At 48.9% G+C, this 72,089-nt stretch overlaps 1 protein-coding gene, 1 long non-coding RNA gene and 1 pseudogene across 3 annotated transcripts; all 3 read left to right on the forward strand.

Annotated features, from left to right (window-relative positions):
- Window positions 1-6,994: 6,994 nt before the first annotated feature.
- LOC125506667 (receptor-like protein EIX2) lies at window positions 6,995-41,930 on the forward strand (annotated as a pseudogene).
- LOC147967681 (uncharacterized) lies at window positions 11,301-14,829 on the forward strand. Of its 2 annotated transcripts, XR_015603829.1 has the most exons (4): window positions 11,301-11,750; window positions 12,486-13,833; window positions 13,913-14,009; window positions 14,444-14,829. It is a non-coding gene; the product is annotated as an uncharacterized LOC147967681 (long non-coding RNA). The 2 variants fall into 2 exon arrangements; XR_015603828.1 differs by having other exon boundaries at window positions 11,301-13,833.
- A 1,088-nt stretch (window positions 41,931-43,018) lies between the features above and the next one.
- LOC147967682 (uncharacterized) lies at window positions 43,019-54,122 on the forward strand. The gene is made up of 6 exons (XM_087523216.1): window positions 43,019-43,371; window positions 45,802-45,950; window positions 53,147-53,379; window positions 53,416-53,544; window positions 53,629-53,838; window positions 53,928-54,122. Exons 1-6 carry the CDS (start codon window positions 43,019-43,021, stop codon window positions 54,120-54,122), a joined length of 1,269 nt encoding a protein of 422 aa, XP_087379342.1.
- The last annotated feature ends 17,967 nt before the right edge of the window (window positions 54,123-72,089 follow it).

The raw sequence follows: 72,089 nt of genomic DNA on the forward strand, positions 1-72,089 counted from the left end.
ACCCGCCGCTATCTTCCTCATCGCCTCAATTTCCTGGAGGGCCTTTTGGGCTTCAGCCTTGTCATGCTTTGTGCTCTTGAGGGCCTCGGCAAGCTCGGACTCCCGCGTCTTCGAGTCAAGCTCCAAAGTCTCGTGCTTCTTCATGAGAGCCTGGAGCTCTTGCTGCACCTCGCCCACCCGTGCCTCTTGTTTTTCCCGCTCGGTGCGCTCCTTGGCCGCTTTGTTTTCGGCCTCGGACAGCGCTTGCTTCAGGGTCGCCACTTCGGTCGTGGCCCCTGGCACATCCATGATGATCCTATCATTACTTACCTTTGTTCTCCTCGAGCTGCCTCTTGGCAAGGCCGAGCTCTTTCTTGGACCGCTCGAGGTTCTGCTTCAGTGCGGCGACCTTCGCAGTTAGTGCGGCAGAGGTCAGCAGCGAAGCCTGCATACGCATATAGACATACTTGTATTAGACTCCTGCAGATATTATTTGATCATCTATTCGGCTTTTCTTTGTGAATACCAAACAGAGCATCAAGGGCTACTATCTATGCGGTAATATTTTCATATATTTTAAACACTTACCTCAAAGCCTGTTAGAAGGCTGGCACAGGCTTCAGTCAGTCCGCTGTTGGCAGACTGAACCTTCTTGATCACTGCACTCATAATAGTGCGGTGCTCTTCGTCAATGGAAGCACCGCGAAGCGCTCCCAGCAGGTTGTCCGGTGCCACTGGATGGACAGAGGTCACCGGCACGGGCGGCTTGACCCTCTTGGAAGGGGGCCACCTGCCGGAGTCCGGAACCACTGGAGGTTCCGGCACGGTGTTCGGCTGAGGGCCGAACTTGGAGCCCTTGGGAGCCTTGCTCCCTTTGCACCTGGAGTCCGAAAGGTCGCCTTGAGGCACCTCCAGGACTATCTCCCCCCGGCTCAGTGCCCCTTGAGACAATACCTCGACATTGTCCGTAGGGCGAGGAGAGGAGGTAGTCGGAAGTGACTCGCTATTCATATCTGATGAGTCCAAGGAACCGTCCGACAAGGATACGTCGATGCGGGCTCGGGGCGGACTGCATGATCATATTCGACGTTAGGAGAAGCAGTGCAACAAAAGTATGATATGAGTTACTCTGGTATCCGAGTACTTACGACTTCGCCAGGGGCTTGGCCCTGAGTAACCACTCGTCTTCGCCGTCGGCGGCGGTGGTGGAACGGTCCGGAAGGAGACTCCTTCCCTTCTTGGCCCCTCCGGCCTCCCCGGTTGGGGCGGCCTTCCTTTTCTTGTCTCCCCCGGCTGGAGGGGTAGAATCTTCATCTTCCTCCTCCTCATTTTCACGGGAGGAGTGCGTCTCGGAGTTATCGGATGATGAGTCCGATACCACCTGGCGCCGGGAACTCCTTCGGGTTCCCGTGGCCTTCTTCTTGATCTTCTTCTCTGGCACCTCAAAAGGAGCCGGGGTCCACATCTCCGTCAGGAGAGCGTCTGCAGGGTCTTCGGGCAGAGGGGCTGGGCAGTCAATCTGCTCCGATGTCGCCACCCAGTCATGTCAAAGGCATGGGAGCTCAGATCCTGCACATGGTTAAACCATGGAAACTAAATACCCTACGAGATTTACAGAACTTACCGGATTCGCAAGGCGCGTCGCGCTTAGCCCGCGGTCCTCGGTAAGGGGAGGGGGGACCTCGGCGCCCTTGAACAGCACCTTCCAGACGTCCTTATGTGTCATGTCAAAGAGCTCGCATAGAGTATGGTGCTGGGCCGGGTCGAACTCCCATAAGTTGAAAGCCCGTTGTTGACACGGGAGGTTCCGGCGGAAGAGCATGACCTGGACTATGTTGACAAGCTTGAGTTTCCTGCCTATCATGTTCCAGATACACTTCTGGAGTCCGTCCAGCTCCACCGATGAGCCCCAGGACGGGCCCTTCTCCTTCCAGGAAGTGAGCCATGTGGGGATTCCGGATCGAAACTCGGGGGCCGCCACCCAGTTGGTGTCGCGCGGCTCGGTGATGTAGAACCACCCCGATTGCCACCCCTTTATGGTCTCCACGTAGGAGCCCTCGAGCCATGTAATGGTGGGCATTTTGCCCACCATGGCTCCGCCGCATTCTGCTTGTTGGCCGCCCACTACCTTCGGTTTGACATTGAAGGTCTTCAGCCACAGGGCGAAGTGAGGCCGGATGCGGAGGAAAGCCTCGCACACGACGATGAACGCCGATATGTTGAGGATGAAATTCGGGGCCAGATCATGGAAGTCCAGCCCATAATAGAACATAAGGCCGCGGACGAATGGATGGAGGGGAAACCCCAGTCCGCGAACGAAGTTGGTGAGGAAAACCACCCATTCGTGAGGTTCCGGGGTAGGGACGATCTGCCCCACGGCTGGCAGCCGGTGTGCGATATCCGCGGCTAAGTATCCGGCCCCGCGCAACTTTTTGATGTCTCCCTCCGTAACGCAGGAGACCATCCATTTGCCTCCCGCTCTGGACATGTTTGGAGAGGGTTGAGGAGAAGGATGTGGACTTGGGCGCTGGAGCTCGAGTGTGCGAAAATGGATGAGCAAGGATGAAGAAGGCGTGGGCAGAAAAAGGTGAACCCTTATCCCTTTATAAGGGCGGACTAAACTATGTGCCCCCACCAGCCTGGTAAAACTCGCTTATCCCCCAAGCGCCATAATTGATGGCACGGTTGGGTTACCCACGTCCGTATTGATGAGAATCCCGTAATAAGAGGACACGATCTCTGCTTCGACGAGACGTGCCAAGGAAACCGCCTCACGAAACACACTGAGGTTGGTTGTGAAAAACGATTCGAATGGTGACCTGGCTGTGGTGTGATGTCACACTGCGGAATGCGTCGGCATATTAGATTTGTGAAAGTATTATTCTCTCTACGGTTGTATGTGGAACTTGTTTTGCAGAGCCGGACACGATCCTCGTGTTCAAAATCTTCTATGAAGTATTCGGAGGAGGAACCCGCCTTGCAATGCCAAAGATAATCTGCGCGTCGCACTCATCGTCATTGAAGCCTGGTTCAGGGGCTACTGAGGGAGTCCTGAATTAGGGGGTATCCGGACAGCCGGATTATATCCTTTAGCCGGACTGTTGGAATATGAAGATACAAGATTGAAGACTTCGTCCCGTGTCCGGATGGGACTCTCCTTGGCGTGGAAGGCAAGCTTGGCAATACGGATATATAGATCTTCTTCCTTGTAACCGACTCTGTATAACCCTAGCCCCCTCCGGTGTCTACCAAAGGGTTTAGTCCGTAGGGACAACAACAATCATACCATAGGCTAGCTTCTAGGGTTTAGCCTCTCTGATCTCGTGGTAGATCAACTCTTGTACTACTCATACTATCAAGAACAATCAAGCAGGACGTAGGGTATTACCTCCATCAAGAGGGCCTGAACCTGGGTAAACATCGTGTCCCCTGCCTCCTGTTACCATCCGCCTAGACGCATAGTTCGGGACCCCCTACCCGAGATCCGCCGGTTTGGACACCGACAGACGCTCTCTCAGACTCTGACCTGTCACCTGCCTCAGCAGAAACACCAGTAGCAGGAGCCTCCACGTTGGCCAAAGCCGTCACTTCCTCCATCGCCTGGCTAGGCAGTTCGGTCGACTGAACGTGATCGGCCGCCACATCAGTAGTCTGTTGGTCAACAACGACCGGTGGCGGAGGCTGTCTGCGGTACCGACCACGACCACCACGATGACCACGGTAGCCACCTCTCTGCCGGTAGTCCGAGCCAGAAGCTCCCTCGACAAAACCACCCGGAGGTCCGAGAAATGGTCTCTCAGCAGAACCATCACTCTGTCAGGCATAACCACGTCCACCTCCCGTAGACGATGATCCACGGTTCTGGCCATCCCGATAAGCATCATATTCATCGTCCCCCCACTGTCCACAGGGCGGTTCATTGGACTCTCCAGCAACTGCGTTCTGCCTCGTCTGCGTTGGGCCCGATCATTTTTGCATCGGCCTCGCGACGTAGTGCGGCGGTGGCGCGACACGAGGCTACGGCGGAGCAGCACCACGCCCCCAGCCGCAGGTATCGATGGCCTCGGCGGAGCAATGCCGCTCCCCACAGTAGCATTAGCCGGCGCGGGAGGCCGAGGTCCACCATGCCCGACCGCCGGCGACACCCCCGCTGTCAGCATAGGTCGCGGCCGAGCGGAGCTCCCCGTCCAGCAATCCCCGGGCCCTGAAACGGCGGCCGAGAACCAAGGCCTGACCCGCCCCGACCCGAGGCGGCAGCAGCAACCGGAGTCGGCGGTCTCAAGCCGTTCGCTCCACCACCCTGACCCACGGCAGTGGGGTTTGCACCGGCCCCCACGTCCAGCCCCAGCAGCTGGCAGCATTGGAGTGGCGCGGCCGGTTCCCGGCAGCGTAGCCGCCCCACCACGGCCAGCCCCACCCGCGATAGCGTTTTTGCCTGGCGGCACGGCTGACCCGCGGCCAGCCATAGCCGGGAAGGCGGGGATGCGCCGAGCTCTACCAGGCCCACACGCTCGGAACCCTGGCTTGCCGCGCCTCGGAACCCTAGACCGAGCAGACGACGACGAACACAGAGGAAAAGTGATTGAACGAGTGCATGGGGCGGCGCAGCGTGGAGGAATAGCGGTCGGGTTAGCCTGGGCCACATACCCAGCTAACCCCGGCCCGTCTATGCTCTGGCCCAACTCACCCAGAGCCGGCCCAACTGCACACGCTCCCAGCTCGCGGCCCAAAAGGCAATTCAAACGCAGCGCCCGCTTAGCGGAGATCCCGATCGCCTGAGCCGCCGGCGATGACGCCACAGCCGCCGCCGCCGCCCCAGACGCGATATGCCGGCGCGCATTCTTCCTTCTCTTAACTGTGATCCACGATTCCGGCCTAATCAAATCGAAAAGAGTAAGATTTGGAAGACTTACCTTCGGGAGGGGACCCTTCCATGGTCTGATTGCCGTCGCCGCCATTCTCCGGTGAACTACGCGACGAATCATTTCTTTCTTCTCTCCCGCGTGCAATCCAATTCTTGCCGGATCATCAGGTGGCAGAACACTATCGATCGTTGTTGCCACTTCATCTTCGTCGTACCCTGAATTAAAAAACTCACATATGAGATCTGACGGAGTCGGAGACGGTGGAGAACTCGCCGGGATCCCATCCCCGTCGTCTTCCGCATCCTCCTCATCCGGATCCGCAAGAGCCCAGAACCGGCCTCGGACTCGCCGGCCATCACCGGCGGCTAGGGACGGCGCAGCCGCGGCCGTGGCCCCGGTCGCCCGCCCAGTCGCCCGTTCGCCCATCGCCCCTCCCTTGTCCTATTTCGATCACGACCGCATCCGGCAGGCTTACTCTGACCTAAACCATTTTCATTATAAATAAGATTGAGATACAACACAACTGGTACAAAAGATTGTACCCAACACAACACACGCAAGAAACTACAGAGAACAACAGAGACAACACAAGAACTAGGAGTGAGTCGCGATCCACAAGATCCGTCAGTCCGGCTCTGCTCCGCCTTCCACCAATCACGCCGCTGTCCCGGCTTGCTCGTCATCCCCTTCACGAATGCGGCAATGCGGCAGTTCCTACCCACGGCCACGGTGTATGTGGCGGCGATGCTGGCCGCCTTCCCCTACTGAGCACCGATCGCGTCTCTCTCCCTCGCCAACCCGACGCCCAATTACCTCCAGCTCCCGGTTCCAAAAATTAGATGATGCGGTGGGCTTCGTCTCGCCTAGCGGAAAGGTGCGATGGCACCCGGGGGTCCCGACACCCCCTTATCTGGTCCATTCAGCGATGGTAAGATTCATGTTGTGCTTTGTCCAGAAGCAGACCACTGGCTGTGTCAGTTGATTAAGCAGGCTATTTACCCGGATGCATGCGAGCCGGCAGAGTCGGCCTGCCAGGAGGTCACGCGGTGCATGCGCTAGTTCACAATCACATCAGCGTCAGTTTTCAAGCAGCTTTTCTTTTTTGAGCCCGTGTGTGTGAGAGAGAGAGAGGCTGTCAGAGAGAAGAGAAAAAAAAGCTGTTTTCCATGACAAAGGGATAGCGACGGAAGTCCTAGGAGGAGAGAGAAGCTGTGATGAAGGGAGAGAGAAGAAAGATGAGGATATCCTATCTTTTGTTAATTAGCCCGTGAGAGAAAGAAACTCAGAAAAAAGAGGCTCTATAAGGGAGAGAGAGAGAAGTAAGAGATTTTCTTTTGAGACATTAGAAGTCAGATCGCGGACAGAGGCGAGGTCGAGGCCGTGGAGCAGATTTGTTCGGGAGATTACAAGGATTGACGATGTCAGCAGGACCATATACTGGAGCTAGTTTTGCGCCCTCCATTTCCAAAACCAATTTTGGAGCATCATATCTTCCTTCATCTGCTGGAGAATTTTGCGCTCTAAGGTACTACTGGATGTTATTTTGTGCTACTTTTCAATCTCTTTTTGCTGTCATATAGTTTGTTGTTCGAAGTTGAAACCTCTAGTACAGAGCAAGGTTTTCACTTTCAGTTCCAGAAAAAAAATCCGGCACCAGCCAAAATCACCGAAATTCAGTGATTTCGGTTTACGTTATATATTTGATTTTTTTTGAAAAATATTTGAATTTCATGTGTACCACTGAAATTGCTGGAATATTTTTGCCCAAAGGTAAATATTTCAGTGACCGCTGAAATTAATGAAATTTAGTGAATTTCATAGAAACCTCGCTCAAAGTGAAAACCATGACTGCAGAGTTCCAAAGACATTGTAAGAAAATTTGGTGGAGTACTAACCAACAGAGTTTCAATCTCTTTTGGACAAAAAGAGAATGTTTAGGACAGCTCCACTACTCTAGAGCGCACTAACACCCATCACAGTCAGGCCACAAAATTCTATGAACCAGAATTGAGTGAATGACTGGGACTTTGACCGTCGTCTCCGTGGGGCTAGTGGTATATGGCCAAACATCTCTTGTAATGTGGTTCTGGTGGATTGCTTAATACTAGACGCTGAGCCTGTGGCATACTCCCATCTCTTGTTCTTCCACCATGCACCGCACAACAAATCTCTTATTCACCACCTTCATCATCGTAAGCATCGCTTCATCTTCACAAGTGGTGCATGCACTAGCACCAGAACCGCAGCATGTCCATGCCAGCGGCTGCATCCCAGCTGAGAGGGCCGCCTTGCTCTCCTTCCACAAGGGCATCACACGCGACAATGATGGTGTCCTCGCCTCGTGGCACGGGCGCACTACCGGACTCGCGGTCTATGCCTACGGCGACGGGCCGTCGGCATAGGGCCCTAGGCCGTCGGCATAGATCTATGCCTATGGTTGCCGTCGGCGTAGATGTCGTCAGCGTAGTCTTGTTAGACCGTCGGCATAGTATAGCCGTCGGCATAGGGGCCTATGCCGACGGCCTGACGTCAGCCGCACTACAAGAGATAGGTCAACTTGTGACCTTCTATTAGTGACCCTGGAAGAATTGGTCATAGATCTATGACCATTTCAGACCAATTGGTCAAAAGTTGTTCGGGGGGCTCCAAAACCTAAACTATAACGACCATTTTGGTCAGAAAGGTCGTAATTTCCTTACGCGAAATGGTCATAAAGCAGATAGCACTGGTCCGCTGCCTTATTTCTAGCTGATCATGACCAATATAGATGGTCATAACCTTGTAAATTGTGGTGGGTTGCTATGACTAGGCGCCACCTCATCAGTTTTGCCTATGTGTCATGTCCATGTGGCAGTTTTTGCCCTAGGTTGTGAAGCAACCTATATTTCTGTCATTCCCAAAATTCCCAAAAAATCTCATAAATTCTTTGGGTCATATCTTCATCAAATATGTAAAAATCCTTCCTTGCCTAGTTCAAAACTAATTCAACAATATTCATTTTCCTATTCTGTTCACGATAGCAATTTATGAAGGAAGTGCTATTTATATATTCTTGATTGCCCTTGAAATTTTTGGGCACTCTTTCCTATCCAAATCATTACTGCATGACAAAATTCAACTCCACTTGCCTAGCAAATCTTCCTCGAATTTCCAAAGTTTTTGTCCACCTAGAAGCATTGTGAAGGAAGTACCTTTTTTATATATCCAAATGACATGAAATTTATACAGTTTCTTCATATGCCCAAATTATCACCCTCCTCCAAATTGCAGCTCAGGCAAAGTATCTATGTGAGCCCAGGTTCAATTTATATTTTATGGCCAAATTGGCATGTTGCAAAGCAAGTGTTATCTAGACCCCTCCTATTAACCTCAAACTCTTTGGGCACTCTTCCATACCCAAATCATTGCCACATGATAATATTCAGCTCCATTTTCCTAGTCAATCTTTCTCAGGAAATTTTCAAAGTTTCTACCTCGAGAGAAGCTTTGTGAAGTAAGTACTAGCTAGGCTTACCCAAATGATCTTAAAATCTACCAAGGCATAACCATACCTATGTAACTTACCTACACCAAATTTGAGCTCATTTCATTCATCCAATTTCTCTCACTAGTTTTCCCAAGTTTTTGTCCGTAGAAGAGCATTGTAAAGGAAGTACCACTTTGGCATGTCCAAATAGTATCAATTTTCTACGGTGCTTTCCAATGTCCAAATAACCATCCTCCACCAAATTTCAGCTCAATCGATTCATTATTTTGAGCCCAGCTTCAACATTCACATTTCTGTCCAGTGTGGTACTTTGCAAAGCAAGTACCACCTAGGATCCTCCTTTTGATCTGAAAATTTGCGAAGACATTCTTCTTAGTAGATGATCATCCCCAGCACAAACTCACGCCCATTGGCCATGTGCATTTCCCGTACCGCTAATCAAACACTTGGCTGCTAATTCATGTTTGAGCATCGATCGGTCTCCTCGTGAGAATATTATGTTGTAATTTTCTTCCTAGAACCTACCTGGGGAGTGCCAACCCACTAGACATGCCTAGGCTGCCCAGAACACATGGCAACGCCACGGTCACGCGGTGACCACGCGTCGGGCATGCGAGTTTACGCGCTCTAGAGATGGGGGCCTTCGCCACCGCCCAAACCTCGACGTATCGCCATCAAACCATGTATTTATGATTAAATAGGTACTTATGTAACTATAAATGATTTTTGGAAAAAATAAATAGTAAACTATGAGGCAGCTGCAGTTCAAATTTGACCCGCTTCCTACTTAATCGGCAGGAATTTTTCTTTTTCACCAGAGGTGGATCAAAACTTTTGACGCCCAACAATTTTGTCAATTCTGCATTAAATATGGCCTAGTATTTTATAAAAATGATTTGGTCCAGTTTTGCAACAATTATTTGGGAGGTCCTTCACAAAAAAACCTCCTTTTGGGCACTCGAAAAATGGAAAATGGTTTTTTCGTCCAAAGAAAATGAAAACTTCCTTAGGCAACATTGTTTGCCATTCCAATATACACCCTTGTGCACAATATGGGATCATTTGAACAAATTATGCCATGAATGTGGCCATAAGATTGATCATTTGGCTTGAAAGCCATTGATATCCACACGTGATAGCTCGATTTTGAGAACACTTTTTTAAAATAATTACCGTATTACAAGTTTGTTATTTTTCTTGGGAACTTGGCCACATATAATGACACAATGTGAAGGTTTCCCATTTTTTGATTTTTTTTGAATTTTTTATGCCCGTTTCAAAATGCGGTCAAAACGGTGGGAATGACCGTTCCTAGCTAGTGGTTGAATCTTGAATTTTTTTTGGTGTTTCTCTAATTAAATAGGTACTTATGTACCTAGAAATGATTTTTGGAAAAAAATAAATAGCAAACTATGAGACAGCTGCAGTTCAAATTTGACCTGCTTCCAGCTGAATCGGCGGTAATTTGTCTTTTTCACGAGAGGTGGATCAAAACTTTTTACACCCAACCATTTTGTAAATTGTGCATTAAATATGGCCTAGTATTTTAGAAAAATGATTTAGTCCAATTTTGCAACAATTATTTGGGAGGTCCTTCACAAAAAACCTCCTTTTGGGCACTCGAAAAATGGAAAATGGTTTTTTCGTCCAAAGAAAATGAAAACTTCCTTAAGCAACGTTGTTTGCCATTCCAATGGGCATCCTTGTGCACAATATGATATCATTTGAACAAACTATGCCATGAATGTGGCCATAAGATTGATCATTTGGCTTGAAAGCCATTGATCTCCACACGTGATAGCTTGTTTCTGAGAACACTTTTTTAAAATAATTGTCGTATTACAAGTTTGTTATTTTTCCTGGGAACTTGGCCACATATAATGACACAATGCGAAGGTTTCCCAATTTTTTGATTTTTGTTGAATTTTTTATACCCATTTCAAAATGCGGTCAAAACGGCGGGAATGACCGTTCCTAGCTAGTGGTTGAATCTTGGAATTGTTTTGGTGTTTCTCTGATTAAATATAAATTTATGTACCTAAAAATGATTTTGGGAAAAAATAAAGAGAAAACTATGAGGCAGCTGTTGTTCAAATTTGACCCGCTTCCTGCTGAATCGGCGGAAATTTGTCTTTTTCATGAGAGGTGGATAAAAACTTGTGACACCCAACCATTTGATCAATTGTGCATTAAATATGGCCTAATAATTTATAAAAATAATTTGGTACAATTTTACAACAGATATATGGTAGGTCCTTCACAAAAAACTCGTTTTGGGCACTCGAAAAATGGAAAATGATATTTCCGTGCAAAGAAAATGAATACTTTGTTAAGAAACATTGTTTTCCATTCCAAGATGCTCCCATGTGCAAAATATGAGATCATTTGAACAAACTATGCCATGAATGTTGTCATAACATTAGCCATTTCAGGCTCTTCTCCACATTGAACGTCTTCCCCCTTTGGGAGGGGGGGGGTCGTGAGCATCAAATCCTTTCGTCGTCGTCAGCGGTGGCGAGTATAATAAATGATTATGATTTTCTAATCCATCAATAAACAGTTAGAAGCTTCTTATTCTTCTGAGATTTTCTAGCTTAATTGTAAACGGTTGTGATCTTGACATTTTAGTTAATTGTAAATAAGTTGTGGACTAATATTTTCCAAAAATGATGTGGTCCATTTTATAAGACATATTTGTTGTTTTTTTCTCTTAAAAAGTAGAATATTTGGGTCCAAATTTTGAAGATTCCAGCGCAGACAACCGGCCAATGAGAATCAAGGAACCACTATCATGCGGATCACCCAGTCAAAAGCGATCTGAGCCATCCATCAAACACCCATCAACGATGGAGCTTCTCCTGAGAAACCCAAACCCTAACCCACCCACCCATCCTCTCCCATTCCCCAGATCCAATCAAGGCACCCCGCCGCCCTCACCTTCCTCTCCCTCCCGTGATTCCCACCGCCGCCACCCCCACCCACCATCGCCGACCTCGTCTCCGCCATGCATCCTCTCCCCTCGCCTTCCTCCGTGGCTCCAAGGCTCGGTGCTCAGCGAGGGGGAAGCGGTGAGGCCGAGGTGGAGGACGGGGATGGGGTGCATGTTTGACTGCTTCTGTGCGGCCGGCGACTCGCCGCGCACCGGGTGCGCCCGCGCCTAGCTCCCCTCGGATCTAGGCTCGGCGGAGCGGAGATGAAGATCACGACCCTCGTCGTGCTGAAGCCGTCGGCCGGAGGCGCTGAGGCCTCCTCCTCCAGCGGCGGGCAGGGCTCCGAGGCGCTCGTGCTGGCCAACGCCACGGACGTCAGGCACTTCGGCTTCTTTCGGCACGGCGCCGCACGTGAGTTCATCGTCTTCGTCGCCCGCACCGTCGCCCAGTGCACCCAGCCTGGCCAGCGCCAGTCCGTCCAGCACGAAGGTAACCACCCATCTCAGATCTGCTTGCCGCTACCTGGTATAGTTTACTTTGTGATACTAGAGCGAGGGCGACATGGGTGATTATGGCGATCTCTGCAAAGTAGCTTGTAGCCCTATTTGGTAGTTCATGTGATGCGCTGTAGGATTCGCAGTTGCAAAATGATCTTGTTGCTGAAGTAGCGCTGTAGACTTGTGCTTCTGTCCATAATGATTCCCTCTGTTCAAGGGTGTCCCGGCTGCAGAAGTGGTAAGTGGGGTGCCTCCCTCTGTTGACAGTTCACATAGTACTATCAGATGGTTTATTTGTTCGATTAACTTCAGTATTTCAGGTTTTAAGTGTCCTATGTGTCTGTCTCCAAATGATTTTGTTGCATATACCATGTTCACATAGTTCTATTATCTGAACTTTTTGGAAGAATCATAGAATAATTTTGAAATCCCTATTATAACAAATACTGAAATATTAGTACTGCTCCAAGATGTTTCTCGAAAATTAATGATATTCATTTGACTTTTACTGGGCTATACAGCCAAGTATATGCACACTATGGCAATATGCAGCCTTGAGATAAATATAAATATTTTCCAAGGGTGTATTAACATGTGCCGCTAACTTCAAATTAAAAGGACGTCGGTGGATCATTTAAAATGCATACACTTTTCAACTTCAGTGATTAATCTGCACTTATGGTGCCGTTACCTCTTTTGTTATTTCTGATACTTTTCTTGTCTGTAGGACAATGGAAGTCCTTTGTTCGGAGAGGGAAACCAAGTTGAAGTGAGTGGAAAATACTTCGGTGCATCCTGGAGTCCAGCTACTGTTCTTAAAGTGATTTGTGCTTCACATTTTCTAGTACAGTACATGCATACTGAAAATGATGGGTACACGAAGTTTTTTGAAACAGAAACTTTTTCATGGCCCTACTTGTGTCGGAAAGTGCCAAACTTGAAACAAAAACTTGTAGCAGTGGGCATGGAGCTTAGTTCTTCAAGCATAACATTTTAAAGCAGAAATCAATGCACCTCATTGTTATAATTTTTTGCCCTACTACTTTAAGCACTGTTGGTACAACATGAACTGGACTTCTTGGGGGTGACTGGATTTTGGGCAAACTTTCTTGCTGATATTGGCCAAATTATGTGTGCATACTCCATCCAATCTAATATATAAATCTGAGATCTTGAAGCTTCATTCCTTTGGTCACCCAAGATATGTTAATGAAATGATTTTTTCACTCCATTTGTTTGTGAATTTGCCTACCTGTTCTCATGTGACTCAGTGAGCATGCATTCAAGTTTTTTCTGTAGGTCTATTTAGCATGACCCAGTGCTATGTGTTTTTAGCTACTTTAGCATTCAAATGAACATAACGATGAACTTGGATCCAGGGCATGTACTCTACCCAGAGCATGTACAGTCTGCCATATTTAGAAATTCCAGGATACCAGACACAACTATGCCCTTAATTAGTAAATTTCCTTCAACAACCCATGCTTATGATCTGAGAACACTCTATTTATGTACTGATGTACATTGGATGCCCGGCTTTTAATTTTGAGTGTGTGTAATGTGATGTCTGGCATTCACATGAAGTGGCACTCCTATATTTGCTTATAATATAAATACTTGTTTGTGCATAAGCAAATATTTTGTTTATGCATACCTGAACTCCTAGCTAGCACTTGACAACTTATTCTCTGGTTTCCTATTAATTAAATGGTACACCCTCCATTCCAAATTACTCGTCGTGGTTTTAGTTCTGGTTTCCTGCCTCTTTGATTTGTTCAAGTATTATCGGCACATTAGTTCTTTCATTGAGTAGTGTGTATTTTCTGCTCATCTAGGTTTGACAACTAGTTCCTTGCTCTGCTCTGCTCCTGCTAGGTGCTCGCAGAGGAGGCCAAGGCGCAGTAAGACAAGGCCGTCTTCAAGGTGCTCGATCTGGTACGATCTTTTAACCTCGGAAGGTTGAACCTATCACCGACGACGACCGTCATCGGTGAGCTGCTAGTTGCCTCGGCCTCCCGTGGCATCTCCAACCGCCCCTACTCTTCTGACGAGCACATGCTGCAGCTCCTAGAGAGGTATGCACCTCCGTCCTTCCCCTTCCGCTATTGATGCTGCTCAGATTCCCCAGTCTTACTCATCTTGTCTCTTGTGTAGGGTGCACGAATGCCACTTCTTCCACCAGCGACCCTCCCCTCTGCGCCCAGCCTGTGGAACACTTCGAATCTTTGAAGTCGCCAATGTCTTCCTGCAGGTAGCACCCCCCTGTCCCTCTCCATCCTCCATTCCCCTGCAGTTCCATTTTTTCTTGAAGTCATCCTACATACCTGCATAATTAGGCACATATGCTAAAGTGAAACTAGTGCTATATTGCATCAAATGGTTATTCTTGGATTTGGTACCAGTTTTGGCCTGGCATGTGCTTCATACCTTGCTTTCGTTTTCAGTAGCAAGTAGTGCCTTAGTACCTTTTCTATCATCTAGTGTCGATGGATCGAAATTTTGGCTGTTATGTATTTATTGTAGCATCGAGAATGGCTCAAACCTGAAGTTCTTAGGCTATACATATGGCTATGCTCCATTCTTTTGTGCATTTTAATTCAGTGTTGGTGTTGATTTGATTCCCATGTTTAGAAACAAAATACTGTAGGATAAATAGGTTAATCTTCTTGGTTTGTTCGTGTGTAGATGACTGATGAGCTGATCTTCTTCCACCAGTGGTAGCGGGAGGTGATGCTGGAGCAGCACATCGATCAGCAGATCATCCTGCCATTTGGGCAGGGAGAAGCTGGGATAGCCCTAATGCAGTGACATCACCATGTGGCAAATCCAGTAGATTGACACAATATTGGTGCTTGGGTGACGGGACAAAGTATGTGTACTAGTGATGGTACACGATATTCGTGCTTCTCATTGATGTTATCTATGATCAGCTAAAATTTGTGCTTCTCGTCCAATCTATGTTGATGTGCGCTTGTGCACTTGTTGGGCCTTGAACCTTGCTGTGTAGAGGAGTCGATTGATGATGTATTGTATTTCATGTGATGTGTTACTGAAATGAAATATATGAAATATTATATTATGTTGTATCTGTTTTCTAATGGGCCCATCCTTAAATGTGCATGCTTTTGCTAAAATAATGCATCAGCCCAAATAAATCAAACCAATTCAATTAAGAAAATAGGTATCGGGCTGGGCCCATGTCAGCTAGATTGGTGGATTAGGCTGTGAAATTTACGATGATTGGGCCAGGCCCATGTAGGATAGATTGATGGACTGGGCTATGAAATTTATGATGATTCCATTTGGTCACTAACAATGCCACGTCAGCTCAGCCATGTCAGATCCTACGTGGCTCAGGCAAATGGGTAGTGACCTTTCTGAAATTTTGGTCTTTAGTCTAGCTATGACCAAAATTCCAAAAAGGTCAAGTTTGTTCGTTCTTGACGGCCAACTGTTGACCTTCTGAATTTGGTCAAAAAAGGTCAATAAACGATAAATATGACGAATCAACGACCAAAATGGGGAGTCATAATTGACCGTATTTCTTGTAGTGTAGTCGGCATAGTATAGCCGTCGGCAGTGTTTTTCGTCTGACGGCAACGGACGGCGCCGTCAAAAGCGCTGACGAATCACGCAATGCCACGTCGCAGAGCTATGCCGATGGCAAAGCCATCGGCATATCTCTGCCACGTGGCAACCCGTGGTACTCCTGGTGGCAGGGCTATGCCTACAGCAAAGCCGTAGGCATAGATGAATCTATGTCGACGGCTTTGCCGTAGGGATATCTCTGCCACGTGTCATCTCCTGGTTCCTCCTGACAGCAGGGCTATGCCTACGGCAAAGCCGTCGGCATAGATTTTCAGCTGTGCCTACGGCTTTGCTGTAGGCATAGATGTGCCACGTGGCAAGCCTGGTAACTCCTGGGCGTATATATGCCGACGGCTTTGCCGTAGGCATAGTTTTTTTCCATGTTTTCTCTTTTCCAATTCATTTGACAGCATTTCAAAACAGAACAATATGAAATTATGCAGAAATATGACAATTCATCATGTAAACATACTCAAGTTCATCTACACATACTCAAGTTCACCATCATCATCTAAACATACTCAAGTTCATCACATCATCTAAAGATCATCACCGACAGAAGTTCATGAACATAAAAGTAGTGCAAGACATGAAACATCATAAAAGTAGGAATATGAAAGGCATGGCACGATGGCCACATGCACGGAATCATCAAGCAAGACCACCTCCGCCAAAACCACCACCTCCTCCGCCAAAACCACCACCACCTCCGCCAAAACCGCCATCGCGACCACCACCACTCTGCCAGATCGGAGTGACTGGGGTCGACGGAGCAGGAGTTGAGCCACCGGTCCCCTACATGTTTCAGAAAAGATTCTAACGGTGAATATGATATGATAGTGTTTCATGAACGAGAACTAGTTTGCCAGTAGTTAGGCAAATGTACTAACCGGACCATCACTGCCTAGTGCCACCCATTCATCGAACGTGGGCACGTGTGGGGGTTCTCCCGCAGGTGGTGGTGGGGGTCCCATTTGTGGTGGATCCGTGCGGTTACTCCAAGACGCCAACATAGCCTGAATGTTAGTTAAACAAGCAAACTAGAAGATCAGAAGGGATGAAAGTGCAAAATTTTAGCTTGGTTTTAAGAGGGCAAAACTAACCGTCATCATCTGACGGTTGTAATCATCGTTTGCCTTCACTCGTTTCAAGTACTCCCGCACCTCGAGATTCCTATGCTCGACAAACTCCTTATATGCCTACATAATTTAGGTTGTTTCTAAGTGAGCAATGCTGAAAATAAACTTAGAATGCTAGATAGAAAAAGATAAAGAGGAAGTACTTACAGCATGCTGGCGGGCTAAGGGAGTCTGTGAACGCCCCGTACTCTCCAATTGGCTCGGGTTGGTAGCCCGAAGTTGTGTGTACGAGATCGAAGGAGTGATCAAGCCGTCGAAACACGGATACCGGCCATTCTTCTTCCCATGGATGGCCACCACCGCCGTGTCGTCGATCTGAGACTGGGCGACCTCAGCAACAGGAACATCTAGATGCAACTCCTGATAGTGATGAATGTAAGACCCCAGGTGCTCCTCGGTCTTGCCGTAGTACTGGCTCTCGCCCTCCTTGCGATGACTCTGCTCGCGGGCCAGCTTCCACGACTCCATGTCTGAGAGCGGCCTCTTCAACTTGTCCTCCTACAACGTCAAATAGAAGTTATCCATACATAAGAACATGATGGTAAAGAAGAACAAAAATGCATCATGCACATAGATATACCTTCATGGCCTTGAAGCGCCAGTGGTTCCTGTTTCCTTGGCCGTGTGTCCCGTCGGCTCCACGGTTATCCCGGGCCTTGATGCTCTTGGCAGAAAACTCTGCATCGGCGCCGAGCCACCTATCCACCAAACTCGCCCATCCATCATGCCTTCCATAGCACCAACGAGGAACAACCTATGCAAATTTTGGAAGCATGACATGTGAGCACGAAACATATAGTTGACTGCTTGAAACAATGAAAAGTTAGTAATAGTTTCCATCATGAACTGCTCCCTGCTCAAGGTAAGTCGTAGCATCTGCGCTTGAGTTTTGGTCATCTTTTGGTGCAGGTAGTAGTGGTAGTACTGCGAGACAGCAACCCAGCGCACCTCGTACTGCAACTGACGAGCTTTCTTCTTCGCAGCCGCAAGCAAGACCACATCGGCTCTGGCCTTGTGCTCGTCAAGAACTCTATAGAGTTGCTGCAATCATGCATAAACCAGAAGCAAACAAGGCATGAGTTGAGTGATTCAATGATAAACTATGAACAAAACTGAAGACAAGTGATTCAGAAGAGAACTTACCCAAAATTTGGTGATCACGGCCTTAGCGGCCGTCCCGTACTCCGCGTTGCTGTAAGCCTTGTAGTGGGCCCAGCTCGTGGCCAAAACCCGCAGCTGTGGGTCCCTGTCTGGCCGCGGGCAGAATAGGCCAGGCCAAAACTCCTTCAACAGGACAGTGATAAGGCCTTCGGTTTACGGCCCTTTCCGCGAAGGATCCAGTTTCTGCAAAAGAATCAAATGATTGCCATGTGTACAATAAGAAAATGTTGTCATGTGTTGAAAATATGATTGAGAGGCACTTACTCCGTCCCCACAGGTTCAATGAGCCACTTGTGCTCCTCGATAGAAGGTGGTGTAGGTAGTCCGGCATTACCACGCAGCCACCCCTGCGGAGCACCCGGTGGCAAGTCACCCCACAACTCGGGATCAACCTCCCCTCCACCCTCCTCGGCCTCCTCCTCACCCTCCTCCTCGGCCTCCTCCTCCTCAACCTCCTCCTCGGCCTCCTCCTCCTCGCCATCAGGAACATACTCCTCCTCCTCAGACTCAGAAGGTTCCTGTGTATAGGAGGGCATCGAAGAAGACCCTCCTATTTCGGACACGGCCCGGAGTTTTTTGCCCCGGTTGCCTCTCCCCCCACCTCCTCCTCCTCTAGGGGCTCTCCCCCCACCGCCTCCTCCTCTAGGGTCTCCTCCGCCGACCCCTCCACCTCCATGTGAGGTGTCATCCTCGCGTAGTCAGGAGGGAACCTTGTGGGCTCGTCCACTCCGAGTAAGTCCTTTAAATTTACTGAGGAAACTAGCGCCGCTGGACTTGCCCATGATTAGCAAACCTGCATTGAGAAGAGAATAAACAATTAGTAAGGATATCAATTAAACAAGCATACAGGAAAAACATTAATACCAGAAGAGCACATTAAGCATACTATTGTAATGATCATTAAAAGAACTTACATTTTCTAGAAACCATATGAATCATCACTATTGTAATCTATTTGTGGACCGGTCTCATCATCACTATCATGCATATCTTCTTCGTTGTCTGACGGAGGTGGAGGCTCTTCCTCATCGTCAGCATCTTCATTTAACTTTTCAAGCATAATTATGTCTCTTTGATTCACAACTGCCTCACCATCAATCCGTGCGTCGTTGTCGTTTGGGTCCAGGTCAACATAACCCAAGTCATCATCCTCGTTGTTTCGGACCACGTCATCATGTTCCTCTTGATAGAACACTCCCTCGTATGTCATGGGGTTTATGTTGTAGTAATCATCATCGTCTGGGTCCGGTAGCTTACCATGCGGCGACACCTTGAACACAACTTCCCAACCCTTTAGGTACTCTTTCTGGCATGGGTAAGGCAGATAATATACTTGTGTGGCTTGGGTAGCGGCGATAAAGAGATCAGCTCCGGCATAGACGGTTGATGGTTTAACTTCAACTAAACCAACAGAAGGCGTATGTCTCAGACCCTTTTTGGGGTCGAACCATCGGCATTTGAACACAGTGAGACTTAGGTGTTCGCGGCCATGTTTGAATGTAAGCTCGTATATTTTTCCTACCCTTCCGTAGTAATCTACTTTATTATCTCCCTCAGTGAAGACTCCGGTATTTATGGTTTTGGGATCAGGCCGACTGTTCTGGTGCTCCTCTGTATGGAAGCGATACCCATTCACATCATACTTTTCGCATGTCATGACGACAGGATCAAAACCCATAGAAACCCATCTCAATTCTTCATCCATTGATTCGGTCGGATCATTTCCCTACAAGTTTAATTGAAATTATAGGGTGCATGAATTTAATTGAAATTATAGGGTGCATGAGTTTAATTGAAAGTGTAAAAAATTACTTTCTGCATGAACCACACAACGAAATTTTTCCTTCCATCAGCACCCTTTCGGAGAAGAGCAAGTGCCTCCGCTTCAGTAGGAGGCAGCATTAATTCCCGTCCATTCTTCTTCAACGAATCGACTACAATAAGAAAAGCGGTATAAGAACTAGGCAAAGTGAACATAACGAATTGACTCAAAGAATGGTGCTAATGTATTACCTCATCCACTCATCCTCAACTTCCTTGATGTTGTGCAAGATATAGAACATGACATCCTCCCACTCATCTCGTGGCATGAGATAAGGTTTTGAGCATCCAGCCCTACCACCTTGCCCGATGAATAGAGGCAACTTGGGTTCTTCTGTATTGTATCGAGACACCTTATTGTGCAACGTGGGAACATGGTCCGGATAGTAGGCTGTCCTGAGGTCTGCCACCTCCTCTAGGATAACTGCCTCAGCTATGGAAGCTTCAATCTTAGCTTTGTTTCCACATTTCTTTCTCAGATGCTTGTTCTGTCTCTCAGGGCCGTACTGCCAACGATTCTGCACAGGGCCCCCCAACAATACCTCGTTCGGGAAGTGCAAAAGGAGATGTGTCAGCGGAGTAAAGAAGCCTGGCGGGAAGGTCTTCTCTAGCTTGCATATCAACTCCGGCGCCTTCTTATGCATTTCTTTTATCGTCTCAGGACATACTTCTTTAGCACAAAGCATGCGGAAGAAATGGCTTAACTCCGCAAGCACACGCCAGACACGCTCGGGAACATAGCCCCGAACCATCACCGGCATAATCTGCTCAATCCATACATGATAGTCATGACTCTTGAGCCCGGTCACTCTGCCCGTTGAAAGATTGACCCCCTTACTTATATTCGACGCATAACCATCAGTGAACTTCACGACGTGTTTCAGCCACTTGAATGTCTCCATCTTATGATCCTTTTTAAGTACGAAGTCAGCATCGGGCTTGAACCAAGATTTTCGACTGCCTGTGGAAGGCTGCATGTGTAGACGTGGTCTATCACAAATATTCTGTTGATCAACTCTAGCATTAACATTATCCTTTGTCTTATCAGGAATGTTGAGGATCGTGCGAAAAAGGGACTCTGCGACATTCTTTTCAGTGTGCATCACGTCTATGTTGTATGGAAGTTTGAGGTCCTTAAAATAGGGAAGCTGCGTGAAGGGGGTAATGTGAGTCCAGTTGTGCGTCTCACCATATCCTTTAAAAAAAATTCCATTTACCTTTTCCTTTGCCCTCGCCCTCGTCTTCGCCTGTGGCTTTGCCTTTGCCTTTGCCTTTCCCCTCACCGGCAGGCTTAAGAGCTTTCAGCTGAGCAAGCACATCCGCACCAGAAAACATTGGAATCTCGTTTACTTCATGGACAACTTTGCCTTTTGTGAAGTTCTTCTTGTCTTCCCTATTAGGATGGTCTGGAGGGAGGAACTGTCGATGCAGGTCAAATGCAACATAATTGCCACCCTTCTTTAGCCAAATGAAAATCAAGGCCTGCATGCACACTGGGCAAGGCATCTTTCCACTTGTACACCATCCGCAAAACAGGGCATAACCGGGAAAGTCATGCATGCAATATTGTAGCCAAACTTTCATCAAGAAATTTTTCTGCAGATGTCGGTCGTATGTCAACCTCGGGAAGTACCAAGAATGGTGCAAATCATCCACCAACGGCTGCATAAAAACACTCAAATTCTTCCCCGGATATTCAGGCCCCGGAATTATAAGCGACAGGAACATGGTCTTGCATTGCATTATGGCTCCGGGAGGGAGATTCAGCGGAATAACAAATACGGGCCAACAGCTATATGGATTAGACGACATACCATATGGATTGAACCCATCACCTGTTATAGCAATTCTGACATTCCCAGCCTCGGCTGCTTCCTCTGGGTACTCTATATCGAATGACTTCCATGCTTCACCTCCTGATGGATGTACAATTTTTTTTGGATTGTACCTTTTCCCTTCCTTGTGCCACTTCATCATTTTGGCAGACTCCTCGGTGATGAAAAGGCGCTGCAGTCTTTTTATAAAATCAAGATACCGAAGAACCTTCACAGGGATTTTTAGCTGCTGCTTCTGACCATGCTTATCGACCACCTCAATATACCGAGAGGAACCGCACTTCCTACAGTACTTGTCATCCGCATACTCATGCCTAAACAAAAGGCAATTCTTTGGACAAACATGTATTTTCTCATAGTCCATCGAGAGCGCCTTCATGATTTTCTTCGTAGCGTACATGGTTTTCGGCAGTTCATGGCCCTCAGGCAGGCTGTTAGCCCATACTCCCAGAAATGCTTCAAAGCAACCTCGGCTACAGCCGTACTCAGCCTTGGCTGCCATCAGTTGCGAGATGGCATCCAGCACAGACAGCTTGGCACCCTCATAGAGAGGTTTCTTTGACGAGGCCAAGATTTCCAGGAAGGCCTTTGCGGTTTCCTCCGGCTCCTCCGGTTCATTCGCTGAATGTGACGAAGGTGTCGGCTGTGCAGCAAAGACATCATCTAGCATGTCTCTAACCCCATCGTCCTCATAACCAGTGACGCGTTGTCGTATCACATCGTCTCTACCACGGTCCCGCTGGGCAAAGTTTATCGGCATATTAAAGTTGGGCATAAATCCATGCGTGCGAAGGTGCTTAGTCATCTCACTCTTATCTCTGCGGATACGCCTCTTACATCTGGCACACGGGCATTCTGGCACCATCCTCATTGGACTACGGAATATCTCTTTCAAAAACACATCAGTTTTCTCGACCCACTCTGTTGTTACTTGATTCCGACGGAAAAACCCACTATACATCCACTGATTATCTGCCATCTCTGCTTTATTGGAAGCCACACAACAAAATTAAGGATTCATTTAAATTACCCACATCAATATTTTACTTTTTACAAGGTTGACGAGAAACGACATTTAATACACCTACATCTCTAATAGGTAAAGATGGGCCCTAATCCCACCCGAGAATGTGTAGATTGAGTACGGTCCATGCTCTACCCCATTCCGAGACAAAATTTCGGCGGCACCTCCCCGCTGTTCTCCAAATACACGTCTCGGCAAAATGCCGAGAGAATGTGCATCCGGAGAACAACAGGGAGGCGCCGCCGAAATCTTGTCTCGGAACGGGGTAGAGCATGAACAACGTACCCAATCTACACATCCTCGGGCTGTCCGTGGAAAGCGCTGGACAATCTGAAAGAGTTGCGGTGATAAATATGCAATTGAATGCATATTTATCGATGCAACCCTTTCGGACGGGAGACCTAGGTTACGCGACTTGATGTGAAAATTTAATCTAGTGACATGGAAAAAAAGTGGACGAGGTCATGGAATTGTTGCTCACCCTCCGATGTAGAGGATGTAGTCGATCAAAGGAGGGACGATCCTGGACCAACACCTCCAACGTCGACGGTGACTCCATCAAGATGGGAACACCACAAATCCTGTTAATTCCATCAAGTGAAAAAAAATTAGGTCTTCACCTCACATTAACCATTTTGCACAACATTATGAATCGACATGAAACAAAATGTCAAATTGCAAAAAAAATCTTTATTAAGTATTTTAGAAACCAAGTGCCTCGATTTGCTTCTTATATATGAATCAACATAGGCCCGTCGGCGTAGATGTCGTCAGCGTAGTCTTGTCAGACCGTCGGCATAGTATAGCCGTCGGCATAGGGGCCTATGCCAACGGCCTGACGTCAGCCGTCGGCATAGTATAGCCGTCGGCAGTGTTTTTCGTCTGACGGCAACGTACGGCGCCGTCAAAAGCGCTGACGAATCACGCAATGCCACATCGCAGAGCTATGCCAACGGCAAAGCCGTCGGCATACCTCTGCCACGTGGCAACCCGTGGTACTCCTGGTGGCAGGGCTATGCCTACAACAAAGCTGTAGGCATAGATGAATCTATGTCGACGGCTTTGCCGTAGGCATATCTCTGCCACGTGTCATCTCCTGGTTCCTCTTGGCAGCAGGGCTATGCCTACGGCAAAGCCCTCGGGATAGATTTTCAGCTATGCCTACGGCTTTGCTGTAGGCATAGATGTGCCACGTGGCAAGCCCTGGTAACTCCTAGCCGTATATATGCCGATAGCTTTGCCGTAGGCATAGTTTTTTTCTTCCCTGCTTTCTCTTTTCCAATTCATTTGACAACATTTCAAAACAGAACAATATGAAATTATGCCGAAATATGACAATTCATCATGTAAACATACTCAAGTTCATCTACACATACTCAAGTTCACCATCATCATCTAAACATACTCAAGTTCATCACATCATCTAAAGATCATCACCGACGGAAGTTCATGAACATAAAAGTAGTGCAAGACATGAAACATCATAAAAGTGGGAATATGAAAGGCATGGCACGATGGCCACATGCATGGAATCATCAAGCAAGACCACCTCCGCCAAAACCACCACCTCCGCCAAAACCACCACCTCCTCCGCCAAAACCACCACCACCTCCGCCAAAACCGCCATCGCGACCACCACCACTCTGCCAGATCGGAGTGACTGGGGTCGACGGAGCAGGAGTCGAGCCACCGGTCCCCTACATGTTTCAGAAAAGATTCTAACGGTGAATATGATATGATAGTGTTTCATGAACGAGAACTAGTTTGCCAGTAGTTAGGCAAATGTACTAACCGGACCATCACTGCCTAGTGCCACCCATTCATCGAACGTGGGCACGTGTGGGGGTTCTCCCGCAGGTGGTGGTGGGGGTCCCATTTGTGGTGGATCCGTGCGGTTACTCCAAGACGCCAACATAGCCTGAATGTTAGTTAAACAAGCAAACTAGAAGATCAGAAGGGATGAAAGTGCAAAATTTTAGCTTGGTTTTAAGAGGGCAAAACTAACCGTCATCATCTGACGGTTGTAATCATCATTTGCCTTCACTCGTTTCAAGTACTCCCGCACCTCGAGATTCCTATGCTCGACAAACTCCTTATATGCCTACATAATTTAGGTTGTTTCTAAGTGAGCAATGCTGAAAATAAACTTAGAATGCTAGATAGAAAAAGATAAAGAGGAAGTACTTACAGCATGCTGGCGGGCTAAGGGAGTCTGTGAACGCCCCGTACTCTCCAACTGGCTCGGGTTGGTAGCCCGAAGCTGTGTGTATGAGATCGAAGGAGTGATCAAGCCGTCGAAACACGGATACCGGCCATTCTTCTTCCCCTGGATGGCCACCACCGCCATGTCGTCGATCTGAGACTGGGCGACCTCAGCAACAGGAACATCCGGATGCAACTCCTAATAGTGATGAATGTAAGACCCCAGGTGCTCCTCCGTCTTGCCGTAGTACTGGCTCTCGCCCTCCTTGCGATGACTCCGCTCGCGGGCCAGCTTCCGCGACTCCATGTCTGAGAGCGGCCTCTTCAACTTGTCCTCCTACAACGTCAAATAGAAGTTAGCCATACATAAGAACATGACGGTAAAGAAGAACAAAAATGCATCATGCACATAGATATACCTTCATGGCCTTGAAGCCCCAGTGGTTCCTGTTTCCTTGGCCGTGTGTCCCGTCGGCTCCACGGTTAGCCCGGGCCTTCATGCTCTTGGCAGCAAACTCTGCATCGGCGCCGAGCCACCTATCCACCAAACTCGCCCATCCTTCATGCCTTCCATAGCACCAACGAGGAACAACCTATGCAAATTTTGGAAGCATGACATGTGAGCACGAAACATATAGTTGACTGCTTGAAACAATGAAAAGTTAGTAATAGTTACCATCATGAACTGCTCCCTGCTCAAGGTAAGTCGTAGCTTCTGTGCTTGAGTTTTGGTCATCTTTTGATGCAGGTAGTAGTGGTAGTATTGCGAGATGGCAACCCAGTGCACCTCGTACTGCAACTGACGAGCTTTCTTCTTCGCAGCCGCAAGCAAGACCACATCGGCTCTGGCCTTGTGCTGCAATCATGCATAAACCAGAAGCAAAAAAGGCATGAATTGAGTGATTCAATGATAAACTATGAACGAAACTGAAGACAAGTGATTCAGAAGAGAACTTACCCAAAATTTGGTGATCACGGCCTTAGCGGCCGTCCCGTACTCCGCGTTGCTGTAAGCCTCGTAGTGGGCCCAGCTCGTGGCCAAAACCCGCAGCTGCGGGTCCCTGTCTGGCCGCGGGCAGAATAGGCCAGGCCAAAACTCCTTCAACAGGACAGTGATAAGGCCGTTCGGTTTACGACCCTTTCCGCGAAGGATCCAGTTTCTGCAAAAGAATCAAATGATTGCCATGTGTACAATAAGAAAATGTTGTCATGTGTTGAAAATATGATTGAGAGGCACTTACTCCGTCCCCACAGGTTCAATGAGCCACTTGTGCTCCTCGATAGAAGGTGGTGTAGGTAGTCCGGCATTACCACGCAGCCACCCCTGCGGAGCACCCGGTGCCAAGTCACCCCACAACTCGGGATCAACCTCCCCTCCACCCTCCTCGGCCTCCTCCTCACCCTCCTCCTCGGCCTCCTCCTCCTCAACCTCCTCCTCGGCCTCCTCCTCCTCGCCATCAGGAACATACTCCTCCTCCTCAGACTCAGAAGGTTCCTGTGTATAGGAGGGCATCGAAGAAGACCCTCCTATTTCGGACACGGCCCGGAGTTTTTGCCCCGGTTGCCTCTCCCCCCACCTCCTCCTCCTCTAGGGGCTCTCCCCCCACCGCCTCCTCCTCTAGGGTCTCCTCCCCCGACACCTCCACCTCCTTGTGAGGTGTCATCCTCGCGTAGTTGGGAGGGAACCTTGTGGGCTCGTCCACTCCGAGTAAGTCCTTTAAATTTACTGAGGAAACTGGCGCCACTGGACTTGCCCATGATTAGCAAACCTGCATTGAGAAGAGAATAAACAATTAGTAAGGATATCAATTAAACAAGCATACAGGAAAAACATTAATACCAGAAGAGCACATTAAGCATACTATTGTAATGATCATTAAAAGAACTTACATTTTCTAGAACCCATATGAATCATCACTATTGTAATCTATTTGTGGACCGGTCTCATCATCACTATCATGCATATCTTCTTCGTTGTCTGATGGAGGTGGAGGCTCTTCCTCATCGTCAGCATCTTCATTTAACTTTTCAAGCATAATTATGTCTCTTTGATTCACAACTGCCTCACCATCAATCCGTGCGTCGTTGTCGTTTGGGTCCAGGTCAACATAACCCAAGTCATCATCCTCGTTGTTTCGGACCACGTCATCATGTTCCTCTTGATAGAACACTCCCTCGTATGTCATGGGGTTTATGTTGTAGTAATCATCATCGTTTGGGTCCGGTAGCTTACCATGCGGCGACACCTTGAACACAACTTCCCAACCCTTTAGGTACTCTTTCTGGCATGGGTAAGGCAGATAATATACTTGTGTGGCCTGGGTAGCGGCGATAAAGAGATCAGCTCCGGCATAGACGGTTGATGGTTTAACTTCAACTAAACCAACAGAAGGCGTATGTCTCAGACCCTTTTTGGGGTCGAACCATCGGCATTTGAACACAGTGAGACTTAGGTGTTCGCGGCCATGTTTGAATGTAAGCTCGTATATTTTTCCTACCCTTCCATAGTAATCTACTTTATTATCTCCTTCAGTGAAGACTCCGGTATTTATGGTTTTGGGATCAGGCCGACTGTTCTGGTGCTCCTCTGTATGGAAGCGATACCCATTCACATCATACTTTTCGCATGTCATGACGACAGGATCAAAACCCATAGAAACCCATCTCAATTCTTCATCCATTGATTCGGTCGGATCATTTCCCTACAAGTTTAATTGAAATTATAGGGTGCATGAATTTAATTGAAATTATAGGGTGCATGAGTTTAATTGAAAGTGTGAAAAATTACTTTCTCCATGAACCACACAACGAAATTTTTCCTTCCATCGGAACCCTTTCGGAGAAGAGCAAGTGCCTCCGCTTCAGTAGGAGGCAGCATTCCCGTCCATTCTTCTTCAACGAATCTACTACAATAAGAAAAGCGGTATAAGAACTAGGCAAAGTGAACATAACGAATTGACTCAAAGAATGGTGCTAAGGTATTACCTCATCCACTCATCCTCAACTTCCTTGATGTTGTGCAAGATATAGAACATGACATCCTCCCACTCATCTCGTGGCATGAGATAAGGTTTCGAGCATCCAGCCCTACCACCTTGCCCGATGAATAGAGGCAACTTGGGTTCTTTTGTATTGTATCGAGACACCTTATTGTGCAACGTGGGAACATGGTCCGGATAGTAGGCTGTCTTGAGGTCTGCCACCTCCTCTAGGATAACTGCCTCAGCTATGGAAGCTTCAATCTTAGCTTTGTTTCCACATTTCTGTCTCAGATGCTTGTTCTGTCTCTCAGGGCCGTACTGCCAACGATTCTGCACAGGGCCCCCCAACAATACTTCGTTTGGGAGGTGCAAAAGGAGATGTGTCATCGGAGTAAAGAAGCCTGGCGGGATGATCTTCTCTAGCTTGCATATCAACTCCGGCGCCTTCTTATGCATTTCTTTTATCTTCTCAGGACATACTTCTTTAGCACAAAGCGTGCGGAAGAAATGGCTTAACTCCGCAAGCACGCGCCAGACACGCTCGGGAACATAGCCCCGAACCATCACCGGCATAATCCGCTCAATACATACATGATAGTCATGACTCTTGAGCCCGGTCACTCTGCCCGTTGAAAGATTGACCCCCTTACTTATATTCGACGCATAACCATCAGTGAACTTCACGACGTGTTTCAGCCACTTGAATGTCTCCATCTTATGATCCTTTTTAAGTACGAAGTTAGCATCTGGCTTGAACCAAGATTTTTGACTGCCTGTGGGAGGCTGCATGTGTAGACGTGGTCTATCACAAATATTCTGCTGATCAACTCTAGCATTAACATCATCCTTTGTCTTATCAGGAATGTTGAGGATCGTGCAAAAAAGGGACTCTGCGACATTCTTTTCGGTGTGCATCACGTCTATGTTGTATGGAAGTTTGAGGTCCTTAAAATAGGGAAGCTGCGTGAAGGGGGTAATGTGAGTCCAGTTGTGCGTCTCACCATATCCTTCAAAAAAATTCCCTTTTCCCTTTTCCTTTGCCCTCGCCCTCGTCTTCGCCTGTGGCTTTGCCTTTGCCTTTGCCTTTGCATTTCCGCTCACCGGCAGGCTTAAGAGCTTTCAGCTGAGCAAGCACATCCGCACCAGAAAACGTTGGAATCTCGTTTACTTCATGGACAACTTTGCCTTTTGTGAAGTTCTTCTTGTCTTCCCTATCAGGATGGTCTGGAGGGAGGAACTGTCGATGCAGGTCAAATGCAACATACTTGCCACCCTTCTTCAGCCAAATGAAAATCAAGGCCTGCATGCACACTGGGCAAGGCATCTTTCCACTTGTACACCATCCGCAAAACAGGGCATAACCGGGAAAGTCATGCATGCAATATTGTAGCCAAACTTTCATCAAGAAATTTTTCTGCAGATGTCGGTCGTATGTCAACCTCGGGATGTACCAAGAAGGGTGCAAATCATCCACCAACGGCTGCATAAACACACTCAAATTCTTCCCCGGATATTCAGGCCCCGGAATTATAAGCGACAGGAACATGGTCTTGCATTGCATTATGGCGCCGGGAGGGAGATTCAGTGGAATAACAAATACGGGACAACAGCTGTATGGATTAGACGACATACCATATGGGATGAACCCATCACCTGTTATAGCAATTCTGACATTCCCAGCCTCGGCTGCTTCCTCCGGGTACTCTATATCGAATGACTTCCATGCTTCACCTCCTGATGGATGTACAATTTTTTTTGGATTGTACCTTTTCCCTTCCTTGTGCCACTTCATCATTTTGGCAGACTCCTCAGTGATGAAAAGGCGCTGCAGTCTTTTTATAAAATCAAGATACCGAAGAACCTTCACAGGGATTTTTAGCTGCTGCTTCTGACCATGCTTATCGACCACCTCAATATACCGAGAGGAACCGCACTTCCTACAGTACTTGTCATCCGCATACTCATGCCTAAACAAAAAGCAATTCTTTGGACAAACATGTATTTTCTCATAGTCCATCGAGAGAGCCTTCATGATTTTCTTCGTAGCGTACATGGTTTTCGGCAGTTCATGGCCCTCAGGCAGGCTGTTTGCCCATACTCCCAGAAATGCTTCGAAGCAACCTCAGCTACAGCCGTACTCAGCCTTGACTGCCATCAGTTGCGAGATGGCATCCAGCACAGACAGCTTGGCACCCTCATAGAGAGGTTTCTTTGACGAGGCCAAGATTTCCAGGAAGGCCTTTGCGGTTTCCTCCGGCTCCTCCGGTTCATTCGCTGAATGTGACGGAGGTGTCGGCTGTGCAGCAAAGACATCATCTAGCATGTCTCTAACCCCATCGTCCTCATAACCAGCGACGCGTTGTCGTATCACATCCTCTCTACCACGGTCCCGCAAGGCAAATTTATCGGCATATTAAAGTTGGGCATAAATCCATGCGTGCGAAGGTGCTTAGTCATCTCACTCTTATCTCTGCGGATACGCCTCTTACATCTGGCACACGGGCATTCTGGCACCATCCTCATTGGACTACGGAATATCTCTTTCAAAAACACATCAGTTTTCTCGACCCACTCTGTTGTTACTTGATTCCGACGGAAAAACCCACTATACATCCACTGATTATCTGCCATCTCTGCTTTATTGGAAGCCACACAACAAAATTAAGGATTCATTTAAATTACCCACATCAATATTTTATTTTTTACAAGGTTGACGAGAAACGACATTTAATACACCTACATCTCTAATAGGTAAAGATGGGTCCTAATCCCACCCGAGAATGTGTAGATTGAGTACGGTCCATGCTCTACGCCATTCTGAGACAAAATTTCGGCAGCACCTCCCTGCTGTTCTCCAAATACACGTCTCGGCAAAATGCCGAGAGAATGTGCATCCGTAGAACAACAGGGAGGCGCCGCCGAAATCTTGTCTCGGAACGGGGTAGAGAATGAACAACGTACCCAATCTACACATCCTCGGGCTGTCCGTGGAAAGCGCTGGACAATCCGAAAGAGCTGCGGTGATAAATATGCAATTGAATGCATATTTATCGATGCAACCCTTTCGGACAGGAGACCTAGGTTACGCGACTTGATGTGAAAATTTAATCTAGTGACATGGAAAAAAAAGTGGACGAGGTCATGGAATTGTTGCTCACCCTCCGATGTAGAGGATGTAGTCGATCAAAGGAGGGACGATCCTGGACCAACGCCTCCAATGTCGACGGTCACTCCATGAAGATGGGAACACCACAAATCCTGTTAATTCCATCAAGTGAAAAAAATTAGGTCTTCACCTCACATTAACCATTTGGAACATTATGAATCGACATGAAACAAAATGTCAAATTGCAAAAAAAAATCTTTATATTAAGTATTTTAGAAACCAAGTGCCTTGATTTGCTTCTTATATATGAATCAACATGACCATAACACTAACTTGACCAATATCCATCCATCTATCACAAATTTTCCCAACATCTAATTCATCTATATTCACAAACTTAGTAAAAACTATCTAGTATGTATCTAAATACCTAATAAAACTACACAAAACTATCTAGTATATATCTAAATATCCATCCACCTATCTATTCATCTAGCATCCATCCATCTATCTAGCATCTATCTATTCATCCAGCCACCATGAACACAAGCAACGAGAACAACGGGTGCTCACTGGGGCTGGGAGGGGGCACGGCGGGGTCTGGCGGTGGAAGGAGGAGCTCACTGGGGCGGGAGTGCTCGTCGAAGCAGGGCCGGCCGAAGCCGCGCCCAGGAGTGTTCGTCGGGGCGGCCTGCGGGCTCCGGGAGGCCGAGCCAGGGGCGGGGAGCCCTGCGGCCGACGGCGGCGCGAGACGGGGTCGGCGCGGGCCGGGTGGACGGCGGCGTTGTGGGGTCAGGGTGGGGTTGGAAGGCCAGGGCGGGGTCGAGTGGACGGCGGCGCAGCGAGGAGGGGGCGGAGAGGGTCGGGGCGAGGGGCGGGGAGGGGCACGGGCGGCGGCGGCAGGCGGCGGGGAGCGGCGCGGGTCGAGCGGGCGGCGGGGAGCGGCGTGGCTGGTCGAGCGGGCGGCGGGGAGCGGCGCGGGTGGAGCGGCGGCGCCGCGTGGGGGCGGCGGGGAGCGGCGCAGCGTCGGGGGCGCGATGGGGAATGAGTGTAGGGGGTTCGCCCCGCGGGTGGATAAGGTAGCCTATGCCGACGGCTAAGCCGTCGGCATACGTGAGGAGGCCACGTGGCACCTATGCCGACGGCCTAGCCGTAGGCATACTTTTTTATTTTTTTATTTTTATTATTACCCACGTCACTGATACGCGTAACGCCTACCGTATGGCCTCAGCTATGCCGACGGCTTTGCCGTCGGCATAGTTTTATTTCCCTTTTTTATTTTATATAAATTTTTTAATGTTTTCTTATAGTTATATATTTATTCTTTTTTATTTTATATAGATTTTTAAATTTTTTTATAGTTATAATTTTCCTTTTTTATGTATTATTATTTCATATAGATTTTTTATTTTTTTAAACCGCTCAGCCCTCTCCTCTCCCGGAACCACACAGAGGGGAGGGGAGGGGAGGCGCCGAATTCGAGTAGCTTCGTCCGCCAAGGCCGTGGCCTGGTCGCGGGTATGGGAGCGCCATGGCCGCCCTCGATCGCGTGCTTGACCTGGAGCTTAGTTCGTCAGGTGAGTGAAGAGGGGGAGGGGGTCGTCGACGGTGAGGGTGGGGGTGGGGGCGGCGGTAGCTTAATTCGTCAGGTGAGTGAAGGGGGAGGGAGTCATCGATAGAGGGACACCTGGGAGCAACATCCGGGCCAAACCCACTGCTACATATCCACACCGTGTAGACCCGACACGTCCGTTTCCCCCCTCCCGGTGCCGGCGGCGGCGCCGTCCGTTAGGGGGGCCACACCACAAAGATGCGAGCTGCCTCTTCGTACATACCACAACACCACCCTGCTTGTATGAGGGCCCGGTACGACACTCCGGTGGCATTGCTACCCCCTAGGGACCCCGTCCCGCCTAACCCTGGAGCGGTTGACCACGAGATCTAGCCCTTTGACTTCCTACGGACGGGCTTTGACTAGTGGACCTCTCCACCCGATTGTGTCAGGTCAGCCCAGAGGGACACCTGGGAGCAACATCCGGGCCAAACCCACAGCTACATCCACTCCGTGTAGACCCGACGCGTCCGTTCCCCCCCCCCCCCTCCAGGTGCCGGCAGCGGCACCGTCCGTGATGGGGGGCACACCACGGAGATGCGTGTCGCCTCTTCGGACATGCCACAACACCACCCCGCATGTATGAGGGCCCGGTACGACGCTCCGGTGCCATTGCTACCCCACAGGTCCCCCGTCCCGCCTAACCCTGTAGCGTTTGACCACGGGATCTAGCCCTTTGACTTTGCACAGACGGGCTTTGACCAGCGGACCTCCCCACCCGGTTTTGTTAGGTCAGCCCATAGGAACACTTTGGAGCAACATCCGGGCCAGACCCACAACAAGATCCCCTCCGTGTAGACCCGACGCGTTCCCCCCTCCAAGTGCCGGCGGCGGCGCCGTCCGTGAGGGGGGCCACGCCCCGGAGACGCGTGCCGCCTCTTCGGACATTTCACCACACCACCCCGCATGTATGAGGGCCCGATGCGACGCTCCGGTGGCATTGCTACCCCCACAGGGCCCCCGTCCCACCTGTCCCTGTAGTGTTTAACCACGGGATCTAGCCCTTTGACTTTGCACGGACGGGCTTTGAGAAGCGGACCTCCCCACCCAGTTGTGTTAGATCACCCCATAGGAACACTTTGGAGCAACATCCGGGCCAGATCCACAGCAAGATCCCCTCCGTGTAGACCCGATGCGTCAGTTTCCCCCCTCCAGGTGCCGGCGGCGGCACCGTCCGTGAGGGGGGGCACACCCCGGACACGCGTGCCGTGCGTTTGCAACCGCCACAACACTTCCAGACTTGTGAGAGGCCACCTACGCAAGATTTGGCGGCATGCTAGCCCCCGGAGGCCGCCGGCCATAGCCGTAGACGCGCGAAGGGCAATCCGCATAGAGGGAATTTTTCGGATATTTCTCCATCACCAAAAATTATGAAAAAAATACCATCGTTCCTATAGCACATGTTCCCACGTCGTGCAAAAAAACACATGATTTTATCGCGCTCCGAGTATTTAATAATATTCACGCCGCATCGTTACCGTAGAACGTCTACTACCGTGTCATCGCCGTCCGTCAGGGGGGCCACGCCCCGGAGATGCGTGCCACCTCTTCGTACATGCCACCACACCACCCCGCATGTATGAGGGCCCGGTGCGATGCTCCGGTGGCATTGCTACCCCGCAGGGCCCCCGTCCCGCCTAACCCTATAGCGTTTGACCACGGGATCTAGTCCTTTGACTTTGCACGAACGGGCTTTGACCAGCGGACCTCCCACCCGGTTGTGTTAGGTCAGCCCATAGGAACACTTTGGAGCAACATCCGGGAAAGGCCCACAGCAAGATCCCCTCCGTGTAGACCCGACGCATCCGTTTCCCCCCTCCAGGTGCCGGCGGCGACGCCGTCCGTGAGGGGGGGCACACCCCAGACCCGTGTGCCGGGCGTTTGCAATCGCCACAACACTTCCAGACTTGTGAGAGGCCGCCTACGCAAGATTTGGCGGCCTACTAGCCCCCGGAAGCCGCCGGCCACAGCCGTAGACGCCCGAAGGGCAATCCGCGTAGAGGGAATTTTTCGGATACTTCTCCATCACCAAAAATTATGAAAAAAATACTATTGTTCGTATAGCACATGTGCCCACGTCGTGCAAAAAAACTCATGATTTTATCGCGCTCCGAGTATTTAATAATATTCACGCCGCATCGTTACCGCAAAATGTCTACTACCGTGTCATCGCCATCTATGAGGGGGGCCACGCCCCGGAGACGCGTGCCGCCTCTTCGGACATTTCACCACACCACCCCGCATGTATGAGGCCCGGTGCGACGCTCCGGTGGCATTGCTACCCCCACAGGGCCCCCGTCCCGCCTGACCCTGTAGCGTTTGACCACGGGATCTAGCCCTTTGACTTTGCACGGACGGGCTTTGACCAGCGGACCTCCCTGCCCAGTTGTGTGAGGTCACCCCATAGGAACACTTTGGAGCAACATCCGGGCCAGACCCACAGCAAGATCCCCTCTGTGTAGACCCGATGCGTCCGTTTCCCCCCTCCAGGTGCCGGCGGCGGCGCCGTCCATGAGGGGGGGCCACACCCCGGACACGCGTGCCGTGCGTTTGGAACCGCCACAACACTTCCAGACTTGTGAGAGGCCGCCTACGCAAGATTTGGTGGCATGCTAGCCCCCGAAGGCCGCCGGACACAGCCGTAGACGCGCGAAGGGCAATCCGCGTAGAGGGGATTTTTCGGATATTTCTCCATCACCAAAAATTATGAAAAAATACCATCGTTCCTATAGCACATGTGCCCACGTCGTGCAAAAAAACTCATGATTTTATCGCGCTCCGAGTATTTAATAATATTCACGCCGCATCGTTACCGCAGAACGTCTACTACCGTGTCCGAGGGGGGCCACACCCCGGAGACGCGTGCTGCCTCTTCGGACATGCCACCACACCACCCCGCATGTATGAGGGCCCGGTGCGATGCTCCGGTGGCATTGCTACCCCGCAGGGCCCCCGTCCCGCCTAACCCTGTAGCGTTTGACCACGGGATCTAGTCCTTTGACTTTGCATGGACGGGCTTTGACCAGCGGACCTCCCCACCCGGTTGTGTTAGGTCAGCCCATAGGAACACTTTGGAGCAACATCCGGGGCAGACCCACAGCAAGATCCCCTCCGTGTAGACCCGACGCGTCCGTTTCCCCCATCCATGTCCCGGCGGCGGCGCCGTCCGTGAGGGGGGAACACCCCGGACACGCGTGCCGGGCGTTTGCAACCGCCACAACACTTCCAGACTTGTGAGAGGCCGCCTAAGAAATATTTGGCGGCATGCTAGCCCCCGGAGGCCGCCGGCGACAGCCGTAGACGCCCGAAGGGCAATCCGCGTAGAGGGAATTTTTCGGATACTTCTCCGTCACCAAAAATTATGAAAAAAAATACTATTGTTCGTATAGCACATGTGCCCACGTCATGCAAAAAAACTCATGATTTTATCGCGCTCTGAGTATTTAATAATATTCACGTCGCATCGTTACCGCAAAACGTCTACTACCGTGTCATCGCCATCGGTGAGGGGGGCCATGCACCGGAGACGCGTGCCGCCTCTTCGAACATTTCACCACACCACCCCGCATGTATGAGGGCCTGGTGCGACGCTCCGGTGGCATTGCTACCCCCACAGGGCCCCCGTCCCGCCTGACCCTGTAGCGTTTGACCACGGGATCTAGCCCTTTGACTTTGCACGGGCGGGCTTTGACCAGCGGACCTCCCCACCCAGTTGTGTTAGGTCACCCCATAGGAACACTTTGGAGCAACATCCGGGCCAGACCCACAGCAAGATCCCCTCCGTGTAGACCCGATGCATCCATTTCCCCCCTCCAGGTGCCGGCGGCGCCGCCGTCCGTGAGGGGGCACACCCCGGACACGCGTGCCGTGTGTTTGCAACCGCCACAACACTTCCAGACTTGTGATAGGCCGCCTACGCAAGATTTGGCGGCATGCTAGCCCCCGGAGGCCGCCGGCCACAGCCGTAGACGCGCAAAGGGCAATCCGCATAGAGGGAATTTTTCGGATATTTCTCCATCACCAAAAATTATGAAAAAATACCATCATTCCTATAGCACATGTGCCCACGTCGTGCAAAAAAACTCATGATTTTATCACGCTCCGAGTATTTAATAATATTCACGCCGCATCGTTACCGCAGAACGTCTACTACCATGTCATCGCCGTCCGTGAGGGGGACCACGCCCCGGAGACGCGTGCCGCCTCTTAGGACATGCCACCACACCACCCCGCATGTATGAGGGCCCGGTGCGATGCTCCGGTGGCATTGCTACCCCGCAGGGCCCCCGTCCCTCCTAAACCTGTAGCGTTTGACCACGGGATCTAGTCCTTTGACTTTGCACGGACGGGCTTTGACCAGCGGACCTCCCCACCCGGTTGTGTTAGGTCAGCCCATAGGAACACTTTGGAGCAACATCCGGGGCAGACCCACAGCAAGATCCCCTCCGTGTAGACCCGACGCGTCCGTTTCCCCCCTCCAGGTGCCGGCGGTGGCGCCGTCCGTGAGGGGGGGCACACCCCGGACACAAGTGCCGGGCTTTTGCAACCGCCACAACACTTCCAGACTTGTGAGAGGCCGCCTACGCAAGATTTGGCGGCATGCTAGCCCCCGGAGGCCGCCGGCCACAGCCGTAGACGCCCGAAGGGCAATCCGCGTAGAGGGAATTTTTCGGATACTTCTCCATCATCAAAAATTATGAAAAAATACTATTGTTCGTATAGCACATGTGCCCACGGCGTGCAAAAAAACTCATGATTTTATCGCGCTCCGAGTATTTAATAATATTCATGCCGCATCATTACCGTAAAACGTCTACTACCGTGTCATCGCCATCTGTGAGGGGGGCCATGCCCCAGAGACGCGTGCCGCCTCTTCGGACATTTCACCACACCACCCCGCATGTATGAGGGCCCGGTGCGATGCTCCGGTGGCATTGCTACCCCCACAGGGCCCCCGTCCCGCCTGACCCTGTAGCCTTTGACCACGGGATCTAGCCCTTTGACTTTGCACGAACGGGCTTTGACCAGCGGACCTCCCCACCCGGTTGTGTTAGGTCACCCATAGGAACACTTTGGAGCAACATCCGGGCCAGACCCACAGCAAGATCCCCTCTGTGTAGACCCGATGCGTCCGTTTCCCCCCCTCCAGGTGCCGGCGGCGGCGCCGTCCGTGAGGGAGGGCACACCCCGGACACGTGTGCCATGCGTTTGCAACCGCCACAACACTTCCAGACTTGTGAGAGGCTGCCTACGCAAGATTTGGCGGCATGCTAGTCCCCGGAGGCCGCCGGCCACAGCCGTAGACGCGCGAAGGGCAATCCGCATAGAGGGAATTTTTCGGATATTTCTCCATCGCCAAAAATTATGAAAAAATACAACTTTTCATATAGCACATGTGCCCACGTCGTGGAAAAAACTCATGATTTTATCGCGCTCTGAGTATTTAATAATATTCACGCCGCATCGTTACCACAAAACGTCTACTACCGTGTCATCGCCCTCTGTGAGGGGGGCCACGCCCCGGAGACGCGTGCCGCCTCTTCGGACATGCCACCACACCACCCCGCATGTATGAGGGCCCGGTGCGACGCTCCGGTGGCATTGCTACCCCCAGGGCCCCGTCCCGCCTAACCCTGTAGCGTTTGACCACGGGATCTAGCCCTTTGACTTTGCACGGACGAGCTTTGACCAGCGGACCTTCCCACCCGGTTGTGTTAGGTCAGCCCATAGGAACACTTTGGAGCAACAACCGGGCCAGACCCACAGCAAGATCCCCTAAGTGTAGACCCCACGCGTCCGTTTCCCCCCTCCAGGTGCCGGCGGCGCCGCCGTCCGTGAGGGGGGCACACTCCGGACACGCGTGCCGCCTCTTCGAACATGCCATAACACCACCCCGCTTGTATGAGGGGCCGGTGCGACGCTCCGGTGCCATTGCTATCCCCGGGGCCCCTGTCCCCCTAACCCTGGAGCGGTTGACCACGAGATCTAGCCCTTTAACTTTGCACGGACCGGCTTTAACAGTGGACCTTCCACCCGGCTGTGTCAGGTCAGCCCCAGAGGGACACCTGGGAGCAACATCCGGGGCCAAATCGATAACTACATCCCCTCCATGTAGACCCGATGCGTCCGTTTCCCCCCTTCAGGTGCCGGTGGCGGCGCCGTCCGTTAGGGGGACCACGCCCCGGAGATGCGTGCCGCCTCTTCGGACATGCCACAACACCACCCGGTTGTGGTAGGTCATCCCATAGAAACACTTCGAAGATGCGTCCCCTCCGTATAGACCCGATGCGGCTGTTTCCGCCCTCCAGATGCCGGCAGCGGCGCTGTTCGTGAGGGGGGCACACCGCGGCGCTGCCTCCAGATGTTTCAGCATAGCTGTTTTTGATTTTAATAAAATATAATGTTCTATATTCAAAAGAACATGACGTCACATTATTAATGTGCTCGAAAAAAATACGAACTATATATATATATATTCATAATCTATGAAAAAAATTACAAACTACACATATATTCATATAATACATAAAAAAGCATAAAAACATATGTAAAAAAAGCATAAAAACATATGTAAAAAAAGCATAAAAACATATGTAAAAAAACACATGTAAAAAAAATAACTATGCCGACGCCATTGCCGTCGGCATAGATACGGCTGGGTTTAGGCGGGCGCCGTGCCACGGATCGATGACGCGGAGCCTATGCCGACGGCTGCCGTCGGCATATCTGCGCCGCGGATCAGTGACGTGGCGTGCGGAGGTATGCCGACGGCCGCCCGTCCCGACCGTCGGTATAGCTTTGACGCCGTTAGCCGCTGGTCACGGGCGGGGTCGCCGGGCCCACATGTACGCCGACGGCACACTTATGCCGACGGCCACTGTCGGCGTTTATTAATCTAGGTCGACGGCTGATATGTGCCGACGGTTGCCGTCGGCGTAGATAGGGGTAGCCCGACGGCCAGGATAAGCCGACGGCCAGGACTAGGCTGTCGGCATAGATCCAAGTAGGCCGACGGCAGCCGTCGGCATAGTTTTGGCCGTCGGTGTAGAGCCGTTTTCCGGTAGTGGGCAGGATTGCTGCCGGTGGAGTGGTGTTCGCTGCAGCAACCAAACAGGCCATGTCATCAAGCTTCACCTTCACAATACAAGTCCTGATGCTTACACCTATACTCCGTGCTTTGATGCTAATTCATTGCATGGCGAGATAAGCCCCTCACTATTTTCCTTGAAGCATGTAGAGCACATGGATCTTAGCATGAACTGCTTGCTAGGGCCAAATGGCCATATTCCTCTGTTCTTGGCCTCCATGGAAAACCTGAGGTACCTTAACCTGTCTGGCATACTATTTATAGGTAGAGTTCCTTCTCAGCTTGCTAACCTGTCTAAGATGCAGCATCTTGACCTTGGTCAGGGTTATGAAATGTACTCAACGGACATCACCTGGTTAACAAAGCTACCACTGCTGCAGTCACTTGGAATGAGCGGATTAAATCTCTCAACGATAACTGACTGGCCTCGTACCTTGAATATGATTTCATCTCTGAGGGCTATCACTCTTACTGCCTGTTCACTTGAAACTGCAAGCCAATCGCTTCCCTACCTTAACCTCACGAAACTTGAGAAGCTTGATCTGTCCGGAAACTTTTTAGGCCACTCACTTGCATCAAGTTGGTTTTGGAAAGTGAAGGGCCTCAAATACCTCAATCTTGCTGCAAATCAATTATCTGGAAACTTTCCAGATGCACTAGGAAACATGTCGTCACTCAAGGTACTTGATTTGTCTAACAACAATCTGGATATGAGAAACCTGAAAAATGTTCTTAAAAATCTTTGCTGTTTGGAAATACTGGATCTCTCTGAAAATTATATGTATGGAGATATAGTGGTGTTGATGGAGGGGTTGCCGCGATGCGCATGGGACAAACTGCAACAGCTGCATTTCAGTCAAAACCAGTTCACTGGGACCCTGCCAAATTTTATAGGAGAATTCAACAGCTTGAGCATGTTTGATCTCAGCTTGAATCAGCTCAACGGGACTGTACCAGCTGAATTTGGTGTCCTTAGTTCTCTGACTTCTTTGAAGATGTCAAACAACAACTTGACTGGAACTATACCCACTGAATTAGGTTCTCTGAAGAATCGGGTTGATCTGTCCCTAAACAACAATAACTTCAGTGGTGTGATCACGAAAGAACACTTTGCAAAGCTAAAAAGTTTAAAGAGCATAGACCTATCTTATAGTGGTTTGAAGATTGCAACGGATTCAGATTGGCGTTCTCCCTTTCGTCTACAATTTGCATCTTTTGCATCTTGCCAGATGGGTCCTCTCTTCCCATCTTGGCTTCAGCAACAGCAGGGAATATATTCGCTTGACATTTCAAGCTCTGGTTTAGAGGACGAGTTTCCTGATTGGTTTTGGTATACATTTTCACAGACAACTGATCTCGACATCTCTAACAATCAAATAAGTGGAAGCTTGCCAGCACATCTGCATGTCATGGCTTTTGAAGTACTCCACCTAAGTTCAAACCTGCTTAGTGGATCAATACCTTTGATGCCCCCAAATATCACTTGGTTAGACATCTCCAAGAACAACTTCTCAGGAGTAATGCCATCAATATTTGAAGGCCCCCGACTTCGAATACTAGTTATGTATTCAAATCGAATTGGTGGGTACATTCCAGAATCAATTTGCAAATTGCAAAAAATATTGTATTTGGATTTGTCAAACAATTTATTGGAGGGTGAAGTTCCTCAATGCTTTGACATCCAAAATTTACAATTTCTTCTGCTCAGTAACAACAGTTTATCAGGAAATTTCCCAGCATTTTTGCAGAACAATACATATATGCAGTTCTTGGATCTTGCATGGAACAAGTTGTCTGGAAGGTTGCCCACATGGCTAGGAGATCTGGAGGAATTACGTGTTGTACTACTAAGCCATAATGCATTTTCTGATAATATTCCAGTAGGCATAGCAAGCCTTATCCATCTTCAATACTTGGATCTATCAAGCAACAATTTATCTGGTGCGATACCTTGGCATCTGTCGGTACAAATGGAATTTATGTTTATGGGTGATACATATAATGGAACCGTGGAAGCTGACAACATAATGGGTACAGGAGCTGATCACCTCGGAGAAATATTGTCAGTACTAACAAAAGGACAACAACTTGTATATGGTAGAACACTTGTATATTTTGTAAGCATTGATTTATCATGTAACTCTTTGACCGGTGAAATCCCCACTGAAATCACTTCCCTCTCTGATCTGATGAATTTGAATTTATCATCAAACAAATTGAGTGGACCAATTCCAAACATGATTGGGGCCATGAAGTCACTGGTATCTCTCGACCTCTCTGAGAACAAGCTATCTGGTGAAATCCCATCGAGCTTTAACTTCTTTGGCTGCCTTGAACCTGTCCTACAACGATTTATCTGGAATGATACCTTCTGGCCGCCAACTTGACACCCTCAGCGCGGACAACCCATCACTTATGTACATCGGCAACAATGAACTCTGTGGGCCTCCTCTCCAAAAGAATTGTCCAGAAAAACTGACATATGCTCTTACCTTTTCCATCCTATGTGTTTCATCAGTGCACCATCACCTGAAAAATTCAATGCATGAATCTTTTTCTTTTCTGCAGCCAACTGCAGAATTCGAACTCATTTGCCTTTGGTTATCACAAGTTTAACTTTTTTAACCTTTCAAATCTTGTTCATGGTAAAGTTTGGTTCGTCTCTGCGTTCGAGCTGCGGCTCCAAGATGTGTATTAAACTGTAACCTGTTGGTTACAGATTTACATTCTTGAAACTATTTCTATGTGATGTCCTGTCGGAGTGGAAATATGTTATGTGTAAATGCTGGTTTCTCGTTTCATTTTTCTCTTCGGGGGACGAGTTCGTCAGCATCAGGGCGGTGTGTGGCGGCGATGGACATTCAGATCAAACAATTAACGTTTCCGGTTCCTGGGCTCGCCGTTCAACCCTAATGGATCAAGAAAGGTATGTAGTCTCCAATGTGTTACTGATGGCAATTATGTCATTTTTTTCTGGTTTTGTCACGACGGATGATTAGAAAATTGTAGTGCATTATGTTACTGTATAATAATAACAAAGAGAAGCAGTCATTTTTTTTCTGTTTTTGTCATGATGTATGGATCGAAAACTGGGAATAGTTTAAATTCGGAAGTACTGGAGCTCTAGTAGTAGTAGTAGTAGTAGTAGTAATACTAGTTCCTTTCTTACGTTGCTACTTTCCTCGCTGCTCAGGCTTTGTCAGAGCTTTTAGTGTCAAAATTTCAGAGTAGATTCAGTTGGGTCAAGTGCTTCCATGTGATGTTTATTTGTTCACACCATCTCTCCAGCTTCGTTTAGTGAAAATCGTAGCAGCTTCGTTCTCTCTTTGTCCTCTTAATAAGTCTTGCGTTTCAAGGGAATGCAGAGTATTACCAGACCAAACCCAACTAGAGTAGTATACCATTGACGTTGGATGGAGCAGTCAGGGGAGCCAAGTCCGCCGCTGACAAGGCGTGGGTGAACAGCCGTAGCACGATGTCTAAATCGATTTTGGAGGATCATAATCCACCCTCTGCTGGAGATGCTACAAGGCAGGGATGTTGTTTTTGTGCTGCTTAATGCTCTTTTCAGTCTATTTTTGCTGTGATATGTTGTTTCATGTCCAAAACACTAGTCGAGCCTGTTTCATGTCCAAAACACTAGCCGCCTCTCCTCCCCTCCTCTCCCTGTCCCTCGTCGCTGGCGGAGGGGGGGGGCTCCCCTCATGTCCTCGGGCAGGGATCTCGGCGCGGGCCAGATCTTGTGTGCCGGGACGCGGCGCTGGATGTCGGGCACGGCGGCGCTCCGGCAGGGGCCGACGACGGTGGCGTGGCGGCTGCGTGATGGGCGGCAAGGCCGTGGTGCAGGCCGGCGGGCGGGTTTCGGCGGCGGTTGCCTCCCGGCAGCACCGTCGAGCCTCCTCTGGCGCTACGGGTCGTGTGCGACCGGGTCGCGGGCGGCCCCTCTTGCCGTGGCTCTGTGGTGGGGGGCTGGCGCGGCAGCGATGGTGGTGGGCGCCCCCACTATCAGAATAAATGCTTGCGCCGACGGCCTCGTCTATGCCGACGGCCCCCGTCGGCATAGATAGACCTATGCCGACGGCCAAGGACTACCCGTAGGCGTAGAAAAGCCGTCGGCATACATCCATCTATGCCGACGGGGCCGTCGGCATAGACGAGGCCGTCGGGACCGCTCGAGATACCCCTACGAGACCCGTCGGCATAAGTGCGGCCGTCGGCATAGCCCGGGCCCACCTACCCGGTCAGCGCTGACCGTTTGACGGCGTTGAAACTACGCCGACGGGAGGTAATGGCGGCCGTCGGCACAGACCTGGCCCTCTGACACGTCATCGATCCGTGTGCGCACCTATGCCGACGGCCTAGCCGTCGGCATATGTTTATTTAGATTTATTTTTAATTTTGCTTTATGCTATCTATGGCAAAGGTATGCCTACGGCATAGGCCCCTCTGCCACGTCATCGATCCGTGTGCCATGTCACGTCATCGATCCATGAGACTGCACCACCGTATGTGCACAGATATGGCCGTCGGCATACATTTATTTTACTTTATTTTTAGATTTTTACTTTATTTTCTTATTTTTTTACTTTATTTTAGTTTTTGTTTCTGCATAAGATAATTATGCCTTATCTAAAAAAACATACCTCGATGGTATATCGATTGCCCCCCATTACGAACGTCGCTATCGCCGGGTCACGGAGGGGGGAAATGGTCGACACGGAGGGAATTCTAGTTAGTGGGGGGATTCGGGGTGTAGCTATGTCACCGAAACATCACACGGGTCCTGATGCATATGTGAAAGTGTTCAGCATGCGTAGACGCCCGTCTTGGGGCTCCGCGGTGTGGCCCCCTGCACGCAAGGCAGTGCCGTCGTCACTTGGAGGGGGCCAAACCCCGGAGACGCGTGCCGCCTCTTCGGACATGCCACCACACCGTATGGCATGTATGAGGTCCCGGTGCGACGCTCGGGTGGCATTGCTACCCCCAGGCCCCCCGTCCCGCCTAACCCTGTAGCGTTTGACCACGGGATCTAGCCCTTTGACTTTGCACGGACGGGCTTTAACCAGTGGACCTATCCACCCGGTTGTATTAGGTCAGCCCATAGGAACACTTTGGAGCAACATCCGGGCCAGACCCACAGCAAGATCCCCTCCGTGTAGACCCGACGCATCCGTTTCCCCCCTCCCCAAGTGACGGCGGCGGTGCCGTCCGTGAGGGGGGGCACACCCCGGAGACGCGTGCCGCCTCTTCGGACATGCCACCACACCACCCCGCATGTATGAGGTCCCGGTGCGATGCTCCGGTGGCATTGCTACCCCCGAGGGCCCCCGTCCCGCCTAACCCTGTAGCGTTTGACGACGGGATCTAACCCTTTGACTTTGCACGGACGGGCTTTGACCAGTGGACCTCTCCACCCGGTTGTGTTAGGGTCAGCCCATAGGAACACTTTGGAGCAACATCCGGGCCAGACCCACAGCAAGATCCCCTCCGTGTAGACCCGACACGTCCGTTTCCCCCCTCCAGGTGCCGGCGGCTGCGCCATCCGTGAGGGGGCACACCCCGGACACGCGTGCCGCCTCTTTGGACATGCCACCACACCACCCCGCATGTATGAGGGCCCGGTGCGACGCTCGGGTGGCATTGCTACCCCCAGCCCCCCCGTCCCGCCTAACCCTGTAGCATTTGACCACGGGATCTAGCCCTTTGACTTTGCACGGACGGGCTTTGAGCAGTGGACCTATCCACCCGGTTGTGTTAGGTCAGCCCATAGGAACACTTTGGAGCAACATCCAGGCTAGACCCACAACAAGATCACCTCCGTGTAGACCCGACGCGTCTATTTCCCCCCTCCAGGTGTCGGCGGCGCCGCCGTCCGTGAGGGGGGCACAACCCGGAGACGCGTGCCGCCTCTTCGGACATGCCACCACACCACCCTGTATGTATGAGGTCCCGGTGCAACGCTCCGGTGGCAGTGCTACCCCCCAGGCCCCCGTCCCGCCTAACCCTGTAGCGTTTGACCACGGGATCTAACCCTTTGACTTTGCACGGACGGGCTTTGAGCAGTGGACCTATCCACCCGGTTGTGTTAGGTCAGCCCATAGGAACACTTTGGAGCAACATCCGGGCCAGATCCATAGCAAGATCCCCTCCGTGTAGACCCGACGCGTCCGTTTCCCACCTCCAGGTGTCGGTAGCGCGCCGTCCGTGAGGGGGGGCACACCCCAGAGACGCGTGTCGCCTCTTCGGACATGCCACCACACCACCCCGCATGTATGAGGTCCTGGTGCAACGCTCCTGTGGCATTGCTACCCCCAGGGCCCTCGTCCCGCCTAACCCTGTAGCGTTTGACCACGGGATCTAACCCTTTGACTTTGCACGGACGGGCTTTGACCAGTGGACCTCTCCACCCGGTTGTGTTAGGTCAGCCCATAGGAACACTTTGGAGCAACACCCGGGCCAGACCCACAGCAAGATCCCCTCCGTGTAGACCCGACGCGTCCGTTTCCCACCTCCAGGTGCCGGTGGCGGCGCCGTCCGTGAGGGGGGCACAACCCGGAGACGCGTGCCGCCTCTTCGGACATGCCACCACACCACCCCGCATGTATGAGGGCCCGGTGCGACGCTCGGGTGGTATTGCTACCCTCCCAGGTGTGACGCTCGGTCATGTTGCTTGTCTTTGGGCGAGGTAGGACTATTTTTTACAGTGTGCAGATACTTCTCCATCATGAAAAATTATGAAAAATTACCATTTAAATAGGTCAAATTGCTTGTCCCTCGGCGAGGTGGGACTATCTCTTCAAAAAAATTGTGGTTTCCATCTATGCCTACGGCCTGGCCGTCGGCATAGGGGTCCTATCTATGCCGACGGCCTGGCCGTCGGCATAGGGCCACCTTATCCACTCCTCCCGCTGCACTGACTTGTGGACCCAGCCTATGCCGATGGCCAGGCCATCGGCATAGGGGTGACCTTATCCACACGCTATTCATCCTCGTCCACCTGTTCCCTCTCTGTCTCACCCCGACCCCAACCTCTCTCTTGACCCCGATAGCCGCCGCCACCCAACGCCGCCGCCCCGCCCCGGCAGCCGACCCTCCCTGACCTCGTCCCCGCCCCGGCCGACGCCCCGCCCTCGTCTCCGCCCCGGCAGACGCCCCGCCCCGCCCCGACCTTGTCCACGCCCCGGCCGACGCCCCTCCCCACCCCGACCTCGTCCCCGCCACGAACTCGTCGCCGCCCAATGCTGCTGCCCCGGCTCGACCTCGTCCCCGCCCTGGCCGCTACCCCGCCCCGACCTCGTCCCTGCCCAACGCCGCCACCCCGCTCGACTCGACCTCATCCCCACCCAACGCCGCCACCACTCGGTGGTGAGGGGAGGGCCTCCTGCCCAGAGTCGCTGCGCTCCCTCCCCGGAGCAGCCGCCGCCTCGACCTCCTCTCCGTTAGGTCCGGCCCCCTTCCCTCCCAAGAACATTTTTTTCTTCTATTTTTTCATGATTTTGCAGAGGATAAGAGGGCTAAATGTGATAGTTAGACACATAGATGGTAGTTAGATAGATAACTTGTTCATACGGATTTTTTTTGAGATGATGATGATTGTTAGATGAGAAGTGATAATGATGATTTTAATGCTTCGATGATTTTGAGATGATGATGAAGATGATAGATGATAGATGATTGGTAGATGATGGTGTTGATGATAGATGATGATGTTTTTTTATGCTTCGATAATTTTTAGATGATGATGATGTTTTTTTATGATTCGATGATTGTTAGACGATGATGATGATATCGTGATGTTCTATGAGTTGTGATGTTCTAATTCGTTGTCGCGATGGAATTTGCAGGCTTTGTGGTGTCGCATTTCATCGGAGTGACCGTTGTACGACGCGTTGGTCCCCCTGAGCATCCCTCTGTTGTTTGACTACTTCCTCTACAGCCGGGGGTGAGCTACAAGTCCATCTCCTCCATTTTTTCATATCACTAGATTCCATTCTCAAGTCAACTGGCGTAACCTAGGCGTCTCCCGTCCGAAAGGGTTGCATCGATAAATATGCATTCAATTGCATATTTATCACTACAGCTCTTTCAGATTGTCCAGCGTTTTCCATAGACAGCCCGAGGATGTGTAGATGGGGTATGTTCTCCATGTTCTACCCCGTTCCGAGACAGGATTTCGGCGGCGCATCCCCATTGTTCTCCGGAGCACATTCTCTCGGCTATTTGCCGAGACGTGTATCTGGAGAACAGCGGGGAGGTGCTGCCGAAATTTTGTCTCGGAACGGGGTAGAATGGAGAACGTACTCAATCTACACATCCTCGGGTGGGACTAGGACCCATCTTTACCTATTAGAGATGTAGGTGGATTCAACGCGGTAGAAACTGAAAATTTGATGTGATTAATTTAAGTGAATCCTTAATTATGTTGTGTGGCTTGCAAAAAAGCAGAGGATGGCAGATAATCAGTGGATGTATAGTGGTTTTATCCGTCGGAATCGAGTAACATCAGAGTGGATCGCGAAAACTAATGTGTATTTGAAGGAGATATTACGTCGTCCAATGAGAATTATCCCACCATGCCCCTGTGCGAGATGTGACAGACGTCACCGTAGAAATCAGACGGACATGAGTGAGCACCTTTGCACGCACTGATATATGCCAAACTTTGACATGCCGCCGATAAACATAGCCGAGCAGGACCGTGGTAGAGAGGAGGTGATGCGACAACGCATCGATGGATATGAGGACGATGGGGTTAGGGACATGCTAGATGATGTCATTGTTGCAGAAACGGCAAATGCGACACCTTCAGAGAATGAACCGGAGGAGCCGGAGGCAACCGCAAAGGCCTTCTTGGAGGTCTTGGCCTCGTCGAAGAAACCTCTTTATGCGGGTGCGAAAATATCTCAGCTGGATGCCATCTCGCAACTGATTGCAGTGAAGGCTGAGTACGGCTGTAGCCAGAAATGCTTCGAAGCATTCCTGGGAGTATGGGCTAACAGCCTCCCTGAGGGTCATGAACTGCCGAAAAGCATGTACGATACAAAGAAAATCATGAAGGCACTCTCTATGGATTATGAGAAAATAGATGTTTGCCCGAAGAATTGCCTTTTGTCTAGGCACGAGTATGCGGATGACAAGTACTGTAGGAAGTGTAGTTCGTCTCGGTACATTGAGGTGGTCAGTGAGGATGGTGAGAAAAAGCAGCTAACCATCCCGGTTAAGGTTCTTCGGTATCTTGATTTTATAAAAAGACTGCAGCGCCTTTTCATCACGAAGGAGTCTGCCAAAATGATGAAGTGGCACAAGGAAGGTATAAGGTACAATCCAAAAAAAATCGTACATCCATTGGAAGGGGAAGCATGGAAGTCGTTCGATGAAGAATACCCCGAGGAAGCAGCCGAGGCTGGGAATGTCAGAATAGCCATATCAGGTGATGGGTTGAATCCATATGGTATGTCGTCCAATCCATACAGCTGCTGGCCCGTGTTTGTAATTCCGCTCAATCTTCCTCCTGGTGCCCTAATGCAACGGAAGACCATGTTCTTGTCGCTCATCATTCTGGGGCCTGAATACCCGGGGAAGCAATTGGGTGTGTTTATGCAGCCGCTAGTGGATGCTTTGCACCATTCTTGGTACTTTCCAAGGTTGACATACGACCGGGGTCTGCAGAGAAATTTGTTGATGAAAGTTTGGTTGCACTATTGCATGCATGACTTTCCCGGCTATGCTCTATTCTGCGGATGGTGTACAAGTGGGAAGATGCCATGCCCGGTGTGCATGCAGGCTCTACGAATGATTTGGCTGAGTAAGGGTGGCAAGTATGTAGCCTTTGACCTGCATCGACAGTTCCTCCCTCCAGACCATCCAGACAGGGAAGACAAGAAGAACTTCACGAAAGGCCGGGTTGTTCAAGAAGTAACCGAGATTCCAACATTTTTGGGGGCAGATGTTCTTGCTCAGCTAAAAGCTCTCAAGCCTAAAGTCAAAGGCAAAGGCAAAGCCAAAGCCAAAGGCTTCGAGGGATATGGTGAGACGCACAACTGGACGCACATTACCCCCTTCTCGCAGCTTCCCTATTTCAAGGACCTCAAACTTCCTTACAATATTGATGTGATGCACACCAAAAAGAATGTGGCAGAGTCCCTTTTCCACACGATCCTCAACATTCCTGATAAGACGAAGGATAACGTAAAAGCTAGAGCCGTTCAACAGAGAATTTGTGATAGACCACGCCTGAACATGAAGCCTCCCACAGGCGGTCGAAAAAACTGGTTCAAGCCAGATGCTGACTTTGTCCTTAAACCGCCAGAAAAAAAAGAAGTACTTATCTGGCTGAAACAAATTTTGAAGTTCACCGATGGTTATGCATCGAATATAACTAAGGGAGTCAATATTTCAACGGGCAAAGTGACCGGCCTGAAGAGTCATGACTACCATGTATGGATTGAGCGGATAATGCCGGTGATGGTTCGTGGTTATGTCCCCGAGCATGTCTGGCGAGTGCTTGCCGAGCTTAGCCATTTCTTCCGCATGCTCTGTGCTAAAGAAGTAAGTAAAGAGGTGATTGAAAAATTGCATAAGAAGGCACCGGAGTTGATAGTCAAGCTAGAGAAGATCTTTCCGCCAGGCTTCTTTACTCCGATGACACATCTCATTCTGCACCTCGCGAACGAGGTATTGTTGGGGGGCCCTGTGAAAAATCGCTGGCAGTACGGCCCTGAGAGGCAGAACAAGCATCTCCGACGGAAATGTGGAAACAAAGCTAAGATTAAAGCTTCCATAGCTGAGGCAGTTATCCTAGAGGAGGTGTCAGACCTCAGGACATCATACTATCCAGACCATGTTCCCCATCTGCATAACAAGGTGCCTCGATACAATATAGAAGAGCCCAAGTATCAACCCAGGCTCGATCTATTCAACGCGCAAGGTGGGAGGGCTGGGGCCTCGAAATCTTATAACATGCCACGACAAGAGTGGGAGGACCTCATGTTCTATATCTTGCACAACATCAAGGAAGTTGAGGAAGTGTGGATGAGGTAATACCACTACACCATTCCTTTATGTCTTCCACATCATCATGTTTCATGTTCACTTAGTCCCGGTCTAACACAGCTTATCTTTTTTTAGTGATTTCGTTCAAGAGGAATGGACGGGAGTGAATCCTCCTAATGAGGCAGAGGCACTTACTCTTCTCCGTCATGGAAACCCTGGACGTAAAAATTTTGTTGCTTGGTTCATGGAGAAAGCAATTTTCCACACTCCCCTATTAAATACCTACTTCAACATTTATTAGTTAACCGAACTAATGCACGCAACAATTTCCATTATACTTGTAGGGAAAAGATCCGAACATATCTATGGATGATGAATTGAGATGGGTTTCCATGGGTTTTGACCCTGCCGTCATGACATGTAAAAAGTATGATGTGAATGGGTATCGCTTCCATACAGAGGAGCACCAAAACAGCCGCCCCGATCCCAAAACTATAAATACTGGAGTGTACACCCCCGGTCAAAATTCAATAGACTACTACGGAAGGGTACAAAATATATACGAGGTTAAATTCCGCCAGGGGCGTGAGACCCTAAGTCTGCCTGTGTTCAAATGCCGATGGTTCGATCCACGGGAGGGGGTAAAACATACGCCTTCCATTGGTTTGGTCGAAGTTAAACCATAAACCGTCTATGTCGGAGCCGATCTCTTCATTGCGGCTACCCAAGCTACACAAGTATATTATCTGCCTTACCCATGCCAGAAAGTGTATCTAAAGGGTTGGGAAGTTGTGTTCAAGGTGTCGCCACATGGTAAGCTACCAGACCCGAATGAAGACGATTACTACAACATTAACCCCATGACATACGAGGGAGTGTTCTATCAAGAGCAACCTGATGATGATGATGATGTGGTTAGAAACGATGACGCTAGACCATTGGATGATGATGATGATGTGGTTAGAAACGATGATGCTAGACCATTGGGTGATGATGATGTGGACCCAAACGTCGACGATGCACGGAATGATGGTGAGACCATTGTCAATGAAAATGACATACTTATGCTAGAAAAGTTAAATGAAGACGCTGACGACGAGGAAGAGCCTCCACCTCCGTCGGACAATGAAGATGATATGATTGATAGTGATGATGAGACGGACCGAGAAAGAGGTTACAACATTCATATGGGTTCTAGCAGATGTACGTTTCAAGTATTTTTTTCTATAGTTTAGGAATATGCCTTTTTATGCATTTTTATTAATGTGTTTATTATCATGCCTTTTCCTTCATTTCATTAATTTACTAATTGCTTTTTCTCTTTTCAATGCAGGTTCGTGGAACATGGGCAAGGGGAAGGCCGACGGCGTGGGTTTCCTACGCAAGGTCGTCGGCCTGCCTAGTCGGAGTGGCCGAGCACGTAATCCTCCCCCTCGGCTACTTGACGATGACTCCTCACAGGGAGGTCGAGGGAGCGGTGCCCCTAGAGGAGGAGGGGGCGGGGGAGAGCCTCTAGAGGACGAGGTGCTGGGGGGAGAGCCACTACAGGGGGTTGCGGCCAGAAAGAGCGCACCCTCACCGACTTAGGGGTGTTGTCTTCGAGGCCCTCCTCTAGTGAGGTACACTCTAGGGAGGAGGAGGAGGAGGTGGTGGTGGAGGAGGAGGAGGGGTTGGAGGAGGAGGCAGGCGAGGAGGAGGAGGAGGAGGAGGTTGGGGAGGAGGTTGGGAAGGGGGAGGCAGGCGGGGAGGAGGGTGGTGGCGGGGATGATGGTGGTGATGGGAAGGGGGTTGACAAGAAGGGGTGGCTGCGTGGTAATGCAAAGCTACCAAAGCAGGTTCCGGCTACTGAGGAGCAGAAGTGGCTCATTGAGCCCACGGGAAAAGAGTAAGTGGTTCATTATTTTGCTTGTCACATGCTTATTCCGGTTGTTATTTATTTTGCTTGTCACATGCTAATAGTTCATTCTTTTGCAGCAACTGGATATATTCTAAAGGGGTCCGTATTCCCAACATCCTCATCACCGTCTTGCTGAAGTTATACTGGCCGGGGTTGTACTGTCCGGATCCAGTCAGGCAGTCGGCTCGTCGGGTTTTGGCCACGAGCTGGGACCATTGGGAAGCGGCCTGCCACGCGGACCATGAGACCCATGCCAAGGCCGTGATCACTACTTTCTGGGTGAGTTCTCTTCAGAAGAACAAGTCCATTCTAGTTTCATGAAAATGATTTAACTCATGGCTTCTTCCATTCTTGTTTCATGCATGATTGTAGAAATTCTATCGAGTTCTTCCGGAGCACAGGGCTAGAGCGGACCAGATCGTGCTGCGCCAATGCAAGAAGAAGGCCCGCCAGATGCAGTACGAGGTGCGCTATGTGGCCATCTCCACATACTACCACGACTATCTTGGTGTGAAGATGACCAAGGAAGAAGCGCGGAGGATGGACATTACCTTGGAGAGGCCCGAGTTCTTGGCGGTAAGTATAAAAGATTTTTCATTATGCTTTCATATATTATGCTTTCATTATGCTTTCATTACCTTGTGGTACATTATGCTTTATGCTTTATGCTTCCATAACACCAATTTGGACACACCTACATGCCATTATGCTTTTATTATGTAGGTGTGTCCAAATTGGTGTTATGGAAAAGACGAGTCCTGGGCGGCATTGGTGGATCTTTGGTGTGATGAGGCTGGAGCCTGGGCGGCTATGAGAACCAAAAATAAGGCTAACCGAGGGACGGAGGGAGTACATGCTCAGGGAAACCGAAACCACTATCTCCACAAGGCAGTTAATGTATGACTAACCCCATTAAACATTCTTCTTCTTCTATTTACCATCACTTTCTTATGTATGACTAACCTCTGTTTGGTGGTGCAGGAGGAGAAACTGAAGCGGCCGCTCTCACACATGCAGGCGTGGGAGATCGCCCATACGCGGAAGGACCCCAAGCCTGGCGAGCCCAAGTACTACGGCAAGAAGACCGCGGGGAGGAAGCAGGCCTACTCCGAAGCGTATCTGAAGTTACATCCTGACACACCTGACCCCATTGCGGCGCCTCTGGACGACATGGCGGTGGTGAGGATGGGGCCCAAGGAGCACAATCGGGAGGCGGTTCTCGATGATGTGATCACTCCTAGTATCTCCTACACACAGCTTCGTCAGATCGACCCAAGCCTGAGCCAGCGCACGAGCCAGCTAGTGACCAGTACACAGTCCCTCTTTCAGGAGCAACAATCTGTAAGTATTTTCCCTCTTATCTTCATTGCTCACTTCATTTGCCACATTTAGTAGTTTTATGAGTTCCATCATGTCATACCATAGGCCTACCTGGAGTACACACGCCAGGAGACCATGGCGTGGCATCAGAGGCTTTATGAACACCAAGTGCAGAGGGATAGCCAGATGCATCAGGCTTTTCAGGATATGGCGGCCGGCAGGTGTCCTCAGTTCCCTCCAGCACAATGCCCTCCAGCACAACCAGTGCTGATGAGCTTTGAGGAGTTTGTGGCACAGAACGCTGGCCCCTCGCCGGTTAGTTCATCCCCAATCTATTCACCCAAAGCATGTCATGCCTTTCAACACAGTCATATATCCCGTTAATACGTCTTTTCAACATCCAGGGAACAGGTGGATCTACCGTTGGCGGTGGTCTTCGCAGCACTCCCGAGTCACGGAGCCCGACCACTCCGATCCACGGAGGCGGAGGCAGAGGTGGAGGCGGTCTTGGCAGTAGCGCTGCCGCTAGCAGTGACGACTTGGGCTTCGGCGGTCTTGGTGGTGACGACCTCCGTGGTGCTCAACGTCCTGGCGCTTAAGCCTTTGGGTCACATTGTGGCGGTCTTGGTGGTGATGATACTTATATGCTTGTGATGTTTCTTATTGTTGTTTGTGAGATTCTTATATGCTTGGTGGTGATGATACTTATATGTTTATGCTTTGCGATGCTTCTTATGATGTGTGATGATGAATTTGTTGTGTGATGCTGCTGGGCCAGCTGTTATGTGATGCATATATTTGTTGTGTGATGCTATATATATTCAAATGAATTGAGCTGAAACAAAACAGAAAAAAGAAAAGTCATTCGATGAAGAATACCCCAAGGAAGCAGCCGAGGCTGGGAATGTCAAAATAGCCATATCAGGTGATGGGTTGAATCCATATGGTATGTCGTCCAATCCATACAGCTGTTGTCCTGTGTTTGCAATTCCGCTCAATCTTCCTCCCGGTGCCCTAATGCAACGGAAGACCATGTTCTTGTCGCTCATCATTCCGGGGCCTGACTACCCGGGGAAGCAATTGGGTGTGTTTATGCAGCCGCTTGTGGATGCTTTGCACCATTCTTGGTACTTTCCGAGGTTGACATACGACCGGGATCTGCAGAGAAATTTCTTGATGAAAGTTTGGTTGCACTATTGCATGCATGACTTTCCCGGCTATGCTCTATTCTGCGGATGGTGTACAAGTGGTAAGATGCCATGCCCAGTGTGCATGCAGACTCTGCGAATGATTTGGCTGAGTAAGGGTGGCAAGTATGTAGCCTTTGACCTGCATCGACAGTTCCTCCCTCCAGACCATCCAGACAGGGAAGACAAGAAGAACTTCACGAAAGGCCGGGTTGTTCATGAAGTAACCGAGATTCCAACATTTTCGGGGGCAGATGTTCTTGCTCAGCTAAAAGCTCTCAAGCCTAAAGTCAAAGGCAAAGGCAAAGGCAAAGCCAAAGGCTTCGAGGGATATGGTGAGACGCACAACTGGACTCACATTACCCCCTTCTCGCAGCTTCCCTATTTCAAGGACCTCAAACTTCCTTACAATATTGATGTGATGCACACCGAAAAGAATATGGCAGAGTCCCTTTTCCACACGATCCTCAACATTCCTGATAAGACGAAGGATAACGTTAAAGCTAGAGCCGATCAACAGAGAATTTGTGGTAGACCACGCCTGGACATGAAGCCTCCCACGGGCGGTCGAAACAACTAGTTCAAGCCAGGTGCTGACTTTATCCTTAAACCGCCAGAAAAAAGGAAGTACTTATCTAGCTGAAACAAATTTTGAAGTTCACCGATGGTTATGCATGGAATATAAGTAAGGGAGTCAATCTTTCAATGGGCAAAGTGACCGGCCTGAAGATTCATGACTACCATGTATGGATTGAGCGGATAATGCCGGTGATGGTTCGAGGCTATGTCCCCGAGCATGTCTGGTGAGTGCTTGCTGAGCTTAGCCATTTCTTCCGCACGCTCTGTGCTAAAGAAGTACGTAAAGAGGTGATTGAAAAATTGCATAAGAAGGCACCGGAGTTGATAGTCAAGCTAGAGAAGATCTTTCCGCCAGGCTTCTTTACTCTGATGACACATCTCATTCTGCACCTCGCGAACAAGGTATTGTTGGGGGGGCCTGTGCAGAATCGCTTGTAGTACAGCCCTAAGAGACAGAACAAGCATCTCCGATAGAAATGTGGAAACAAAGCTATGATTGAAGCTTCCATAGCTGAGGCAGTTATCCTAGAGGAGGTGTCAGACCTCAGGACATCATACTATCCAGACCACGTTCCCCATCTGCATAACAAGGTGCCTCAATACAATATAGAAGAGACCAAGTATCAACCTAGACTCCATCTGTTCAATGCGCAAGGTGGGAGGGCTGGGGCCTCGAAATCTTATAATATGCCACGACAAGAGTGGGAGGACCTCATGTTCTATATCTTGCACAACATCAAGGAAGTTGAGGAAGTGTGGATGAGGTAATACCACTACACCATTCCTTTATGTCTTCCACATCATCATGTTCCATGTTCACTTAGTCTCGGTCTAACACCGCTTTTCTTTTTTTAGTGATTTCGTTCAAGAGGAATGGACGGGAATGAATCCTCCTACTGAGGCGGAGGCACTTACTCTTCTCCATCATGGAAACCCTGGACGTAAAATTTTTGTTCCTTGGTTCATGGAGAAAGTAATTTTCCACACTCCCCTATTAAATACCAAGTTCAACATTTATTAGTTAACCGAGCTAATGCACGCAACAATTTCAATTATACTTGTCGGGAAAAGATCCGAACATATCTATGAATGATGAATTGAGATGGGTTTCCATGGGTTTTGACCCTACCGTCATGACATGTAAAAAGTATGATGTGAATGGGTATCGCTTCCATATAGAGGAGCACCAAAACAGCCGGCCCGATCCCAAAACTATAAATACCGGAGTGTACACCCCCGGTCAAAATTCAGTAGACTACTACGGAAGGGTACAAAATATATACGATGTAAAATTCTGCCAGGGGCGCGAGACCCTAAGTCTGCCTGTGTTCAAATGCTGAAGGTTCGATCCGTGGGAGGGGGTAAAACATATGCCTTCCATTGGTTTGGTCAAAGTTAAACCATCAACCGTCTATGCCGGAGCCGATCTCTTCATTGCGGCTACCCAATCTACACAAGTATATTATCTGCCTTACCCATGCCAGAAAGAGTATCTAAAGGGTTGGGAAGTTGTGTTCAAGGTGTCGCCACATGGTAAGCTACCCACTACTAGGAAAGTGCTTATACATAGAATTTTAGCAGTAGCGCCTGTTTGGGCACACACGCTACTGGTATTTACCAGTAGCACCGGCCAGAACGGGCGCTACTGCTAGTGAGTAGTAGCAACGCTGGTTGGTGCGGGTCGCGCTGCTGTTTAGCGGGCCGCTAGGGCCAAAGGGCAGGCCACTTAGCTGTAGCATGTGTTTTGCGCCAGCGCTACAGCTAGTGTGCTTAGCAGTAGCGCTGGCCCATTGCCCGCGCTGTTGTTAAGCCCACTCCCTCTCCCCCCGCGCGCCCCCAGCCCGACCTGCCTCGTCTCTCACTAGAGCTCACTCACACTCTCCACACTCCTCCCTCTCAATCCCCCGCGCGCCGCCGTCGACCTGCACGCTGCCATCCCCGGGCCGCCCCCCCTGCTGATTCGGCCGCCCTCGCCCGCGCCGGCCCTCCTCCTCGCCGGTCCCCCCCCCCCCCGCGTCGGCCTCCTCCCCCGCCGGCCGCCCCGGCCCCCGCGCGGCTCTCCTCCCGCGCCGGCCCTCCTCCACCGTACCGAGAGGTACTCCTCCCTCTCCTTCCTCCTCCTCCCCCCTAGCTAGTTATAGTTATTAGAGTAGTTATTTTGAATCCTATGTAGTTGAAAAAATGTAGGTTATTAGAATAATTAGGTATGAACCCTAGTTAATTCGTATGAACCCTAGATTTTTAAATTTAGCTAGGTTTTAAAGTTAGGACAGAAATTTAGCTAGGTTTTTAATTAGGTGTAGTTAATAGAATTTAGGTGTTTTAGTTGTTTTAGGTGTAGTTAACAAAATTTTAGGTGTTTTAGTTGTTTTAGGTGTAGTAACAGAATTATAGGTATTTTTTTAGTTAAAGCAATTGTTGTTATTTTTTTAGTTAAAGCATTTTTTCCTGTTATATGCAAATTTGCAGTGGACATGTCATATTTGGAACATGTCACATTTTGGACATGTCATGTTTTTCCGAGTGGCCCATGTTTTGCCAGAAATGTTGATTCGTTTACGTTCTGGCAAATTTCAGGCGCTCGATATGTCCTATTTTTAGCAAAGGCCATGCCAAATTTTGCTAAGTGTTTATTAATTTTGTTTTCATAATTAAGCATTAGTTCTCTACGTCGACGATGCCTATCCCGCATCCTCGTCGTAGACTCGGTGGAGGACTCCTGGTTGAGCCGAGGGGCCATGTGCGAGACTGGGCTCCGCCGGGCTGGTACAGGGTTGTGCTACCTTCTGGTGAGCGCAGCTTAGTGAGGAGCCAGCCCGTCATTGACCCGGAGCTTCTTTGGTGGCAGTCACATGGGCCTGCATCGGTGGGGAGGTTTGAGTCCCCCGCGCAGGTGGTACAGCACCGTGTCACGGAGGAGAACGCACACGTCCAGCGCTACTTGGTTGCGTTGGCAAACGGCCGGTTCTCGAATACCTGGCAGATTATTTGGGGATCTCACTGGAGCTATGATCCGGTGATGGTTCCTTCTCTTTGGGTGTACACCGCGGCCCACTGAACCTAGAGGAGCTATTATTCGAGATGTATTAGTGATATTATATGATGATCTTTGCTACAAACTACTATATATGTATTCGATGATGGATTATTAATTACCTATTAGTTATTTGCTTATTGAATGCAAATGAGCGCCGTTTGTGCTACAAACTACTATATATGTATTCATGATGGATAATATGATGATCTTTGCTACAAACTACTACAAACTACAAATTTTAGGTGTTTTAGTTGTTATATGATGATCTTTGCTACAAACTACTATATATGTATTCGATGATGGATTATTAATTACCTATTAGTTATTTGCTTATTGAATGCAAAAGATGAGCGCCGTTTGTGCTACAAACTACTATATATGTATTCATGATGGAATATATGATGATCTTTGCTACAAACTACTACAAACTACAAATTTTAGGTGTTTTAGTTGTTATATGATGATCTTTGCTACAAACTACTATATATGTATTCGATGATTGATTATTAATTACCTATTAGTTATTTGCTTATTTAATGCAAAAGATGAGCGCCGTTTGTGCTACAAACTACTATATATGTATTCATGATGGATTATATGATGATCTTTGCTACAAACTACAAATTTTAGGTGTTTTAGTTGTTATATGATGATCTTTGCTACAAACTACTATATATGTATTCGATGATGGATTATTAATTACCTATTAGGAAATGTCTGACGACGAAAGGGAATTCGCTATGTGCGAGTACTGCGAAGATAAGCGCGGTCTATGCGACAGGCCTCACTTGGTAGAAGGTCGGCGCTTCAGCATCAAGCTCCAAGAGACCTTCAATGTTGAAACGGTACGCAACGACGACAAGTGTTTTTTGTTATTTTTTGCATGACTTCTCTGCTTCTTCAACGTGTAATTTCCGTCTTTTACAATTCAACTAGCTTATCCCATGCCATGCAAGACACTATGTCTTGGAGAAGATGGGTTTTGAAGATCATGAAAGAATGGAGACAAAGATAATTCAACTAAGGACCCATCATGGTTATGATTTTGCTATAAATCTATACAATTCTGTGAACTCATCCAATTTTGGTTGCCTAAATTGGGAAGCCCTTTGCAAGGCATATAATTTTCATGAGGGTCCTTGTTGACACGCTTCCAGTTCTACCGCCGTGTGAGTTTCTTAAACATATTTACTAAGTAATTTATATTGTTTATTTCAAAATATTTGATAGTTTATTTCCATTGACAGCTTATTTTCATTCTTCAAAAAATGTACGGAAAATGCTAGACAGAACCTACTACTACAATGATGAAGCACAATTAACTTATAAGGAGCAAGATGGTCTTATCGCATTTTTTACTGATATTGAGAATTACAATAGCTATTATCAAACTCCTCCACATTATGGTCAATACGTGCCACTAGTGCACGTGTTGAACTACGGTAACATCAATGGAGATATCATGGTAAGATTTTCTACTATTACGACATCCGTGCATCTTTTGCATCAATTCTTCTAAAACTAAACTATATTGCTAACTACAAAGTTATTATTATGTTTTTTAACAGAAAATCCCGATGGATTGTGTGCCTCATCTGATGTTGACGAGAGGTCGCGTTAATGTTATGAGCTTACGGCCACCACGGCCAGGTCAGCCGCAGTATCCACATCACTCCTGTCCATACCGGATTTCTAAAAGCGAGGAAGCCATGATAATTGATGATTTCAAAAAATGTTTGAACCATCATAGAGAGCTACTCGGAAGCGACATTGTACGTAGGCCAAGACTTGGAGACAAGATGATCTCCGTTCTTTATTATGGAGAGTCAATTTTCCTTAATGCAGCGTCAATGCCTATCTTATTTTATGATATTTTACCTAAAAGAGGGTAAAGTAGGTCGTAGCTAGAATGTGTTATTATGTGCTACAATGTGTTAGAGTTGATGATGATGATGAGGAGGAGTTGTGATTATGACTAGTGACCAACTTGTTATATGATGTCTCATTGACGAACATTGTTTGATGGTGATGACAAGTGGTAATGAATATGCTATTTAAACATACTAGTTCATGATGAGTTGCTATTGTATAAAAGATATATCTGTTTAAACATGTACAGCGCCAAAATGCTAAAAAAAACCATAAAAGTTAGCAGTAGCACTGGCCTAAAAATGCGCTACTAGTAGTTGAACTTACCAGTAGCGCTGGCCTAAAAACGCGCTACTAGTAGTTGAACTTACCAGTAGCACTGGCCTAAAAACACGCTACTGCTACAAAATAGCTGTAGCGTCATAGCAGTAGCGCTGGTGCCAGCGCTACTGGTAGCACAAAAACCGGTGCTACTGGAAAGCATTTTCCTAGTAGTGACCGGACCCGAATGAAGACGATTACTACAAAATTAACCCCATGACATACGAGGGAGTGTTCTATCAAGAGCAACCTGATGATGATGATGATGATGATGATGATGATGATGATGATGATGATGTGGTTAGAAACGATGACGCTAGACCATTGGGTGATGAAGATGTGGATCCAAACATCGACGATGCACGGAATGATGGTGAGACCATTGTCAATGAAAATGACATACTTATGCTAGAAAAGTTAAACGAAGACGCTGACGACGAGGAAGAGCCTCCACCTCCGTCGGACAACGAAGATGATATGATTGATAGTGATGATGAGATGGACCGAGAAAGAGGTTACAACAGTGATGATTCATATGGGTTCTAGCAGATGTACGTTTCAAGTCTTTTTTTTCTATAGTTTAGGAATATGCCTTTTTATGCATTTTTATTAATGTGTTTATTATCATGCCTTTTCCTTCATTTCATTCTAATTGCTTATTCTCTTTTCAATATGCAGGTTCGTGGAACATGGGCAAGGGGAAGGCCGACGATGTGGGTTTCCTACGCAAGGTCGTCGGCCTGCCTAGTCGGAGTGGTCGAGCACGTAATCCTCCCCCTCGGCTACTTGACGATGACTCCTCACAGGGAGGTAGAGGGGGGGTGCCCCTATAGGAGGAGGGGGCGGGGGAGAGCCTCTAGAGGGCGAGGTGGTGGGGGGAGAGCCACTACAGGGGTCGCGGCCAGAAAGAGCACACCCTCACCGACTTAGGGGTGTTGTCTTCGAGGCCCTCCTCTAGTGAGGTACCCTCTGGCAAGGAGGAGGACGAGGAGGAGGAGGAGGAGGTTGGGGAGGGGGAGGCAGGCGAGGAGGAGGGTGGTGGCAGGGATGATGGTGGTGACGGGAAGGGGGTTGACAACAAGGGGTGGCTGCGTGGTAACGCAAAGCTATCAAAGCAGGTTCCTGCTACTGAGGAGCAGAAGTGGCTCATTGAGCCCACGGGGAAATAGTTGTTGGGGAACATAGTAATTTCAAAAAAATTCCTACGCACACACAAGATCATGGTGATGCATAGCAACGAGAAGGGAGAGTGTTGTCTACGTACCCTCATAGACCGGCAAGGGAAGTGTTGACACAACATAGAGGAAGTAGTCGTACGTCTTCCCGATCCGACCGATCCAAGCACCGAACATACGGCACCTCCGAGTTCTAGCACACGTTCAGCTCGATGACGATCCCCGGACTCCGATCCAGCAAAGTGTCGGGGAAGAGTTCCGTCAGCATGATGGCGTGGTGACGATATTGATGTTCAACTGTCGCAGGGCTTCGCCTAAGCACCACTACAATATTATCGAGGATTATGGTGGAAGGGGGCACCGCACACGGCTAAGAAAACTATCACGTGGATCAACTTGTGTGTCTAGGGGTGCCCCCTGCCCCCGTATATAAAGGAGCAAGGGGAGGAGGCCGGCCGGCCCTATAGGCGCGCCAAGGAGGAGTCCTCCTCCTAGTAGGAGTAGGACTCCTACTAGGAGGGGGAAGGAAGTGGGAAGGGAGAAGGAAAGGGGGGCGCCGCCCCCCTCTCCTAGTCCAATTTGGACCAGGGGGGAGGAGGCGCGCGGCCCATCCTGGCTGCCCCTCTCTCTCTCCACTATGGCCCATATGGCCCATTACTTCTCCCGGGGGGGTTCCGGTAACCCTCCGGCTCTCCGGTTTTCTCCGAAATCACCCGGAACACTTCCGGTGTCCGAATATAGCCGTCCAATATATCAATCTTTATGTCTCGACCATTTCGAGACTCCTCGTCATGTCCGTGATCACATCCGGGACTCCGAACTAACTTCGGTACATCAAAACTCATAAACTCATATAACTGTCATCGAAACCTTAAGCGTGCGGACCCTACGGGTTCGAGAACAATGTAGACATGACCGAGACATGTCTCCGGTCAATAACCAATAGCGGAACCTGGATGCTCATATTGGCTCCCACATATTCTATGAAGATCTTTATCGGTCAGATCGCATAACAATATACGTTGTTCCCTTTGTCATCGGTATGTTACTTGCCCGAGATTCGATCGTCAGTATCTCAATACATAGTTCAATCTCGTTACCGGCAAGTCTCTTTACTCGTTTCGTAATACATCATCTCGCAACCAACTCATTAGTTGCAATGCTTGCAAGGCTTATGTGATGTGCATTACCGAGAGGGCCCAGAGACACCTCTCCGACAATCGGAGTGACAAATCCTAATCTCGAAATACGCCAACCCAACATTCACCTTTGGAGACACCTGTAGAGCTCCTTTATAATCACCCAGTTACGTTGTGACGTTTGGTAGCACACAAAGTGTTCCTCCGGAAAATGGGAGTTGCATAATCTCATAGTCTTAGGAACATGTATAAGTCATGAAGAAAGCAATAGCAACATACTAAACGATTGGGTGCTAAGCTAATGGAATGGGTCATGTCAATCACATCATTCTTCTAATAATGTGATCCCGATAATCAAATGACAACACATGTCTATGGTTAGGAAACATAACCATCTTTGATTAACGAGCTAGTCAAGTAGAGGCATACTAGTGACGTTTAGTTTGTCTATGTATTCACACAAGTAGTATGTTTCCAGATAATACAATTGTAACATGAATAATAAACATTTATCATGATATAAGGAAATAAAATAATAACATTATTATTGTCTCTAGGGCATATTTCCTTCAAGAGTAAGTGCCACTTTATAATAATTTCATTATTTTTCTTGTCACATGTTTATTCGGGTTGTTATTTATTTTGCTTGTCACATGCTAATAGTTCATTCTTTTGCAGCAACTGGATATATTCTAAAGGGGTCTGTATTCCCAATGGCCTCATCACCGTCCTGCTGAAGTTATACTGGTCGGGGTTGTACTGTCTGGATCCAGTCAGGCACCCGGACCGTCAGGTTTTGGCCACGAGCTGGGACCACTGGGAAGTGGCCCTCCACGCGGACCATGAGACCCATGCCAAGGTCGTGATCACTACTTTCTGGGTGAGTTCTCTTCAGAAGCACAAGTCCATTCTAGTTTCATGAATGATTTAACTCATGGCTTCTTCCATTCTTGTTTCATGCATGATTGTAGAAATTCTATCAAGTTCTTCCGGAGCACAGGGCCAGAGCGGACCAGATCGTGCTGCGCCAATGCAAGAAGAAGGCCCGCCAGATGCAGTACGAGGTGCGCTATGTGGCCATCTCGACATACTATCACGATGCTCTTGGTGTGAAGATGACCAAGGAAGAAGCGCGGAGGATGGGCATTACCTTGGAGAGGCACGAGTACTTGGCGGTAAGTATAAAAGATTTTTCATTATGCTTTCATTATGATTTCATTGCCTTATGGTACATTTCACCGTTTCGTGTTGACATGCCATTATGCTTTCATTATGTAGGCGTGTCCAAATTTGTGTTATGGAAAAGACGAGTCCTAGGCGGCATTGGTGGATCTTTGGTGTGATGAGGCTGGAGCCTGGGTGGCTATGAGAATCAAAAACAAGGCTAACCGAGGGAAGGAGTGAGTACATGCTCAGGGAAACCGAAACCACTATCTCCACAAGGCAGTTAATGTATGACTAACCCCATTAAACATTCTTCTTCTTCTATTTACCATCACTTTCTTATGTATGACTAACCTCTGTTTGGTGGTGCAAGAGGAGAAACTGAAACGGCCGCTCTCACACATGCAGGCGTGGGAGATCGCCCATACGTGGAAGGACCCCAAGCCTGGCGAGCCCAAGTACTACTGCAAGAAGACCGCTGGGAGGAAGAAGGCCTACTCCGAAGCATATCTGATGTTACATCCTGACACACTTGACCCCATTGCGGCGGATCTGGACGAGAGGGCGGTGGTGAGCATGGGGCCCAAGGAGCACGGTCGGGAGGCGGTTCTCGATGCTGTGATCACTCCTACTATCTCCTACACACAGCTCCGTCGGATCGACCCGAGCCTAAGCCAGCGCACGAGCCAGCCAGTGACCAGTGCACAGTCACAGTACCTCTTTCAGGAGCAACAATCTATAAGTATTTTCCCTCTTATCTTCATTGCTCACTTTATTTCCCGCATTTAGTAGTTTTATGAGTTCCATCATGTCATACCATAGGCCTACCTGGAGTACACATGTCGGGAGACCATGGCGTGGCATGAGAGGCTTTATGAACACCAAGTGCAGAGGGATCACCAGATGCAGTAGGCTTTTCAGGAAATGGCGGCCGGTAGGTGTCCTCAGTTGCAGCCAGCACAATGTCCTCCAGCACAACTAGTGCTGCTGACCTTTGAGGAGTTTGTGGCACAGAACGCTGGCCCCTCGCTGGTTAGTTCATCCCCAATCTATTCACCCAAAGCATGTCATGCCTTTCAACACAGTCATATATCCCGTGAATATGTCTTTTCAACATCCAGGGAACAGGTGGATCTACCGTTGGCGGTGGTCTTCGCAGCACTCCCGAGACATGGAGCCCGACCACTCTGATCCATGGAGGCGGAGGCGGAGGTGGAGGCGGTCTTGGCGGTAGCGCTGCCGCTAGCACTGACGACCTGGGCTTTGGCGGTCTTGGCGGTGACGACCTCCGCGGTGCTCGACGTCTTGGCGCTTAAGCCTTTCGGTTACTTGTGTGCTTATGCTTATGTTTCTTTAGATGACTTGTGTGTGGTGATGATCCTTTAGATGACTTGTGTGCTTCTCTATATGCTTATGCTTATGTTTATGTTGATTGTGATGATGCTTATGCATATATTGTTGTGATGGTGTCGGATGATATCCCGATGTGTTATATATGTCTATTTCCATCATATATATATGTGCTGTATATTTGAATTGATTCGATCTGAAAACAAATAGAAAAAAGAAAAAAAATCAAATGCAAACTATGCTGACAGCTAGGCCGTCGACATAGGGCTGGCGTGAGCTCCCAGTTGCTGACACGTGGGAGATTCTGGTAGTGCCCCATCCAGTCGGGCCCTTGCGGCTGGATGGCGGAGCTCGGCGCGGGAAGACCTCCCTGATGGCCTCCCATGGCTGCGGCGGCGGCAGATCTGCCATCTCATCCCTTTTCTTCGACATCGGGTGGCGGTCGGTGTTCTCCGGCGGGTCCGGACCTTCGGCTTCGGGGGCGAAATAGGTGGTTTCGGGGGGGGGGGGGCTGGTTGGGGGATGGGTTCGTCATTGGCCATTGGCTGTTCCCCCACCTCCCCCTTCCCCCGGGCAGCGTCAGGTCGCGGTTCGTCTTGAGGCAGTGCCCGCCGGCGATTCCAGGAGCCGGTTGGGGGCGTGCATTTAGCCAAAGTCGTGTCCTTTGGGAGCTCTCACAGTGGATTGGTGGCAGGGCGGCGGTCCTGGCGATGGGAGACGCGGTGGTCGTGGGCGGACTGTGCGACTCGGATGCGGGCGTGCATCTATGGCCGCTCGGGTGGCATAGCTGCGGGTGGTTGTCGGACCGGGGAGGCGACGGAAGGGTTGAAGCACCGGAGTACATCACTTGCCCAGTCCATGCACTGGCCGATGGTGATGGCGTCCACGGACGTCGTGTTCCTCCCTGTAGGCTCCGTCGTGGTGCTCCCTCTCCTTCCATCTAGCTCCGGGTGAAAGCTTGATATTCGGATTGGACGGTGACGATGTTCCGTGGTCGTACCCTTTTTGGAGGCATCGTCTTGGAGTCCTCGCTCCGGCGTGGTCTGTCACACTTCTTCCCGATTGACGGGCATCCTGCGGGCGATGATGCTTGGCTTGCGTGGAGGGCGACGATGCTGGCTCCGGCATCTCGCTAGGCGGCGGCGGCTGGAGGGCAGCGGATTCAGGGGAGTTAATTGCTCCATGGTACTATTGTATCCACCATCTGATGGAGAATTATGTGTTCTAAGGTACTACTGTATGTTATTTTGTGCTAGTACTTTTCAATCTCTTTTTGCTGTCATACATGCATGTTGTTCCAAGTTGAAAACTCTAGTACAGAGTTTCAGAGACATTATAATTAAGAAAATAATTTGGTGGAATACACTAACCGGCAGAGTTTCAATCTCTTTGGACAAAAAGAGAATGTTTAGGCCAGCTCCACTACCCTAGAGCGCACTAACACCCATCACAGCCAAGCCACAAAATTCTATGAACTACACTTGATTGAATGACTGGAACTTTGACCGTGGTCTCAGTGGAGCTAGTGGTATATATTTTTTTTCTTTTTTTTGAAAAGGGGTTTTACCTCAGCCTCTGCATCAGAAAGATGCATACGGCTCATATTAAAAAAAATCCAGCAACAAGTCTCCAAGTCTCGAAGTGTGAAATAAACAAATGCTTATAAGAGCTAAACAAAAAGCCACAACCGGCTGGCAAATAAAATAGGAGCACTACATGCCTATCCTATTACATGACCGTCATCCAAAGAGGTTGAAAATATCCCGAGCTACCATCTCCCATCGGGTAGACGCAGTAACCAAATGCTCCCTGGCCTCCGTCGGAGTGAGTAGCGACCACATACGGATCAACGTCGTGGCCCTAAAGATAACCTGCAAGGGGAATCGAGGGAGGCTGAAAGGGGAGGGGAAATCAACTCACCGTCGTTGGCCGGATTGGGGGCGCCGGGACCGGAGGAGGACGCGTCGGTGGGAGGTAGAGTCGGTTGAAGTGCCGGCGGCGGCGAAGGAACCCTAGCCGGTCGCCCCTCCGCGCTCTCTCTGTCGTGCGGGAGGGAGGGTGACGGGAGTGCTCTGATGCTCGTAAGCAAGGTTTTAATGGCGATTTTCTCTGCTTGGCGGCAAAGTCCTCCCTCCCTTCCCTGCTAAACTAAGGGGGTGTTTGGTTGAGAAGTCCTAGGACTTTTTCTAGTCCCAGGGACTAATCAAAAAAGACTCTCTAGTAGAGTCTTTTTCTAGTCCCTGTAGAAAAAGTCCTTCCAGTTTGGTTCCTAGGGACTTTTTAGAGACTTTTTCTAGTCTCTGGGACTAAAAAGTTCCTGAACCAAACATCCCCTAAACTGTTCAGAGCAGAGCAAAGCTACAGTGATTCAGTTCGGGTGTCGTTCTGTCTCTCAATGCGTGTGTTACGAAGAACGTGGCACCGCCCAATTACTATTGCCTTATTGGAAGGGCACTAATAGCCGCCGGCGCGCGGGCCCAAATTTGGGCCGGTCACACCGCAGACGTCCGATTAACGTGTCATCAACCGCCTGATTTGCCAACTGGCCCATGTCCCTCGTTGACTTCGTCTTTCATCATTGCGAGATACTCGAAAAGCCTTCCTCTTTGGAGTAGTTCCCGCACCACCGCTTGTCCCTGCCGGCTGCAGACCTCGCAACAGGTCGCGCCTCACCCAACTTTAGATCGCAGTTGGCCGCCTCGCCTCGTCGGCGGTAGGCGGTCGTCGCCCGGCTCCAACAGGACGTCATCGCTCCTTGTTGCAAAAGCAACGCAAAATGCGGCCGACGCCTCTCACGTTCCAGCACCCAGCCTCGTTGTCTCTGTAGCGCGTCCGTCGCAGCACCACCATGTTGTCGGCCGCAGCTCTCGCCGTCATCTGCTCATACCATTGGTGTTCCCCTGGTTGAAGCTTTTTTCACATGTGGAAGCTTTTTCGTCATTGCCGCTTGAAGCTTTTCCTTCTGCTGGATGAAACTTTTTCATCGCGGCTTGAAGCTTTTCCTCCTGCTGGTTGAAACTTTTTCATCGCCGCTTGAAGTTTTTTCCCGCGGTGGAAGATTTTTCCTCATGCCACTGTGAAGCTTTTCCTCTAGCTGGAGCTGGAAGAAGCCTTTTCCACAGCCGGTTGAAGCTTTTTCTAAAATGGTCAAAGCATTTTCTCCCGGGTGGAAGCTTTTTTTCCATGCCGCTTTGAAGCTTCTTCCACAACCGACACTTGACTAGTTTCAGCAAAATAAAATGCCGCTCGTAGCTCATGTATGCACTTGTTGTAGCATTTTTTCCCTCAGTTCCAACATTCCCCACGCCGGATGCAGCATTTGCGACTACCGCATCCCAGCCATAGCGCAACCAACAGCGGCCACCGGCTGGCAGCAGGCGGGTAGTCCCCCTAGCTCAGTGAAGCACACGGCCGGCCTCGGCCGCCGGTAGGCAGCATCGCGGGGGAAAAGGAAAGAAGAAATACGGCCACGGGAAAGGATGTGTCTGGAGGTAGGGGATGAGGGCGACAATTGGGGAGAAGATAAGGATGGAGGTAGGGGATGAGGGCGACAATTGGGGAGAAGATAAGGAAGGAGGGGTGGTCCACATGGGGCCCAACAAAAACAGGAGTCTCACGCGGGGCGCGACTTGGGCGGGCGCGGGGCGCCAGTGTGGCTCGCGATCGGCTGAAGGTTCAGCCGGCACCCCAGCGTGAAACGTTTTCCTTATTGGAATGTTCATTGGCTAGTTTTAACCGTCATATAACACATATGGATAGTGATTATAGTTTACTGGCGGCACATGAACCTACGAGGACATGCGTTGTGCCGCAAACACACACACCACATCAATTAGTATGCATGCACAACACAAAATGAAGACAAAAGGGAAACGATGACCACAAAAAATGTTGCAACCAAAATCCCGTTGGTTTTATGGTTTTCTGCGTGAAGTCTGGCCCAAAATCGCAATAAAACTCAAAATACCTTCAATCTAGGAGTTAAATAGAAATATAGAGGTAAAATATATTTATGTACCCCAAATATAATCAAATTAATAATTAAATTGGTAATGCATTGTTTGTATTTTCTTTGGTTGTATTATCAAATGGAACAAGGGAATCCCCTATATTACTAACAAAACAAAATTGCTAGGACTTTCTAGTTGAGCTTGTGCCGGTCGGGAAAGTGACCATGCCCGCAAAAACCATGTAATCGGTTACATTTAGCGCGATATAGTTGAGGAAAAGGGGCGACCTAGTTATCTTAGCCAGTCAACCATCTTCCAGTTCGTGTTACGTTGGTAGGTCGCGACCTAGTTGAAGGAAAATAACCAGTCTTCCACTGGGTTACCAGGTTGTCTTTGTTTTAGTTTTTTAGTTTCTTTCTCCAATTTATTAGCTTTTTTTTCTTTTCTTTCTCGTTTTCTTAGTTTTATTTTTTTCTTTCATTCTTTTTATTTTTTACTAGCTTTTTTTATTTTCTTTATTTTTTTTCTTTGGTTTTGTTTGTTTCTTTTCTCATTTTTCACTGGTTTCTTTTGTTTTCTCTGAGGTTTTCATTATTTTTCCATTCACATTTTGGGTATATATCTAATATACTTTTAATACATATATAATAATTTTGAAATATAAGATTAACATTATTCAAATACCAGAGTAACATTTTTCTATACACATTTAACATTTTTTTCAAATCATTGATTAACATTTTTAAATACAAGTTTAACATTTTTTGAATACACGGCCAACATTTATTCTATACACATTTTAAATTTATTTTTCTAATCCTTGATTAACACTTTTCAAATACAAGATTAACATTTTAACAATAGATGGTCAACATTTTTTCTGTACATATTTAACTTTTTTTTTCAAATGCTTGATTAATATTTTTCAAATACTAGCTTAACATTTTTTGAATACATGGTCATTATATTTCTATACACATTTAAACTTCTTCAAATGCTTCATTAACATTTTTCAAATACCAGTATAACATTATTTCAATACATGGTCAACATTTTTTTCTATACACATCCAACATTTTCCAAATACAAGTTTAACATTTTGTGAATACATGGTCAACATTTTGTCTATACCCATTCAACATTTTTTAAATACTTGATTAATATTTTTGAAATACTTTTGTTTTTTTAAATGCTTGGATTAACATTTTTTAAATACATGATCAACTTTTTTCACGGACATTATATATTTCATTTTTACATTTTTCGTATACATGAGAAATGTTTTTTCTATGTACATTTAACATGGTTCAAATGCTTGATTAATATTGTTTAAAAAGTGTTGTACGTAAAATTTTATTTATAATATTTGGAATTATAAACGAAAGTAAAAAAATAAAAGAAAAAAACAAAAGCAAAAACATGGAAAAACAGAAAAAATGAGGCAGTGGCCTGCGGCGCACTGGGCCGGCCCATACGCTCGCGCGCAACACGCTTCAGCGAGTGGGAAGGTACCGCCCAACATTTAATGCCCTAATATATGTCATCAATAAATCATATAAATGATACTAGTAGCTTATAATAAGATCTTAGATATGGAAGTAACCTCTAGATAGGCATGTTCATCTTCGGAGGCTGTGCCTATAAATAGTCACACGTCCTACATGTTTTCTCCCCAAAAAATTACCCAAGGTTAACATCCCTCCTGTCCAATACAATTAACAAGATCCATGAGGCCACCAACAACTCCTGTCATCATGGTCACCATTGTCCTAGCGTTTGCCAGCACCCAAGCGACCGTGGAAACAACCTGCAAAGCTTGTACGAGTTGATCAGTTTCAGTCGATTTGGGTTTCTCTGATAATCAACTGCTTGTACAATTCTTTTGAATTTTTGCTGCACTGAATTTCTCTGATAAACTACTAGTTGGCACAAAGTATTTATGTAACCTTTCTAATATTCTTCACTTTTTTCGATAAAGAACAATATTCTTCAATGCAATTTCTCATTCATCTCTGCACGAACCCATCGTGGCTCCAAGATGTTGTATATAACCTGCAATACATTGGTTATGAATTCACAATCATGAAAAAAATTCTATGTGATGTCCTGTCAGAATCACAGAGCAGAGCACATTATTTGTAAATGCTGGTTTGTTGTCTCATCTTTCCCTTCAGATCGAACAGTTCATGTTTCAGTTCCTGGTCTCGCAGAGTTCAACCCCACATCCCATATTGAGTAGCGTGAGCGACTGAATCCCCTTGGCTTTTGTACCCAAGTGCCTGTGCACTTGCAAAAGCAGAGTATTGAGAAGGTCTGAAATTGGATCCCGGTGTTGGTTTTCCTGCTGCTGCTGCCCCCTGCATTTGGGAGTGTTGGTCGCCACTTAAATGCAAGATTTCTTTTTCTTCGGAAATCTGCCCTAGGGATCTCGATTTCGTTAAAATTGCCCGGTTAATTAACGAAAAACCTGGCTAAAACCGTTACAACAACACACACGGGCAAAGCCGGCCGACATGGCCACCCACATAGAGATACACAAATGCCGCAAAGAAGAACCACAAAGTTGAGGTCGTCACCAAGCGTCATCGTCATCACTCTTTCACGAGCCAGCGACTCCGACTTCTCCATCGACTTCCACCAACGAAGCCCTCGTCGCCACAAACACCGGAACCCATGCCGGCCCATGCCAAACAGTTGACTACCGGTGCAGGCTCCAGACAGCTCCGACTGAGAAGACCACCGAAAGACAGGAGAAATTGGTTGAGTTGGCGCCAACCAACACCTCCTCGAAGACC

Source organism: Triticum urartu, chromosome 5A, assembly GCF_056163025.1.
Source record: "Triticum urartu cultivar PI428250 chromosome 5A, HENAU_Tu73, whole genome shotgun sequence".
NCBI classification, from domain to species: Eukaryota; Viridiplantae; Streptophyta; class Magnoliopsida; order Poales; family Poaceae; genus Triticum; species Triticum urartu.

Coding starts and splice junctions, on each gene's coding strand:
- LOC147967682 (XM_087523216.1), top strand. CDS start 43,019: ATGTCCTCGGGCAGGGATCTCGGCGCGGGCCAGATCTTGTGTGCCGGG. Junction 45,951..53,146: donor GCGACGCTCGGGTGGTATTG/CTACCCTCCCAG, acceptor TATTTACCATCA/CTTTCTTATGTATGACTAAC. Junction 53,839..53,927: donor AGAACGCTGGCCCCTCGCCG/GTTAGTTCATCC, acceptor TTCAACATCCAG/GGAACAGGTGGATCTACCGT.